Raw genomic sequence first — 72,089 nt, 5'->3', positions numbered from 1 at the left:
TGGAGACAAATGATAAAATCGATATGATTCAGGAACATTTGAAAAAGGCGCAAGATAGGCAAAAGTCACCAATAAGCGTAGACGTTTGATCGAATTCCAAGAAGGTGATATGGTGATGCTCAAGGTTTCGCCACGGAAGGGTATCATTCGGTTTCGAAAACGGGGAAAGTTAGCTCCTCGGTTTATTGGGCCGTTTAAGGTTTTAGCTCGTGTTGGTGAAGTCGCGTATCGTTTGGAATTACCTGAAGAACTTGCGGGGATCCATAACACATTTCATGTTTCCCACCTCCGTAAGTGTCTTGCGGATGATTCTTTATGGATACCTTTAGACGAAATTGAGCTAAACAACAAGTTAGAATACGTTGAAGAGCCGATTGCTATACTCGATGAGAAGGTAAAAATGTTGCGTAACAAAGAGGTGAGGACCTTTAAGGTCCAATGGCGTCATAGTAAAGGTTCCGAGTTTACTTAGGAGCCCAAAAAATTCGTGTTGGTTTACCTTCCCACGTGTCATGCGGCTTGGATCGCGAGGACGCTCTCCGATTTAAGTGGGGGAGAGTTGTAACACCCCGTTTTCCCGTGCGCGTCTAAAGGTACGTACTTAATCAATAGTACGCTTATAACTTATTCGTTATGTGATTAAATGAACTAAAGTGTTAGTTAGGTGTAAGTGCATATATGTATATGTGTGTATATATATATGGGTATATTCGAATGCGTGCGTGTACGCGTATATGAATGTGACGTGGTGGCGTTGAGTCGTGTGAGACTTAAGGTTGAAGTTTAGACGTGCATAGGAAGGGTGAATGAGGTGTGCTAGTTGTTGAACCCTTGATTCATGTTAAATTGTCGAAGTGACCAGACCTAGGCTAACGCCGCGCCGCGACAAACGGGTCCGCGCCGCGACCATTGAAGCAAACCAGGATCAGAAAGAGGGTTAAGAGTGATCATTTTTCCTTCGATTCGTCGCGCTGCGACTAATGGCGCCGCGCCGCGGCATCCCTGCAGATCAGACTCCGATTTCTGCTCAAATTAAATAGGGTTTAGGGGCAATTTGGTCTTTTTGCGTGTAGATCTGTTTGGAGCTTTTAATATCAGCCACTTGTTCTCCATTTCTTATTTCTTTTCCATTTTCTTTCACATTTTCCTCTCAAATCCTAAAACCCACTTAGATTAAACTCAAGATTTGAAGGTGAAGTTTTGTGAATCAATCCTAGAAGCAAGAATTAAAGTTGCTCTCCTTGTTATTAGCTACAAGAGGATAGTTTTGGTAAGTCTCAACTCTAAGTTTAGAGTTTCATTTAGTTTAAGCTAGGGTTTGGTTCATATGGAACTTGTGTGACCCATTTGAGGGTTAAATGGGTGGATTTTGGGTTGGATTGTTAAAAGGAAACCCTAAATAGCTATTATCTAGGGTTTGGTCTTGTGATTTGAGGTTGTAAGTGCTAAGTGATATTGTTAGTCACTAATGCACTTTTAAAAGGATGAAAGAATTTTTAATGTGTAAGTTGGACTTGGTTTGTCAGTCAAAGAGTCAAAAGAGCACTAGTTGACCTAATCGGGTGAAATGGTTATGAAATACACCAAGTTTATGTTAGTTGATGTTAATAGACCCTAATCACTAGCTTTTAGTGATTTATGACGAGGAATGGTCATTAATGGGCGGTTTTGGGTAGTTGAGTCATTTAATGCAATCGGGTCATTAAATGCTCAAGGGTTAGAAGTTGGCATTTAATTCAACTAGTTTGTATGTTAATAAAATGCATAATGTAATAGGTACGTTACATTGAAGGTTTGCAAGCTCGGTTAGCTTCCACAAGAGTCTTGAGGTGAGTGGAATGATTATGCATATGTGTATATAATGTATTTACTTGTATGAGATTCGATGTGGGTTTAAGTTTGGGCGGTTGTAACGACCCGTCAAAATCGCTATTGACGCAGCACGTTAATCATTGATTCCACAGTGAGGTTTTGACCTCTATATGATACGTTTTGATAAAATATTGCATTCATTAAAATAAGTGACTTTCTAAACATAGAAAGTTATAAACATGTGGGCGAGTGCTTAGGTATAAGCAAAACCCCAAAATACATAAGTCTTTAATTTACAGGTTGACTTCACAGTCCAATTATTTATTACACAACGCAGTTTTATTTTGAATGCAATAAACTTTGTACAAAGCATGAAAGACTCCATGCAGGTAACAAGCACATCACAGCGGAAGCATTCTAAGGACCTGAGAATAAAACATGCTAAAAAGTCAACACGAATGTTGGTGAGTTATAGGTTTAATTGCTCGAGTCATAAACATATATAAAGATAGACCACAAGATTTCATCAAAAGTTTATCAATAGATTCTACGTAACAGAGCACCCTGGTAACTAAACTTAACGCTATAGTGATAATTACCCCATTCGTTTTAATACACGCAAACCAACATGTCTTAAACTCAAATAACATACGTCCGTTAAAAGGCTAGCGCTCTAGCTCGGACGGGGATGTCAAGCCCTATGGATCCATATACAATTATTCGCGCCCACTAGTCCATATCCTATGTACTGGCAGCTACTAGTTACCAAAGATAAGGGATTTTCGGTTTAACTTAGTGTAGAATTTAGTATGTACTTGTGTCTTATCGCGTTTAAAATAAATTGCATGTATTCTCAGCCCAAAAATATTTAAAGTATTTAAAAAGGGAGACTATAACTCACAGTTCAATATTGCGATTCAATATTGTAGGCAAATTGCGTAGACGTAATGATGGTAGACGACTGTATGGTTGGCCTTGGATTCAAGAACAATACCCCGAACAATACACAATATTTCCTTAGCTTAAAGCGGTTTGAAACCCGAATTAAAACACCCTCGAATATACTTTATTATTATTAAACTTAAATTAAAATTATAATTATAATTATAAATATAAAAAATGATTAAAGAAAATTAAAGTGTGAAGAGTTCGTGCAGGAATCTGGCGTATTTATAATACTTTTTGATTTACTGTAGCTCATGCGATCGCATGAGTTTTCAGTGTTTTTGTCATGCGATCGCATGGCCGCCTTTTCCGTTTTTGTTTGCTAGTTCGTCGACATCAAATAGTGATACTGTAGCAAATAGTGTTTACTGCAGCAAATAGTGTTACTGTAGCAAATAGTGTTAATGTAGCAAATCACTGTAGCACTGTAGCAAAATACGATTTCACTGTAGCAAATAGTGTTTACTGTAGCAAATAGTGTTTTACTGTAGCAAATAGGGTTTTACTGTAGAAAAGTCGTTTTTACTTGTACATATATATATACATACATATAATTGTTCATGAATCGTCGAGAGTAGTCAAAGGTAATTGTATATATGAAACAGTTCTAAAATTTTGAGACTCAATCTAACAGACTTTGTTTAACGTGTTAAAATAATAAATCGTATAGAGAATTGGTTTAAATAAGTCAAAAAATTTCTGGTCATCACAGTACCTCCCCGTTAAAGAAAATTTCGTCCCGAAATTTTGAGTAGTACCTGTTTTATGAGCGATATTAGTGAACAAATGTGGATACTTTTGCTTCATTTGATCTTCACGTTCCCAAGTAAACTCGGGTCCTCATCTAGCGTTCCAACGAACTCTAACTATCGGTATTTTGCTTTGTTTTAATTGTTTGACCTCACGGTCCATGATTTCAACAGGTTCTTCGACAAAATGGAGTTTATCATTGATTCGTATTTCGTCAAGAGGAATTACGACATCCTCTTCAGCTAAACATTTCTTCAAATTTGACACGTGAAATGTGTCGTGAACACTACTAAGTTCTTGCGGTAGCTTTAATCGATAAGCAACTGCTCCAATTCTTTCGGTGATTTCAAAGGGTCCTACGTACCTAGGACTTAACTTTCCTCGTTTGCCGAATCGTACTACGCCTTTCCAGGGTGACACTTTCAACATGACTTTGTCGCCCACTTGAAATTCTAGCGGTTTTCTTCTTACATCAGCATAACTCTTTTGCCGACTCATGGCCGTTTTCAATCGCTGTTGTATTTGAATGATCTTTTCGGTGGTTTCATGAATAATTTCTGGTCCAGTAAGTTGTCTTTCTCCTACTTCACTCCAACAGATAGGAGATCTACACTTTCTACCGTAAAGTGCTTCAAATGGCGCTACGTTGATGCTCGTATGATAGCTGTTATTGTATGAAAATTCTGCCAACGGTAAGTGTCGATCCCAACTGGTTCCAAAGTCAATCACGCATGCCCGTAACATGTCTTCCAATGTTTGTATTGTTCTTTCACTTTGACCATCTGTCTGTGGGTGATAAGCGGTGCTCATATCTAATCGAGTTCCCAATGCTTTTTGTAATGACTGCCAGAAACGTGATGTGAATCGGGTGTCGCGATCAGATATGATAGAGATGGGTACACCATGCCTGGAAACTACTTCCTTCAAATATAGGCGTGCTAATTTCTCCATACTGTCTGTCTCCTTTATTGGTAGAAAGTGAGCTGATTTAGTTAGACGATCAACTATCACCCAAATAGTATCATGACTACTTGCAGTCCTTGGTAATTTCGTAATGAAATCCATAGTTATCCTTTCCCATTTCCAATGCAGAATTTCTGGTTGTTGCAGTAATCCTGACGGATTTTGGTGCTCAGCTTTGACCTTTGCACACGTTAAACATTTGCTTACATAAGTAGCAATTTCTGTTTTCATATTAGGCCACCAATAAAACTTCTTGAGATCGTGGTACATTTTTCCGTTTCCTGGGTGAATTGAGTACCTCGTTTTGTGTGCTTCATCCAGTACTAGTTGCCTTAGGTTACCATGTTTTGGTACCCATATCCTACCAGCAAAATACAGGGTTCCATCGGCTTTTTCTTCAAGTTGTTTTTCTAACCCTTTGCTTATTTCGCCTTTTTCATTTTCTTCTTTTAAAGCTTCTAACTGTGCTACTTGAATTTGCTTTGTGAGATCAGTACGAATTGTAATATTCAATGCTCGGACCCTAAGAGGTTTTACTCTTTCTTTTCGACTTAGGGCATCAGCTACAACATTAGCCTTTCCGGGGTGGTAACGGATTTCACAATCGTAATCGTTTAACAACTCTACCCAGCGAAGTTGCCTCATATTGAGTTGTTTTTGATCAAAAATATGCTGAAGACTCTTATGGTCGGTGTACACTGTACACTTGGTGCCATATAGATAGTGTCTCCATATTTTGAGTGCAAAAACTACTGCTCCAAGTTCTAAATCGTGCGTCGTATAGTTCTTTTCATGAATTTTTAGTTGTCGTAAACCTTGGCGCGAAGCATCACAATAGTTCACGAAATCATCATTTCCTTCCGGTAATGACAAAATGGGTGCAGACGTTAACTTCTTCTTTAATAACTGAAATGAGGATTCCTGTTCCGTGGACCAATCATACTTCTTTCCCTTTTGAGTCAATGCAGTTAAGGGTTTGGCGATTCTAGAGAAATCTTGAATGAATCTTCGGTAGTAACCAGCAAGACCTAAGAATTGGCGAATTTGTGTTGGAGTCTTCGGGGTTTCCCATTTACTAATGGCTTCGATCTTGGCGGGGTCAACTTTAATTCCATGTTTACTGACAACATGGCCCAAAAATTGTACTTCTTGTAACCAGAAATCACACTTCAAAAATTTTGCGTACAATTCTTCTTTCTTGAGTATCTCCAGTACCAGTCTTAAGTGTTGCTCATGTTCTTCCTTGTTCTTCGAGTAAATCAATATGTCGTCGATAAAAACAATGACAAATTTGTCTAAATACGGTCTACAGATGCAATTCATTAGATCCATGAATACTGCTGGAGCATTAGTTAATCCAAAAGGCATGACTAGAAACTCATAGTGACCGTAACGGGTTCTGAACGCGGTTTTAGGAACATCTTCTTCCTTCACTCTCAGCTGATGATATCCGGAGCGTAGATCAATCTTAGAATAAACACTTGATTCTTGCAATTGATCAAACAAATCATCAATCCTCGGTAATGGGTACCGATTCTTGATCGTTAATTTGTTTAATTCTCGGTAATCTATGCACATTCTCATAGATCCATCCTTCTTTTTGATGAACAGAATAGGAGCACCCCAAGGTGAAAAACTAGGACGAATAAATCCACGGTCCGATAATTCTTGCAACTGGTCTTGTAATTCTTGTATTTCTGAAGGTGCAAGTCTATATGGAGATCAGGCTACAGGTGCAGCTCCTGGTATGAGATCAATCTGGAATTCTACACATCTGTGTGGAGTAGCCCCGGTAATTCTTCTGGAAATACTCCGGGATATTCTCTTACAACCGGCATGTCATTAATGCTTCTTTCTTCAGTATCGATCTTCTTTACGTGTGCCAGAATAGCATAACAACCTTTTCTTATAAGTTTCTGGGCCTTCGTACAGCTGATAAACTTCAGCTTTGAGTTGCTCTTCTCCCCATAAATCATTAATGACGTTTCATCCTTACGAGGGATGCTGATTGCTTTCTCAGACAACTTCCGCTCTTGTTTTGGACATCCAGTCCATGCCAACGATTACGTCAAAACTTCCTAATTCTACGGGTATCAAATCGATTTTGAAGGTTTCACCAGCGAGATTCATTTCGCAACCATGGCAAATTTTATCGGCTTTTATCAGTTTACCATTAGCTAATTCTATAGTATATTTATCGTCTAGAGGTAATGATGCACATTTTAGTTTAGAACTAAAGTCTTTACACATATAACTTCTATCAGCACCCGTATCAAACATAATAGAAGCTAGTTGATTATTAACGGTAAACGTACCCGTGACAAGATTAGGATCCTCACGTGCTTCACTGGTACTAACATTAAATGCCCTCCCACGTGCGGGTTCTTTGTTCTTCTCCTTATCAGGGCATTGATTTATAAAGTAACCAGACTTCCCGCATCCAAAACATTTCTTGACATCGGTCAGTTTTGTCTTTACTTCAGAAACGGTGGCATAACAATCTTTCGCCACATGTCCTTTCTTGTTGCACTTATCACAGACCACTTGGCAATAACCTGCATGATGTGTGTAACATCTTTTTCAGAACGGATGGGGTCTCTTATAGTTTGGACTTGCAATTGCCCCATCTTGTTTACCTTTAAAAGTTTCTTGTTTCTTCAGGTGAGTACTTTTGCCCTTATAGTCTTCCCATTTCCTCTTTCCTTCAGTTGTCTTGACTTCGGTAATTGGTGCCTTAATCGAACTCTCTGTGATCTGGTCCATGAGTTGGTGTGCCATTGTCATGGCTTCCTGCATCGTATTCGGTTTGGACGATGTAACATTTCCTTTTATATTGATCGATAAACCGTCAATATACATTTCTATCTTTCGTTTCTCATTTGGCACCAATTCGGGACACAACAAGGCTAGTTCCATGAAACGCTTTTCATAGTTATTGAGATTCGCGCCGATAACCTTCAGATTACGTAACTCAGATTCCATTTTTCTGATCTCGTTTCGAGGACAGTACTCCTCGATTAGCATCTTTTTCAGTTCTTCCCAAGAGATATCATATGCCGTATCTATTCCTTCTGCTTTAGCATAATTGTTCCACCAAGTAAGTGCACCATCTTGCAACGTGCACGAAGCATACTTTGACTTGTCTCCATTTGCACAATTACTGATTTTGAAAACGGACTCCATCTTTTCAAACCATCGGGTTAGACCGACTGGTCCCTCAGTTCCACTAAACGTCTGTGGTTTGCATCCTTGAAAAGTTTTGTATGAGCATCCGTTTCGTGAATTTGTGTTTACGGCTGCTGCTTTGGCTGCTGCTTCGGCTGTTGCTTTTGCTGCCTCGATTGCAGCAATTCTTTCATTCACACATTTCTCGACTAGTTGCTCAAACTCAGCATCCGACATTTAAGACATGTTTCTTCAATAAACACAACAGATATAATTTAATCATATAGAATATTATAGGTAAAATGAGTTATCAATAGTTAATCGTAGCATATTAATAATATGAACCAATTATTATAAAAGCCTTTTCTTCTTATTAGCATTTTATAATTATTTCTAGGGTATTACCTACCCGTTAAGTTCATACATAATAGCTAGTACAAGGAATTAACTACTAAAATCCTAATAATATTCCACTATGAAAAATTATAGCGAGTTACTACATTATTATGTAATAATAATAATAAGAAGTAGTAATAATACAAATAATCATTCCATGCATTTATTATTAATAAACCAAAATAATACAATACCATACAATACTGATATTTTACATATGCTTATTTTACATAACAAGATAGAGTAGCACACATAAGCAATAAAATAGCGCATGGAAGATTTATGGTTGCGAGGTCGTTTATTCAGAACTATCAGAAACTTCTTCCCATTTGGTTCTCTCTGGCAATTGTTTGTGTGCACATGGTCCGACAGACATTCTGGCAGTGTATTTTATTTTTGGTTGGGGTTTTGAGGTACCCGTTGCCTCAGTGGGTTTAATACAATAAGGGTGGTTACGGATTGAATGGTCATGTTCCTTTTTAATAATTAAGGACTTTTTATTATTGTGTTTGTTTTTATTATCTATAGCAAGTTGGAATTTCTCCTTAGTGATCTCTTTTATTTCATTAGCGAAATCCTCCTCCTTACTGATCTCGTCTGATGACGAACTGTCTGAGTCATGTGTAGGAGAATATGATGACGAACTGCGAGAATATGTACCGGTGGTCATGAACCGAAATCTGCCAGGCGTAATCGGCACAACCCGCCCGTCGGCGGTATATCTGGACCAATGTCCATATTTGTTTAGAAATGGACGATCCTCGTTTACTCCAGGGATCATGGGTCTATACCAACGATACTGTGGCTCCGGAAAACTAAAGCTGGGTGGAGCTGGAACCTCCTCTGGGTTTACCGGGAGTTGAGATTCCCCGGCTAACACAATTTCTTCTTTAATAGGTATTGGAACGCCCTTTTCAGTTGTGGATAGAATAGATTCAGTGTCCGATTCCGAGTCGTACAAAATGATAGGATTAGAAGAAGTCATCTATCACATAATTGAAACAACAATTACGTTAGCATATAAATATATCACATATAATGTTTTTGACCAAATGATAAGCAAAAATCAGTAAAAACAGATATGGTCATAGTCCAGACTCACTAATGCATCCTAACAGTTACCAGTTAAACACACTAATGTAATTTCTGGTTCCCTATGACCTCAAGCTCGGATACCAACTGTAACGACCCGTCAAAATCGCTATTGACGCAGCACGTTAATCATTGATTCCACAGTGAGGTTTTGACCTCTATATGATACGTTTTGATAAAATATTGCATTCATTAAAATAAGTGACTTTCTAAACATAGAAAGTTATAAACATGTGCTGTAACGACCCGTCAAAATCGCTATTGACGCAGCACGTTAATCATTGATTCCACAGTGAGGTTTTGACCTCTATATGATACGTTTTGATAAAATATTGCATTCATTAAAATAAGTGACTTTCTAAACATAGAAAGTTATAAACATGTGGGTGAGTGCTTAGGTATAAGCAAAACCCCAAAATACATAAGTCTTTAATTTACAGGTTGACTTCACAGTCCAATTATTTATTACACAACGCAGTTTTATTTTGAATGCAATAAACTTTATACAAAGCATGAGAGACTCCATGCAGGCAACAAGCACATCACAGCGGAAGCATTCTAAGGACCTGAGAATAAAACATGCTAAAAAGTCAACACGAATGTTGGTGAGTTATAGGTTTAATTGCTCGAGTCATAAACATATATAAAGATAGACCACAAGATTTCATCAAAAGTTTATCAATAGATTCTACGTAACAGAGCACCCTGGTAACTAAACTTAATGCTATAGTGATAATTACCCTATTCGTTTTAATACACGCAAACCAATGTGTCTTAAACTCAAATAACATACGTCCGTTAAAAGGCTAGCGCTCTAGCTCGGACGGGGATGTCAAGCCCTATGGATCCATATACAATTATTCGCACCCACTAGTCCATATCCTATGTACTGGCAGCTACTAGTTACCAAAGCTAAGGGATTTTCGGTTTAACTCAGTGTAGAATTTAGTATGTACTTGTGTCTTATCGCGTTTAAAATAAATTGCATGTATTCTCAGCCCAAAAATATTTAAAGTATTTAAAAAGGGAGACTATAACTCACAGTTCAATATTGCGATTCAATATTGTAGGCAAATTGCGTAGACATAATAATGGTAGACGACTGTATGGTTGGCCTTGGATTCAAGAACAATACCCCGAACAATACCCAATATTTCCTTAGCTTAAAGCGGTTTGAAACCCGAATTAAAACACCCTCGAATATACTTTATTATTATTAAACTTAAATTAAAATTATAATTATAATTATAAATATAAAAATTGATTAAAGAAAATTAAAGTGTGAAGAGTTCGTGCAGGAATCTGGCGTATTTATAATACTTTTCGATTTACTGTAGCTCATGCGATCGCATGAGTTTTCAGTGTTTTTGCCATGCGATCGCATGGCCGCCTTTTCCGTTTTTGTTTGCTAGTTCGTCGACATCAAATAGTGTTTTACTGTAGCAAAATAGTGTTTTACTGTAGCAAAATACGGTTTCACTGTAGCAAATAGTGTTTTACTGTAGAAAATAGTGTTTTACTGTAGCAAAGTAATTTTTTTTACTGTAGAAAAGTCGTTTTTACTTGTACATATATATATATACATACATATAATTGTTCATGAATCGTCGAGAGTAGTCAAAGGTAATTGTATATATGAAACAGTTCTAAAATTTTGAGACTCAATCTAACAGACTTTGTTTAACGTGTTAAAATAATAAATCGTATAGAGAATTGGTTTAAATAAGTCAAAAATTTTCTGGTCATCACAGCGGTCGATACCACATCGGGTCAATATATGATATGGGTTTAAGTTCGGGCGTTCGATGCCATGTCATATATGTGTGTGGGCATGTAGTGTGGGTTTAAAGTTCGGGCGTTCGATACCACATTACACGTGACGGGTAGGTTTAAAGTTCGGGTGATCGATACCACTCCGGGGTTAGTGTTATAATTTGTTGCGCACTAACGGTTGTTAGGAACACCAATGGGAGATTCGAAGTACCATTCCTTGTACTATTGGTTAACCATGGCTATGTGTTTGTTGTGTGGTGTTTTCACATTATTCCAGTTATATATGTTATCGTTGTGCTATCTTGTGGTCTTGGAGATTTAGTGTTATGCCTTGCGTTGGTATGTCTTTTAAATTGCTAGCGTGTATGAGGTAATTGGGTATGTGATTGCATGTAAGTAGGTTATATATGTATGTGTATAATTATTGCATTCACTAAGCGTTAGCTTACCCTCTCGTTGTTTATCTTTTTAGATGCAGGCGCAGTTAAGGGCAAGAGGGTTATCGGACATTAGGTGTCCCGTGATGATGCTTTGTTGGAGTTTTGATGTTGGCCTAACGTTTTGGGTAGTTTAGTCCCAAACCATGCTCAAAGTGTCGTTTGGATTGTAAACTATCATTTGTAATGGGTCAAACTTGTACTAAACTTTATTCGTGGCCCTTGTAACATCCCGCCTTTTTCCGTTTACTTTTCCGTTTAACTATTTTAAACTCCGTTATATGTTTTTAACATCTCCCGTTAATACGCGTTTTAAATTATCATGTCTAGGTAATTTAACGCACCCGCAACCGAACTCGAGGGACTAGTTCCGCCACAAAGCCAAAGAGGTGACTAGCTTTTGACTAGTCAACCCCCTTATCCTCCCCATTTTCATTTTCTTTCTTCTTTTCTTTTCATACTTCTCCATTTTTCTCAAATTCTCCAAAAAGCAAATCATCATCTAAAATCATTCAAGAAGGATTCATTCCAAACCGTTTACATATTTGAACTCCTCGTGATCTCCTCTTCGATTCCATACCAACCTCATCAAATTTGGGTAACTTTCTAAAATCACTAATCTTTGTGTTCTTGAGATTTTTAAGTTATAAGTTTGTTAATTAGTGTCTATGGCTCAAGTTTAGTTTGTTTATGTGATTTGTATGCTTGATTTCGATATTTTGAAGTAACTAGTTCATATGGAAAGTTAACATGTTTAATCTTGAATTTTAAGTGTTCATATGTTGTTAGATGCTAAGACTTCATGTTTTAATCTTGTTCCTAGTGTTACTAGCTTCATTATGATGTAAAGATTGACCAAGGAAACCCCTTAAACTTGATTATGAAATTTGGTGATTTTTGGTTGGGGTTTCATGAACTAAGAATGAATCTTTGATGCATTAAATGACATGAATGTTAATTGTAAGTGTTAGGTTGTGTTGTATGCTTAATTACCTACGAAACGGCATATCGTTCATGTAATTTGGTTACCGAATCATTAAATTTCAATATTGACTTAAATGCATTGATTATGGAACATTAAATGCGATTTTTGGTTGTTATAAGTGCAAGTTTGATTGATGATATGTGTTTAGTTGCTTTCCTCGTCAAATTACCTTTCCAACGATGTATGATAGGCGTTATAAGTGTTTGCGGGTCAAGAATTGTGTTAGAATTGGTTTTGGTTCGTGCATAATTAAAAAGCAGAAAAATAGCTGAAGCAGCAGGGTGGCGCGGCGCGCCATACCCCCCGCGCGGCGCGCCGATTGGGTCTGTCCAATTTGGTCAATTTTCGAATAATGTTTGGCATGCTACGCACCTCCGATTAACATGTAACTTGGCCAACATGCTCATATATGATTTCTAAGATTAGAAAAATAGTTCGGAACCCGACCCGAACGTGTTGACTTTCGTTGACTTTGACCGACCAAAGTTTGACTTTTTGTCAAACTTAACCAAATGATTATGCAACCTTCCTAACTTATTTATATACTTGTATCTTGCATGAAACTTGGCAATTTGATTTCACATGCTAAATAATCGAGTCGTAACGAGCCATAGGACTAATTGAACATCTTTGACCTATCGTGTTTACCGTTATTGATACAACCTATTGTTTAGGTCAAGACTAGCATTGTTCTTTGCACACGTTTACTTGTTGAAGTACTTTACTACTCTTGCACTCAAGGTGAGATCATAGTCCCACTTTTACTCTTTTTGAACTTATATTTGGGATGAGAAAACATAAACGATTCTTTTGAACTAAGTGAACACAAGTACAGGAAAACAAACATTCTACATACGAGTTTAGAACAAAATCCTCAATTCGATTATCATTAATTACACTTGCCGGGTGTAAGCGAGAACTTATGTTGTATGGATCCATATGGGTTTGACAAACCCTCATTCAAACGGTTCGCTACCGTTTACGAATGAAATATATTTTCGAGAAACAGTGTATGTTCTAGCACTAAGTGATGGGGTTCAATGGAAGGAAACGTTAAGCATTGATAATTGGGTGCTCGTGAAACAAACTTTTGGAATGTATTACTATTATTTCATTGATGCAAATCTTGTGGTTCACTTGTACTTATTTACTTAAACCTATGATTTCACCAACGTTTTCGTTGACAGATTTCTATGTTTTTCTCAGGTCCTTGAACGATACATGATACATGCTTCCGCTCATTATTTTGATACTTGCATTGGATGTCGAGTATACATGCATACATGGAGCGTCTTTTGGATACTTTTAAATTGTGTCGCATAAGTTTCAATTGTACTTAAACTTGGTATCGTAACTTGTGGTGGAACTATTCTTGTAAAACTTGAACAACCTTTACATTTGAAATGAATGCGACATATCTTTTGGTCAACGTTGTTTTAAAGACTTATGACCACGTAACGGGACCTAAGTAGACGGCGCCGTCAATGACGATTTGGTCGGGTCGCTACAGATGGTATCAGAGCGTTGGTTGTAGGGATTTAGAGTTCATTAGTGTCAACCCCGAGTCATAGGGTACATTGGTGAGTCTAGACTACAACCGGCATATAGACTTGAAGTAGGAATTACTTGACTACTTGTGCATTTATACTCGAACGTTTCTACTCATATCTACTCTTAGTTCATCTTAATCTCACGTTGTTTAATTTGATTGACACGCCACCTTGACTATATGAAATGATGTCGAATGCACATATGAATTAGGGTAATATAATTTCCGGGATTATATTACGGTGACTCGTATGAACGTTCCGACATTATGACATAAAGAATTTAAGGCGAGTCGAAAAAAAAAAAAAAAAAAAAAAAAAAAAAAAAAAAAAAAAAAAAACTTCTCTTTATCTTTATTCTATATCGCGGTTAGTATTATTGAGAATACTAATCAATGATATTCTTGTGTCTTGAAGGAACAATGGCTCCTCGTCGTGTACGCCGCAATGAAACTCCCGAACAAGCTCTCGAACGGATGATAGCTACCGCCGTAGATGCGGCCATGGCCGGTCACTCATCCAACAACAATAATAATAACAACCACAACAACAACAACAACAACAACAACAATGGAGCCGGAAACTCAAACGAGGGATGCTCCTATAAAGCTTTCATGGGGTGCAAACCTCACACTTTTGATGGAACCGGGGGACCGGTCGTGCTCACCCGATGGTTTGAGCAAACGGAAGCCGTCTTTAGCATAAGCGGTTGTCGGGACCAAGACAAGGTCAAATACTCCACTCACACTTTCTCCGGAATTGCTCTAACATGGTGGAACACCTATGTTCAATCGGTGGGTACCGATGAAGCTCATGCCCTCTCTTGGGCCGATCTAAAGGAAAAGATGATTGTTGAATATTTTCCGCGCGAAGAAACCCGAAAGCTTGAGGAAGAACTAAGAGCTTTGAAAGCGGTCGGAAACGACCTTAAAGCTTATAATCAACGCTTCGCCGAACTATCCTTGATGTGTCCTAATCTTGTTAACCCCGAATCTCAAAGGATTGAGCTCTACATGCTCGGTCTTCCAAAAAGCATCAAACAAGGGGTGATGTCATCCAAACCCACTACTCATCAAGCCGCTATGAACATGGCTCGCCAACTAATCGAAACGGTTGACGAAATCGTAGTTCTAGCACCTAAAGCCGAGGATAAATCGAGCGGCAACAAAAGAAAGTGGGAACCCTCCCAATCAAGCAACAACAACTTTGCTAAGAAGCCTTACACCTCCGACGGCAAGAAAGGTTATGCCGGGAACCTACCTCTTTGCAACAAATGCAACAAACATCACTTTGGCGAATGTAGTAAGATAATTTGCCACCGGTGCCAAGGAGTTGGTCATAAGGCCAACGATTGTAAAAGTGCCACTCCCGCCGCTCGAAAGTGGCCCAATGCACCAAAGACGGGCACTTGTTACGAATGTGGCCAAACGGGTCATTATAGAAATGCATGCCCGAAAAGGAAAGATAACACCAATACGCGCGGCCGAGCTTTCAACATCAACACCGAGGAAGCCCGGGATGACACTGAACTAGTCACGGGTACGTTTCTTCTCAACAATTCTTATGTCTCTTGCTTATTCGATTCGGGTGCCGATAAATGCTTTGTATCCAAGACTTTGACTCATTCTTTTAGCACTCCACCTCTTCCATTAGATACCACTTATACCATTGAAGTAGCTAACGGAAAACTATTAAGTGCCGACACATATTACCGGGGGTGTACGTTAAACATTTTGGGTAAGGAATTTGAAATTGACTTGATACCCATGGAACTAGGAAGCTTTGATGTAATAATCGGTATGAATTGGTTAGTCAAAACGAAATCTCACATTCTTTGTGATCTTAACGCAATCCGAATTCCTATCGAGAATGGTGAACCTTTGATTGTTTATGGCGATAAGAGTTGCACCAGACTCAACCTCGTTTCGTGCCTTAAAGTTAGAAAACTACTCCGTAAGGGTTGTTTTGCGATCCTTGCCCACGTTAAGAAAGTCGAGTCCGATGAGAAGCACATCGATGATGTGCCAATTGTTAGTGACTATTCCGATGTATTTCCCGATGAATTGCCGGGTCTTCCGCCTCATCGACCGGTTGAATTCCAAATCGATCTTATTCCGGGAGCCGCACCCGTAGCGCGTGCACCATATAGACTCGCTCCATCTGAAATGCAAGAATTGCAAAGTCAAATCCAAGAACTACTTGATCGTGGTTTTATCCAACCTAGCCATTCACCTTGGGGCGCTCCGATTTTGTTTGTTAAAAAGAAAGACGGATCCCTACGAATGTGCATTGATTATCGCGAACTAAATAAATTGACGGTTAAGAACCGATATCCTCTTCCTCGCATCGATGACCTCTTTGATCAACTACAAGGGTCTTGTGTATATTCGAAAATCGATCTCCGCTCGGGTTATCACCAATTGAGGGTTAAGGGGGAAGATGTCTCCAAAACCGCTTTCCGAACTCGTTATGGTAGTTATGAATTCCTTGTCATGCCATTTGGTCTCACTAACGCACCGGCGGTATTCATGGATCTTATGAACCGCGTGTGCAAACCGTATCTCGATAAATTCGTTATTGTGTTCATCGATGACATATTGATCTATTCTAAAAATGAAGAAGAGCACGAACAACATCTCCGACTTGTGCTTGAACTTTTAAGACAAGAACAACTCTATGCCAAATTCTCCAAGTGTGAATTTTGGTTAAAGGAGGTTCAATTTCTTGGTCATGTTGTAAGTGACCAAGGTATTAAAGTCGATCCATCGAAAATCGAAGCCATTAGCAAATGGGAGACTCCTACTACTCCTACTCACATTCGTCAATTTTTGGGTCTCGCCGGGTACTATCGTAGATTCATCGAAAATTTCTCTTTGGTTGCACGTCCTCTAACCGCCTTGACTCACAAGGGAAAGAAATTCATTTGGGCGACCGAACATGAATCCGCATTCCAAATCTTGAAAACGAAGCTAACCACCGCTCCTATCTTGTCACTTCCCGAAGGCAATGATGACTTTGTTGTATATTGCGATGCCTCAAAACATGGTTTTGGGTGTGTATTGATGCAACGAACGAAAGTCATTGCTTATGCTTCTCGACAACTTAAAATTCATGAACGAAACTATACGACACATGATCTCGAACTCGGAGCCGTTGTCTTTGCACTTAAAATGTGGAGACACTATCTTTATGGAACCAAGAGTACTATCTTTACCGACCACAAAAGTCTCCAACACATTTTCGATCAAAAGCAACTAAACATGAGACAACGACGGTGGATTGAAACTTTGAACGATTACGATTGCGAGCTTCGTTACCATCCCGGGAAGGCAAATGTAGTAGCCGATGCCTTAAGTCGAAAAGAAAGAGTGGTGCCTCTCCGTGTCCGAGCTTTAAACATCACCATTCACACCAACCTTAATAGCCAAATTCGGGTAGCCCAAGATGAGGCTCTTAAGGATGAAAACATTTCTCTCGAACACTTGAACGTCCTCACCTCTCGATTCGAAGTTAAAGAAACCGGACTCCGATATTTCGCCGGAAGAATTTGGGTGCCTAGTTATGGGGACCTACGAAGCCTTATTTTAGATGAAGCCCATAAGTCACGATACTCGATTCACCCCGGTACCAATAAGATGTACCACGACCTTAAACAACTATATTGGTGGCCGAACATCAAAAGGGACGTAGCTACTTATGTTTCCAAGTGTTTGACATGTTCCAAGGTCAAAGCCGAACACCAAAGACCGTCCGGACTACTTCAACAACCCGAAATCCCGCAATGGAAGTGGGAAAGTATAACGATGGATTTTATCACAAAACTACCAAAAACGACGGGCGGTTATGATACCATTTGGGTTATTGTTGACCGTCTCACCAAATCCGCACACTTCCTTGCCATGAAAGAAACGGACAAAATGGAGAAACTTGCACAACTTTACATTAAGGAGATCGTAGCCCGACACGGTGTACCTTTATCGATTATCTCCGACCGAGATGGCCGTTTCGTTTCTAGATTTTGGCGTACATTGCAAGAAGCGTTGGGAACGCGTTTAGACATGAGCACCGCATATCATCCTCAAACCGATGGACAAAGCGAACGTACAATTCAAACCTTAGAGGACATGTTACGAGCTTGCGTGGTTGACTTCGGAAAAGCTTGGGACAAGCACTTACCTCTCGCCGAGTTCTCTTACAACAATAGTTATCACGCGAGTATTAAAGCCGCACCTTTTGAAGCGCTATATGGCCGCAAATGTCGTTCACCTCTTTGTTGGGCCGAGGTAGGCGACGTGCAAATCACCGGACCCGAACTCATTCACGAAACCACCGAGAAAATCGTTCAAATCCGAGATAGGCTTAGGACGGCCCGAAGTCGTCAAAAGAGCTATACCGATAAACGACGCAACGATCTTGAATTTCAAGTCGGTGACCGAGTAATGTTAAAAGTCGCACCTTGGAAGGGTGTAATCCGTTTTGGGAAACGCGGGAAGCTAAATCCGCGGTATATTGGTCCTTTCGAAATCTTGGAGCGTATTGGAACCGTTGCTTATCGTTTGGATCTTCCGCCTCAATTGAGCTCCGTTCATCCTACTTTCCATGTATCTAACTTGAAGAAGTGTCTTGCCGAGCCCGATATCGTCGTCCCACTCGAGGAACTCACTATTAATGACAAACTCCATTTTGTGGAGGAACCGGTTGAAATTGTGGACACCTCCGTCAAGACATTGAAACAAAGCCGAATCCCGATTGTCAAGGTTCGTTGGAATGCCAAAAGAGGACCCGAGTTTACTTGGGAAAGAGAAGATCAAATGCGAAAGAAATACCCTCATCTATTTCCGGTTCCGGAATCGTCTGACTCCGAGGAAGAAACAACGATTACTACGCCTTCTTAAATTTCGGGACGAAATTTCTTTTAAGGAGTAGGTAATGTAACATCCCGCCTTTTTCCGTTTACTTTTCCGTTTAACTATTTTAAACTCCGTTATATGTTTTTAACATCTCCCGTTAATACGCGTTTTAAATTATCATGTCTAGGTAATTTAACGCACCCGCAACCGAACTCGAGGGACTAGTTCCGCCACAAAGCCAAAGAGGTGACTAGCTTTTGACTAGTCAACCCCCTTATCCTCCCCATTTTCATTTTCTTTCTTCTTTTCTTTTCATACTTCTCCATTTTTCTCAAATTCTCCAAAAAGCAAATCATCATCTAAAATCATTCAAGAAGGATTCATTCCAAACCGTTTACATATTTGAACTCCTCGTGATCTCCTCTTCGATTCCATACCAACCTCATCAAATTTGGGTAACTTTCTAAAATCACTAATCTTTGTGTTCTTGAGATTTTTAAGTTATAAGTTTGTTAATTAGTGTCTATGGCTCAAGTTTAGTTTGTTTATGTGATTTGTATGCTTGATTTCGATATTTTGAAGTAACTAGTTCATATGGAAAGTTAACATGTTTAATCTTGAATTTTAAGTGTTCATATGTTGTTAGATGCTAAGACTTCATGTTTTAATCTTGTTCCTAGTGTTACTAGCTTCATTATGATGTAAAGATTGACCAAGGAAACCCCTTAAACTTGATTATGAAATTTGGTGATTTTTGGTTGGGGTTTCATGAACTAAGAATGAATCTTTGATGCATTAAATGACATGAATGTTAATTGTAAGTGTTAGGTTGTGTTGTATGCTTAATTACCTACGAAACGGCATATCGTTCATGTAATTTGGTTACCGAATCATTAAATTTCAATATTGACTTAAATGCATTGATTATGGAACATTAAATGCGATTTTTGGTTGTTATAAGTGCAAGTTTGATTGATGATATGTGTTTAGTTGCTTTCCTCGTCAAATTACCTTTCCAACGATGTATGATAGGCGTTATAAGTGTTTGCGGGTCAAGAATTGTGTTAGAATTGGTTTTGGTTCGTGCATAATTAAAAAGCAGAAAAATAGCTGAAGCAGCAGGGTGGCGCGGCGCGCCATACCCCCCGCGCGGCGCGCCGATTGGGTCTGTCCAATTTGGTCAATTTTCGAATAATGTTTGGCATGCTACGCACCTCCGATTAACATGTAACTTGGCCAACATGCTCATATATGATTTCTAAGATTAGAAAAATAGTTCGGAACCCGACCCGAACGTGTTGACTTTCGTTGACTTTGACCGACCAAAGTTTGACTTTTTGTCAAACTTAACCAAATGATTATGCAACCTTCCTAACTTATTTATATACTTGTATCTTGCATGAAACTTGGCAATTTGATTTCACATGCTAAATAATCGAGTCGTAACGAGCCATAGGACTAATTGAACATCTTTGACCTATCGTGTTTACCGTTATTGATACAACCTATTGTTTAGGTCAAGACTAGCATTGTTCTTTGCACACGTTTACTTGTTGAAGTACTTTACTACTCTTGCACTCAAGGTGAGATCATAGTCCCACTTTTACTCTTTTTGAACTTATATTTGGGATGAGAAAACATAAACGATTCTTTTGAACTAAGTGAACACAAGTACAGGAAAACAAACATTCTACATACGAGTTTAGAACAAAATCCTCAATTCGATTATCATTAATTACACTTGCCGGGTGTAAGCGAGAACTTATGTTGTATGGATCCATATGGGTTTGACAAACCCTCATTCAAACGGTTCGCTACCGTTTACGAATGAAATATATTTTCGAGAAACAGTGTATGTTCTAGCACTAAGTGATGGGGTTCAATGGAAGGAAACGTTAAGCATTGATAATTGGGTGCTCGTGAAACAAACTTTTGGAATGTATTACTATTATTTCATTGATGCAAATCTTGTGGTTCACTTGTACTTATTTACTTAAACCTATGATTTCACCAACGTTTTCGTTGACAGATTTCTATGTTTTTCTCAGGTCCTTGAACGATACATGATACATGCTTCCGCTCATTATTTTGATACTTGCATTGGATGTCGAGTATACATGCATACATGGAGCGTCTTTTGGATACTTTTAAATTGTGTCGCATAAGTTTCAATTGTACTTAAACTTGGTATCGTAACTTGTGGTGGAACTATTCTTGTAAAACTTGAACAACCTTTACATTTGAAATGAATGCGACATATCTTTTGGTCAACGTTGTTTTAAAGACTTATGACCACGTAACGGGACCTAAGTAGACGGCGCCGTCAATGACGATTTGGTCGGGTCGCTACAGCCCTCGTGCCTTTTATAAACAATTAATTGTTGTGCGTTTTAAATGGAACTCGTGAAATGGGTTACATATTTATTTGGCGTGTAATTGTGTTGTATAAAAAAAAATTTATCGTATGGATTACGGGTTGGGTTGTTACACCGTGTCTGCATGTCAAAAGTTTTGCTTATCATTTCTAGTCGGAAATCATCTGCTTATCATTCTTAGTCTAGACACATCTTACTACATTGATTGCATGAATAGTGTATAGACAAAATTCATATCTTAGCATATCTACTAATCCATATCTTAGCGTATCTGTCACTGTAGACTTTATCTGACACGTTTCCTTAATTTTCTCCGTAATTCACGAGATCTTTGGACGTATGTATAGATATTCTATATATAATTAGAATATCATTCGATATTCGAAAATCATTTCATATCAAAACCCTTTAACTGATCGTGAGAGATGGATCCTACACCTAGCTTGGATTCCATTAGTTCCGGAAGCGATTTCGAGATGTATATTGAAGCAGACTCCGAAGTCAATGAACCAGAAGTGCCTCAACCATTTAGTTATTTTTCTTTCTGGAGGAGATGGGGATGGGTCCGAGACTTACTCACTCGATGGAGAAATGAAGAAGGCGAGCCCTACTGCGAACCAAACTTACCTCCTAACATCGGAGAAAACGATGTACTCACCGGTGAACCTATGCGCAACACTGTATTCACCCTTCTTGCTAAAGTTTTCCACCTCAAAGGTCGCATTACTGCAATCTCAGAAAATATTCAACCTCTACCTCCGAATACCAATAGAAGGGAAATATTAGAAGAAGTTAGGGAACTTAGAATTGATAATCAAGTTCTATCGAATCAGATGAGTGGATGGATAGAAATGATAGAGGGTAGAATAGAAAACCTGACAAGAATGGTGCGTGATCTACAAGCTATACTTACTACACCAACATCATCACCAACCTCAGCACCAACAACACTTGTAGCACCGACAACAACAGTACCACCATCAGCAGCACCAGTTGCATAACCAGTACCAACAACAACAACATCATCACACATCTCAACCTCGCAATCTATACCTCAAGCATAATCATCGTTCTACGATCCGTTCTACATAAACTATCTTCGTTCTACATGGCGATTATGTAATCTCTAATGTTTTAGAGATTATGTACTCTAGTTCTAGCCGCAAATCTGTTGAGTTTAATATCACATTGACTCATTAAATCCATGATTACGTCTGAAGAAAATATATATGTATATATATATTGTTTCATAAAGATTGTAATTAAAAACTCTTGCGTACAAACTGTTAATGGTGAAAATATTTTAACGGGTAGGTGATACCCGAGGAAATATTTATATTCCACATTAATAAGTTACACTGTACATTCTTTGAATCTGATTCAACGATAATTTACTATTCTACTTACATCCACAGTTATACGAATCCGTTCACCACAGAATAACCATTTTCATTCAATTTCATATTTGGATTTTGACTTATCAGAATCCAACAAGTGGCATAATGAAGAAAACATTTGACAAAATAAAATTTGTTAGAAACAAACAAATTAACTATGAGAAATTTTGTTAAGAATCCACGTTAACTATTCCTAGCTAATTGTTCCTAGGTAACTGATTACATTTTATTTATCGCAATTTAACTATCGTAATTTACATTCTCGCAATTTTATTTATCGTCATTTAATTTCTGTTATTTATTTTACGCACTTTAAATATCGGGACACGTATACAAGGTTTTGACATATCATATCGACGCATCTATATATATTATTATAAATCACCATAGACACTCTATATGCAGTAATGATCTAGTTCTCTATACAGGGTTGAGGTTGATTCTATAAAAATATATATATTTTGAGTTGTGATCGAGTCTGAGACATGTACACGGGTTACGATACCTATTAATTAATTCAAATATTTTATATTAAACTATATACGAATTATTGGACTGTTAACCGCGGACTATCGACTGTGGACTAATAATATTGGACAATTAAAATGAATTAAAATATTGATTATAACATATGAAACTAAACAATTCTTCAAGTTTGACACTTGATTTCATCCTAAACCTCATTGTATCTTGACGATTACATTCTGCGTTCAAACCTTTCATGATTCTTGAAAACACCTCAATCGAGAGGATGAACCAACCGCACTTCATCTACAGAAGAAAAGATTGATGCATATAGTTATGCACCTGAAAACACTCGGAACCTGAGTAAACGTTTAACATGTATCTGTGCTAGCTCCATTGACGTTTTTATTACCGAAAATAACTTGCAATCCCTTTCCAAATTAGCTAATTTTGTCACAGCTCCAACAAGACAACTTCGACTTTTCATTCAAAACAACCTTATTATAACCTTGAGATATATGCGTGCTCTTTTATTATTATCGGGGAACCTTTTATTATATTCCACCATATTACCAGCAGATGTACCAGCAACCTCGTCGCTCTTTGGTTTAAATCTCTTCGATAAATCACTAAATTTATCTATTGAAGCCTCTTCATGTACTCATCCGCATCTTGTAACAAGAATTGCTATACCAACTACCGGGAATTAGCAAATCAGTATTTTGAAATCTCGCAGCATGTCTACATCAATAGTTATATGTATACATATAACAATTATCTCCTAAAGTCACGATCTTCAATTCTGAAATTTTGAAAAGCATCCAGCCCACGTATCAATACATTGAACTTTGAAAAAGCTGAATGAAGCAGCAGAAACTGTAAGCAACCATAAATGACCTTAATCGTCGGAAGTTTGATGATAAAGAATAGTATGTTGGAAAAGCTCAGAAAAGTTGGAACTGGAAAACGGATTGAGCTAATCACGAAGGAGACCAAGGACAAATACAAGGACCATACCCTATATTCAAAGAATCCAGGTAATTCTGGATCCGATGAAACCTTCAACGAATATCTTGCTCCGTACTCATGTTAAAATCTTGCGGAAAATTTTTCATCAATCTTAGAAATTCCAAGATATCATCGTATCTATCATTATAAATATCCTCCATATTTCTGAAGATATTTTTATAATTATTCTTATCTGAAATCATTAATCTCTTCGTGCTATCAGTGTTACATCATATAGAAACTGTTAGTTTCTATATTCTGTAAACTTTCGAGATTAAAATATGAATGTTATTGAAGTAATGTTGGGAACTGATGCATGAGTTAGTATAATATAATGACACTTGATCAACGTGATTATATTACAGTAAGTCATGCTGAGTTTCTAAATGGAACATGATGATTCACAGATTATAACATCAATATGTATCATGTTACATAACTCTTTCATTCTGATTAACTTCTGAACATATCAAGAAGGTATATTCTTGATAGTTCTATTCTCAGTGATTCTAGTAATTTGACAAATCAAATCGTGCTATTACGTTCTTTCTTGTTTAGAACATTAAGTTTATTCGAAAATCCATACTTACGAATTCTGGACCATTACCCGCTTTACTAGAGATCGAGAGGATAATAAAAAGGCAAAGAGCTCTAAAATATAAGAGAAAAATATAAAGCCCAATGATGACACGGAGGTTACAAATTGTGGATATTAATACGAATAGAAATATAAATACACGGTATAATTAAGAATAGTATAACCCCAAGGGCGAATTAGAAGAAAGCAGATTCCTCTGGTGGAAGTTGGAAAAGGAGAATGAATGTCGCGATAGTAAGGATGAGGACAAGGATCAGAACTGAATTAAGCATTTTTACAATCGTTGGAAAGCATGGATCGAGAGAGAAAGAATTGGAGTGGTGGAAATTAATGGAACGGAAGAAGTTCATTTATAGTAAAAATACCAGAAAAAGAAAATCGAGGCAGATCATCGTATTTAATTATAGAGATATTAACTTCTTTATTCGCCGAAGAATCAAATCTTTAGATTTCGAAGATTTTCTTTAAATCCCTTGAACTCCGAAATTCAACCCTGACTTTGTCAAAAGCAAAGACAAATCTTTATCCTTTCATTTCCCTATTTTGTGATAGCTTCACTCGTACGCTCTGCATAATCGAATCGTTCTATCTATATTAACCAATAATGATAAAACTCTATTTATCAGCTCATATTTGTCATGAAAACATTTTTATTGTTAGCCATGACCACCTCACTCAAATTTCGGGACGAAATTTCTTTAACGGGTAGGTACTGTGACGACCCGGAGATTTTCGACCAAATTTAAACTTGATCTTTATATGTTTCCGACACGATAAGCAAAGTCTGTAAAGTTGAGTCTCAAAAATTTTGAACTGTTTTCATATACGCAATTACCCTTCGACTATTCCCGACGATTCACGAACAACTATCTGTAAATAGATATGTATATATATATGTATATATATATATATATATAAATAAATATATTTATATAATAACTTGAAACGTTATTAATCATTTGTATGAAATTTTTGATATAAATAAATATTAAAAAAATAATAATATACTAAGTAATAAAATTATTATTTTTATTATTTGTAAATATATAATAATATTAAATTTACTTGTTTGGAAATATATAATATATTTATTTACTTAATGAACTTGCTATCTAAAACTGTTTATATATAGAAAGAGAAGATAAAAAAAATGAATGATTTTGAGCTTAATTAGTAAACGTCAGTAATACTCGGTTGACATATCGTTAGTGTTCATATAGATCTAATACATATATATGAAGGATTAAGATAAAGGTTGGACTGTAAATTGATTACGAAGATTTTAGATTTGTTAAAAATATTTTTTACATTTTTAAGTTTAAATATTAGTACTCCGTACATATAAATTGGAACAAAAAATAAATAATTATCGAACCTTTTTGACCAGGTTTCAAACAGTTAATGAGTGAAATAATTAAATATATTTAATCTAAAAGTTTGGGATTTTTAGGAACACTTTTATATTTTAACTGTTTAGCAATGGACACGAAATAATTAAACGTCGACACAGAAAGGACAAGAGGCCGGCTGCTTTCCTGTTTAATGCTTTCATTTCACCAGGCCACTTGATTGACTAACTAATGTACTATATTATTATTATTATTATTTTTATTAGTACAATTATTATATTATATTACCTACTAAATATAATATATGTATATATGAATATGTCTATCGAGAGATTGAGAGGAGTACACAAAAAGCTCGATCACCAAACTCACTTGCCACCCTTTTCACCCTCAATCGCCGCTACCCTAACCCACCATCCAAACCATCGGACCATCGATCACCACCATAACAACCATCCTCAACACTTTGATCACCATCGTTATCATTTGAACTATCACCATCGCCACACTTATCACCTTTCAACCCTTCCACCTTGTTACCGTTTTCTGTTTCTGTTGAACGGACACCACCACTTATCAACACCATCAACCGCTAACTTCCACCATGAACAATCCCCGGCTACCATCACACCACAACCTTCGAAAATTTGTTCTTTCCTATCGTAAACAATCAACTCCAACACCTCTATGAGAAACAATCACTCATCACCTTAAAAACCTATAACCACCATCGGACCACTATCACTTCATCACCTTCGTTGGAAACCCATTTTCACGTTTATTATATTTTTTTTGTTTTTTTTCCGCGATTACCCAAGACCGAACAATTAAAAACTGCTGCTGCCTACTTTGAGCGAATACCTCTGCAGCCGTTAGGGTTATGTTTCTGTTACTATAAATACAACGATAATGGTGACGATGGTATGATTCTATGAAGAGGTACGATGGGTACGTGACTATGTAGAATGAGGAATATAAACAACTGATGATGGGAACGTACGAGATTGAGAATCATTACGGATGATGAAGAATGATGTTGTGATAGTTACGAATGATCATGGTGATATAACGATTCGAAAATAATACAAGATGAAGAGGATGATGAATAGTATTGGGTTAGATGATGATGTCGAGTTAAATGATTATATTGTTATGATGATGATCAATGATACGATATATATACGATCATGAAAATAGAGAAGGTAATTCTGGGTTACGAATGATCATTGATGATGATGAATTAAATTCTGGGTTTTGTTTCAATATTGAAGAAATAAAACAGCAAGATGTACGAGTAAAATATATATTGAATTCGTATATATACAGAAAAATAGAAATGGAGGAAGGGTTTAGAGTGTTAGCAGATGAACGAGAGGTCCTAAGTTCAAATCTAGGCCACGACACTAATTTTTTTCTTTAGAAATAAAAATCGTTGTTGGACCAGATATGAGGAGTTGGGCCGTGCATTTAAACTGTTGGGCCGACACCCAACTAAGTTTACGGATGGGCTGATAAGGGTTAAATACATTCAAGGTGTAGAAGGAATTAGATAAGCAGCAGGCAGATCTGTGGTTTAGGCAAGGGTTTGGGGAAAAAGAGGTCGCGGGTTCGAGTCTTGGCGATGACTGTTTTTTTTATTAAGCCTTTCCTTTTGGAGGTAGTTACTATTATCAAATTTTATTATTATTATTATTATTATTATTACTATTATTATTATTATTATTATTATTATTATTATCATTATAGATATTAAAATAAATATTAGTATTATTATTATTTGTAAAATCATTATTTTTATAGTTATTATTATTAGTAGTATTGTTATTATAATCAAACACAACTTTTATTACTATTATTGATATTATGTTACCAAATAAACATTTCGCATATAAAATATACTTTTAGTAATATTAATCACATATAGATATTAATATAACTATATAAAAATTAATCATTTAAATATATACACAAATTAAATATATTAAAATATATAAAATATATAAATTAAGATAGAATATATCAATTTGTTCCATTACGATTATATGTGTTAATAAATATATACATGATATAGGTTTGTGAATCTGAGGCCAACCCTGCATTGTTCCGTTTGGTCATATGTATTTTTACTACAAAATACAGTATTGTGAGTTTCATTAATCTCTTTTTAAATGCTTTTGCAATATATATTTTTGGGCTGAGAATACATGCGCAATTTTAATAAATGATTTACAAAATAGACACAAGTACGTGAAACTACATTCTATGGTTGAATTATCAAAATCGAATATGCCCCTTTTATTAAGTCTGGTAATCTAAGAATTAGGGAACAGACACCCTAATTGACGCGAATCCTAAAGATAGATCTATTGGGTCCAACAAGCCCCATCCAAAGTAACGGATGCTTTAGTACTTCGAAATTTATATCATGTCCTAAGGAGGATCCCGGAATGATGGGGATATTCTTATATGCATATTGTGAATGTCGGTTACCAAGTGTTCAATCCATATGAATGATTTTTGTCTCTATGCATGGGACGTATGTTTAGGAGAAATATGAAATCTTGTGGTCTATTGAAATTATGAAATGATTATTTATGTTAAACTAATGAACTCACCAACCTTTTGGTTGACACTTTAAAGCATGTTTATTCTCAGGTACGAAAGAAATCTTCCGCTGTGCATTTGCTCATATTAGAGATATTACTTGGAGTCATTCATGACATATTTCAAAAGACGTTGCATTCGAGTCGTCGAGTTCATCAAGATTATTATTGAATCAATTATAGTTAGATATATTATGAAATGGTATGCATGTCGTCAACTTTCGATGTAATGAAATATTGTCTTTTCAAAAACGAATGCAATGTTTGTAAAATGTACCATATAGAGGTCAAGTACCTCGCGATGAAATCAACTATTGTGAATCGTTTATAATCGATATGAACTTCGTCCAGATGGATTAGGACGGGTCGTTAGAATTTATTTCAATGACCATCATCATTTGCACGTAACATACACGTTCGGGCGAAAACCCGAACCCAACGACGATACCCGGGAACACATCCATTCGGGCAGTGTTCCGGGTAGAGGTCCGTGAACGAATCCGGTAAAACCTCCCAATAAGGTCAATATATACCACCATTATTGGTGTTAAATTGTTTTAAGGAATATAATGTCATCCCAAAGGATCGAACCCATGACATTTTCCTATCTCATGACTCAAAAGAAATGGGGGGAACCGTTGGGCTATGCCCGCAAGTTCGAAGTGACGATTTGTTCAACCTAAATATGACGTTAGAGTTGAGTCTACTTTTCATTCAGAATCACGATCATATAATTCTCAATGACAAATTAAAATAGGAGTTTGAACTAATCTTATAGAGAGTAAGGGTCTGTTATTCCGCTTAATGATCTGTCTTCGTATAGCTCTTAATTTAATACGTAAAATTGTTGTTTCTTTGTCACTTAATCTGATAATTGGTGTGTTGTAAGAGACATAAAATCAGACACGTCTTCCAATTAAGAGTCAAACGAAAACAGAGACAATAAAAAAAAAAAAAAAAGCCTTTAATGTTTACCCTAACAAATCAATTCGGATATCTACTATGTCCCTAATCTGTTAAGAAAGCAAAATTGTATTCATATTATTAACCAACGACTTCATTCACATTGGTTCCAATAGGAAATATCATATCTTCATATCTAACCAACAAAGAAACATTTATATACCAAATTATTACTGTATATATGTCAATACAAATTAATATTAACTAGTTTATAACTCGCAATTTCGCGGAGTTTTAAATAAAAGGACGAAACCTATATTGAGATTTGGAGAGGTATCAAAATGTATTGAAATGAATAATCATTGACAAATGGAAAAAAACACTTCTACAATAAATCAAACAATTAACATGAAATGGAATAAAATGTGTACATATCTGCTCCATGTATATCGATTACAACTATACTGAGAATGTTAACTGCCAACAACTACTCTTGTGACCATTGATTGAGTTTTAGAAATCTGTAAAATTAATAAGCATTAACATGAAATATAGATATGTTCCCAGAGGTCATATTCCACCATGTAGTTCAATTTATTTTACACCAATGTGAATCAAAATCTCAACAATACTTTTTCAAAGCAATAAAAGTTGACATGACTATGTTAATAAATGAGTATCAAGTATTGAGCTAAGTCAATGCACCATAAATTAAAAAACTTGTTTTAAAATTAAATCTAAGTTTTTCTAATAGTTAGTGTTAGATATTAATCAAAAACTTTCCAATTAGGCTCCATGTATCTTAGATTTGGAAAAATAGTCAAATTAACATTAACATAATAATTCTAATGATCTACATTCTACAACATGTTGACATAACATGACAAAACGTACAAACTCTACACCTAGTTACAAAAAATAAAATAAAAATTTGAACATGTGAAACAAAGAAACCATGGCTATATTAATCTATGGTTTTACTCCCAATCAGGGGCGGTTTTTAATGGGGACAGGCGGGGGCAGCCGTCCCCAGTGGATTTACAATTTTCAGTGTAAATTTTTTGGATTTTTCGACTTTGCCCCAGTGGATTTTTTTGTGCCCCAAAACCTTTAAATCTTGCCCAAAAATCTTCAAATTTTACCCCAAAACCTTTAAATTTTGTCCACAAATGTTAAAATTTTGCCCCAAAACCTTCATACTTTGCTTAAAAACCTCCATTTTTAGCCCCAAAATCTCCATATTTTGCCCAAAAAATTGCCACGGTTTTAAATTTTTTTTTTGTCCCCGGTGACTTGGAATCCTGGTACCGCCACTGCTCCCAATGTATACAACATATATATAATAGCTATATAAAATGAGGTGGTTGAAAAAAACTTTCTTTTGTACTAAATATCTGCAAAGTTAGTTCAAAGAATATGAATAACCCGCCCATATGAACGTGAAACCGGCCATAAGATAGTGGACTCGCACAAATACATCCCATTTTTTATTTATATAAAATTAAGAACAAACTTTTACTCACATTAAATAATCTCATCGAGCATCTCGATCATTATTTGTACTGATATGTGCAGCAAAAACAATAGTTCCATTCCAACCTACGATATGTCCAAAACAAAACTAATTTAAGCAGAAATCAACCAAGTATTATTTCATTTCATCTAATACACAAAATCTAAGAATTATATTGGTATGAGTACCAATATATTAGTTTGACATTAACATTATTAAATCAGTACGGAGTAATATTTATAACAGTTTCAACTACCTTTATCGTTTCGTTTCAGCAATGAATTTAAAGTGTCAAAAGAGATCATTAAGTTCCTTTCCATCACACTCATAACCAGAATATCACTACTATGAGACCAAGCATCGACGGAACCTACACCATTGAGAACATGACCAGCCAATTAGACGTGTCAATTTGGACCCGTTTGAGAAAGTGTCGAGTTGGGTTCGTTATGTTCCATTTCAAACGGGTCACATATGTGATTTAGATTAAAAAAAAAAAGAAAAGGAAACATGTAAAATACGATTTTATCAAAGTGTATTTATAATGCATATAAACAACTAAACCAGAAATTATCAATCTCTAGAGTATTGTTGTAGTTTTACATTCTTGGTAATCATATTAGAAGATTCAATTGTTATCATAAGAAGTCTAAATATTAGACTAAAGAACTGTTGCTAGTCGGTAAAAAGGTTTATAAAGTTAATACCTCGATTGTTGTCATTGGTGTGGAAAAGTACACTATAGGCTTGAAAGACTGTTGGAATAAGATCTGATGAGTCAAAATGTTTTGCAGGAAGTTAGAGTCTGGAAGTTAGAGTCTGGAGATGCAAGTTGTAGAATCTGTTTGTGTGAACGGTTTAATTACTTGGTAAAGAAGCTATGGGAATTCTGGAGATCTGGATAAATATTTAGAAGATCACGTTTTGATTTGATATTATCTCTAGAAGATAAACACTGATTTGTTTAGAATATTAATAAGTTTTAGTTTATCTTTTCCTATCTTTTAGTCAAGTAGTTTTGGAAACCAAATCTTGGAGATTTGGTTTAACCTTGTATAAATAGGGGTACGATGTTCATTGTATTTTGTATCTCTCAAGCACGATTACTTTGTCTTTCATATTATATATCATTCGTGTTCTCTCAATTTTGTTCATATAATTTGTATCTATTGTTTATTGAGAGTTTAGTGTTCATAATCAAGTTATTGTGAACTAATAACTGGTATCAGAGCGGGTTTGGTGTAAATCCAATTCGGTAATCTTAAAACGATCCATATATTGTTCAAAGATGTCCTCCAGTACCATCCCAACTCCAGTTATGGCTGGTAAAGGAGTGCCAATTTTCGATGGCACAGACTTTGCAACCTGGAAACTAAAAGTTCTATGGTTTCTTGGTTCGATTCATGAAGATGCTGAACAAGTCCTTACAGTAGGACCTATTATACCTGGTACAATGGTTGAAGCTGTTCCTGCTACAAGTACTGCTTCTGCTCAACCTGCTTATCTTCGTGAAAAACCAAGAGATAAGTGGACAGAAGCAGAAGCCATAAAGTTCAAGCTTGATAGCAAGATAAGAAGTATTATAGGTAATGGTGTTACTGTTCCAATTCTCAGGAAGATCAGTCATGCTAAAACTGCAAAAGCTATGTGGGATCTCTTGCTTAATGACTATGAAGGTGTCACAGTTGTTAAGACTCAGAAGAAAAAGAATCTGATAAGGTGTTATGAAAATTTTGCTGCTCAGCCTAAAGAATCATTGAGTGATCTTCATTCAAGATTCCAGGTTCTGATTAATGATCTTGAAAGTGTTGGTGTAGAGAAAACACAACAAGTGTTGTGTCAAAAGTTCATTGAACTGTTACCTTCAAACTTTGAATCTGTGATTACATCAATGGTAATCAGTGAAAAGATAGACACTTATGAACTAAGTGAGTTGTTTGGCATATTGTCAAACTTTGAAGAATCACAGTTGAAGAACAAGATCAATGCTAAGAGAGTTGTTAAAGATCCAGAAGCTGCATTGATAGCTACTACTAAGAAGAACAAGCAATTGTTCTCTAGTTACTCTAGTAGGGTTGATTCTGAAAGTGATGAGACCTCTGATGATAGTGATTCTGATGTAGATGAGGAGATTCAGGATCTGGAAAGTCAAGTGGCTCTTTTGACTCAAAGGATTGAGCAGAAGAAGTTTGGTTTTAAGAAGGGTAAAGGCAAGAGTTCTTTTGATCCAAAGAAAGCTAAATGTTTCAAGTGTGGCAAGGTAGGTCATATAGCTGCTGATTGCTGGTCCAAGAGTGAAGGAGGTTCAAGTTTCAACAAACCTGTTGACAAAGCAAGAAAGTATAAACTCAAGTACAAGAAGATGAAAGGTGAAGCAGAAAAGTTGAAGAATAAAGAACAGGAGAAAGCATTGTACACAGAAGCATGGGAAGATGAAGATTCATCATCTGATGATGAAGAGGATAAGTGTCTGATGGCTATAATTGAAAAGGATAGTGAGTCTAGCAAGTTTGAGGAAGATTTGAAAGCTATTGAGAAGATGGATAAAGACTCTACTTGTAACAAAGGTTCTGCCTATAAGGTACAAAACTTTGTAAACTATCTTAATAATGAAAAAGTGAGAATGTTTCAGTATTTGTTGCTTGATTTCAATTGGTGCTTAGAAGATAGTGACAGGTTAAGAACACAGATCATTGAGCTTAAGAACACCATCAAAGATAAAGATGCTAAAATTAAAGTATTAAAAGAATGTGAGGTAGAACTTGACACATACAAAATGGCATATTCAGAAGAAACTAAACGGTTAAATACTGAATTAGGAAGATCAATTAAAAAGGCAAACCATTATGAAAATATTTGCAAATCTTGGTGTGTTTCTTCCAAAAAGAATTCTGATGCTATTGCTAAGCAAGTACCAAATGATGTCAAAGCTATACTTGGTGAAAACTACACATTAGATAATAATGTGGAAGTTGATCCTATTATATTTAAGCCTGACATTTTACCAAATACTTTTATAAAATTTGATGGTGAGAGAAAAATTTTAACTAATGCTTTTGTAAGATCAACTGAGTTTGTAAAATCATTAGAACCTGTTAAACCTTCAGAGACTATAATTTTAGACTGTAGAAATCCATCAGAGTCTGAACTATTGAAACCTTCAGACTCTAACAGTTTAGTCTCTAAAAGTGAAAGTGTATGTTCTGACCTAGAATCTGACACCCAAGAATCAAGTAGCATAAGTGATACTGAATCATCTTCTGATAGTGTCACTTGTCCAGATCCTAAATGGTCAACTAAAAGAAAGTCAAAGTCAAAACAGGCTAAGACTATTAAAAAACTGAAAAGGAGAATTTCAAAGCTTAGTGAAAGATTAAAGGGTCAAGAAAAATTCTCAAAATCATCTTGTTTTCCTGAAAATTTCAAAAAGGTATGGAAACCTAAAGTTTGTGAAAATAAAGGTGTTTTGAAAACAGTGATGGATAAGTTGATCTGGATTGGTAACAAAGCTTTTGTATGGAGAGTTAAATACACTCCATCTGAACCCACTGCAAAGTGGGTTCCCCCTAAGATTTAATCATTTTTCTTTTGCTTGTGTCTTGTGTAGCAGGGTAATAAGTGGTATTTAGACAGTGGTTGCTCAAGACACATGACTGGATGCAAAGAGCATCTTGTAGGGTTTGTAGAAGAAAAGGGTCCTTCTGTGAGATATGGTGATAATTCTGTTGCAAAAACTATTGGTTATGGTACTGTTATTGCTGGAAGTGTGTCATTCAAGAAAGTTGCTTTAGTTGAAGGGTTAAAGCATAATCTGCTAAGTGTGAGTCAAATTGCTGATGAAGATTGTGAGATCAGAATAAGAAAGAAAGCTGGAATTATTTATGATCCTAAAGGAAGACCAACTCTTGTTGCCTGGAGATTTCAAAATGTGTATATGCTGGATTTGGATTCTGTTGATTCTGAAATTGAAACATGCTTGTATTCTCAGTCTGTTCCAGAACTTAATTGGCTTTGGCATAAAAGGCTATCTCATCTGAATTTTAAAAATATTAATGAGCTTTCCAAAAAGAAGCTTGTTAGAGGTTTGCCTCAGCAACCTTTCAAGAAAGATAAACCTTGTTCTGCTTGCATTATGGGTAAACAAACCAAAACAAAGTTTCCCTCAAAATCCCTAGCTACTATTAGTGATCCACTTCATATGCTTCATATGGATCTTTTTGGTCCAATGAACACTAGTAGTCTAGGTGGGAAAAGATACACTTTGGTTGTTGTTGATGAGTATTCAAGGTTTACCTGGGTTATCTTTTTAGCTGCAAAGAGTGATGCTCCTGAAGAAATCATTAATTTAATCAAGAAAGAGCAGGTTCAAAAAGGTGTTCATGTTAAACAATTGAGAAGTGACCATGGCACTGAGTTCAAGAATGTTACTTTAATTGAATTTTGTGAAGAATCTGGAATTGGTCAAAATTTCTCAGCTGTTAGAACTCCACAACAGAATGGAGTTGCTGAGAGAAGAAATAGAACACTTATTGAGGCAGCCAGAACCATGTTATGTCAATCAAATGTTGCACTCAGATTCTGGGCAGAAGCTGTCAATACAGCTTGTTATACTCAAAACAGGTCATTAATTGTGAAGAGACATGGCAAAACTCCCTATGAATTGTATCATAAAAAGGTGCCTACTATTCATTACTTTCATGTATTTGGATGTAAGTGCTATATTTTGAATCAAAGGGATCAGCTTGAAAAGATGAGGCCAAAATCTGATGAAGGTGTGTTTATTGGTTATTCTTCTGTGTCTAAAGCATATAGAGTGTATAATAAGAGGAGGATGAAGATTGAAGAATCCATTAATGTTTCCTTTGATGAAAGTCCCATTGAAATGGATCAATCCTCTAGTTCTGAGCATTCTGCACTTGGTGAATTGTCAAATTTAATTTCTGGTAACAGTACTCAGACTCTAGATTCAGAGTCTGAGACAGATGAATTTAATTTGTCTGGACTGAAACATTCTGCAGATAATGCTCTCACTGAAGAAGTTCAACAAGAAGATGAGCCAATTGTTATTCATGAAGATGATCAACCCTCCAATACTACTGTGAATCCTGTTGTTCCTATTAGAAAATCTTCTAGAAATATTGTTATTCCAAAGCATCTTGAAGATTATGTTGTAGATCCTACTGGTTTACCTAAAACTGGTTCTTCATCTCAGACACCTGTGTCTGATTTTGCAATTGCTAATTATTGTTTCTTCTCAAATTTTCTTTCACTCATTGAACCCAAAGAAGTAGATGAAGCATTGTCAGATAATGATTGGGTTGAAGCTATGACTGAAGAATTGACAGAGTTTGAAAGAAATGATGTGTGGGAATTGGTTCCAAAACCTGAAGGTAAAACTGCAATTGGCACTAAGTGGGTTTATAGAAACAAGGTTGATAAAGATGGTATTGTGGTTAGAAACAAAGCAAGGTTGGTGGCTCAAGGGTATAGACAAGAAGAAGGTATAGATTATGATGAGACATTTGCTCCTGTTGCTAGAATTGAAGCAATCAGATTGTTTCTAGCTTATGCCTCAGATAAAGACTTTGTGGTGTTTCAAATGGATGTGAAGAGTGCTTTTCTGAATGGTATTTTGCAAGAAGAGGTGTATGTGAAACAACCTCCTGGTTTCAAAAATAAGAAGTTTCCAAAGCATGTTTACAGGTTGAAGAAAGCTTTGTATGGTCTGAAACAAGCTCCCAGAGCCTGGTATGATACTCTGTCAACATTTCTTCTAGAAAAGAAATTTTCTAGAGGAGCTATTGACAAGACTCTATTCATCAAAAAGGAGAAAGGTGATGTGTTACTGGTTCAAATTTATGTTGATGACATTATTTTTGGGTCTACTAATCCAACTTTGAGAAAATGGTTTTCAGATATAATGTCAAAAGAATATAGGATGAGTAATTTGTGTACTCTAAACTATTTTCTTGGGCTTCAAATTAAGCAAAGTCAAGAGGGTATTTTTATTAACCAAAGTAATTATGTTTCTGATATGCTTACTAAGTTTGGTTTTAAAAATTGTTCCACTTTAAGAACCCCAATGAGTATTTCTGAAAAGCTTGATAAAGATGAATCTGGAAAACCAACTTGTCAATCAACCTATAGAGGTATGATTGGATCTTTGTTATACTTAATTGCTAGTAGACCTGATATAATGTTTGCTACATGTATGTGTGCACGTTATCAGTCAGATCCTAAAGAGTCTCATTATAAGGCTGTGAAAAGAATTTTTAGATACCTGAAAGGTACTCCTAACCTGGGTCTTTGGTATGCTAAAGACTCAGGGTTTGATCTAATTGGTTATACAGATGCAGACTATGCAGGTTGTAAGTTAGACAGAAAAAGCACATCTGGTGGTTGTCAATTGTTAGGTGGCAAATTGGTGAGCTGGTCAAGTAAAAAGCAGAATTCAGTTGCTACTTCAACAGCAGAAGCTGAATATGTAGCTGCAGGGAGTTGTTGTGCTCAATTGCTTTGGATGCAACATCAGTTATTGGATTTTGGATTATCATTAACCAAAACTCCAATCATGTGTGATAATGAAAGTGCTATTGCTATTACTGAAAATCCAGTGTTTCATTCCAGGACCAAGCACATAGAGATCAGACATCATTTTATAAGAGATTGTGTTGAGAAAGGCAAAGTGGTGTTAAAACATATTGGCACAAAAGATCAATTGGCAGATATTTTCACTAAAGCACTTCCTGAAGAAAGGCATTTTTATCTTCTTGGACAACTTGGAATGTTAAATCCATCAGCTGAAATGTTGTCCAGTAATGAAATTTCTTGAGTCTGAATTATTTTCTTAGAGTCTGGGTGACGTAATATTGTTCAGAGTCTGGGAAAGTTTACTCAAGTGTATTTTTGTGTATAAATTTGTTTCCTTCTTTCGTCAAATAAAGTTTTTTTTAAATTTCGTTTTTAGGCTAAAATTTTTTTTTCTTTATTCTATTTCCTAAAATAAAAGGGTCAAATTTGGTATTAATAAAGGGAGTTAATGGTAACTTTTTTAAAATTTTTGTCAGGAGTATTAATTTGATAATGATTGTGTCAATCTTTTTGATAACTTTCTGTTATGATGCATTGGGTCAATCTTGGCCGTGCAGACCAACCTGCAGATTCTGAGCAATCAGAGTCAAAGTTGTTACCCAAGAATTGAATTGAATTGAATTGTACAAATTGCCATTCTCGAGTATCTTTTCCGCCCTACACCGACACCGGGTTTAGTTGGCTCGGTAATTTTACTCGACGTGTGGTTGTTTCGAAACAGGGAACAACTTTGAATACACAAGCTTGTAACCCGCGGATGAACCGCACACTAGAGCCTTATTGGGGCTAAAACCAATAACGAGAGCCTTTTTGGTATCATTGGAATTAACGGTATACTCCACCCCATGATGTTACACAAACAGAGCAGGCAGAAGGGATGGATGAGGAAATCCCACTCAATTCAAACCCACCTTCTCCCACTGCTCAAGAACAAAATTCTTCATTAAACAACCTTGTGAGCTCACCAGCTCATATTGAGAATATTCACATGTCTGAAAACCTAGTTGTTTCAGCACCCATAGATGCACATCAAACATCTATTAGGCAAGGTGCTGCAAGTGCAACTCCATCACCTCTGCTAGAGGTTGGTGAGGGGAGTACGTTAACCCAGCCTAAACCATCTAGGATAGTGAGCTTGGATAACCTCATTACAGTTACTGAATTAACCCCCTCAGATAACTTAAATCAAGTCCCAATCCTGGACTTATCAAACCAAACTCAAGACCAATCTATGGCTAAACCTACCTCAGACATCAGTCTGCCACTCCACTCTCCAAATGTCCAATCCTTACACATCCTTGCACAGGCTGCCAATGCTTCATTCAGATCACAGGATGAAGTACAAGTCTCAATAACTTCTTTGTCCAAGGATCACTCTACTTCACAACAGGTAAGTGTTGAGGACATACAACCTTTATTAATCCCAACTGGTTCTACATTGCAGGCTGAGGCACCAGTCACAGAGGTTGGCTTTTCTCAAGCTTTGACTTCTATGGCTCAGGAGTTTGATGACAAGCTTCAGGGTGTGCAGTCACAAATTAATAAACTTCATTCTAACTTTAATAATAATTTGGTTTCAAATAATGAGGTGTTGGAGGTTAGGAGGTTGGTTGGGATTGTACAGGGTTCTGGTGATATTGCAGGTTTTGGTGATCGATTGAGCAGTTTGGAGGCTAAGATGCAGGGTGTTGAAGAAATTAAAGAGTGTTTTGCTGGTTTTGCCTCAGATATCAAGTCTATTAAGGATGATCAAGCTGAAATTTGGAGATTCTTATCTGCTCTCTCTCAAGATGATGTCAAAAAGGGGGAGAAACGAAAGAGGTTAGCTGCAGGTGGTGATGGTGAGTCTTCCAAAAGGGCTCATATTGAGGGGGAGTTACAGGTTGAGGGGGAGAATAATGATAATGAAAGAACTGAAATTGAAGCTGAGGTTATTGAAACTGAAGTTGTTGATGCTGAAGTTGTTCCAATGGTTGAAGATGAGATTGTTGTTAGAGATGATGGTGATCAAGTTAGAGATGATGGTGATCAAGCAGTTTCTCAAGAAAATGTTGAAAATGTTCAAGTTGTGGTTGCAAATGTAAGTCAAATGGGTACAGGTGATGGTGTTGACACAGGTGAGGATGTACAAATGAATGTTGAAGAGGGTGGTGCTAGTGTTGATCAATCTGGTGTTCAAACCGATGTTGGTGAAAGTGGTACTCAAATCATAGTTGGTGGTCAAGAAAGTGTTCTTGATATTGCTGCTGCTCAAGAGAGGCTGAGGTCTTTGATGAATAAAAGGTTTAGGTTTAAAAGGTATGAAGGAGATGTTGTCAGTGTTGAGATTGTGAAGATTGAAACTGAGGTGAATTTGTTATTAACCATGACCCATTTGTCTGATAGAAGAATAAAGGTGAAAGTGAGTCATATTTTGAGACTTGGTTTTTGTGAATGGAGAGGGTTGGCTGTTTGTATTCAAAGATGTGAGGGAGATAAGGAAATTGTTGATGAAGTGTTTAAGAAAGTTTGTAATTTAGTTCATCTTGTGTTTGAAGAAGGTTTTATTAGCTCGAAGGACTATGAAGTTTTCTGTAGTATGTTCAATTTGGAGATGAAAGAGAGAAGATTTAGAGGACATGTTGGTAGATACTCTGTTCCAGAACATTTGCAGTTCATTGATGAATGTTATGTTGAATATCTAGATGCTCTGATGATTAAAACGACTAGAAACCAAAGGATGCTGATTAGAGTAGAGCAGTTTGAAGGTGCTGACATTAACTTGTTGCTTGGACTGTTGACTAGGTGTACGAATGAACAGAATCATCCTTTTCGGGTTAAATTGTTGAAACATTTGGAAGGTAAGTTGTTTATGTTGAAGAGCATTAAGTCAATGAAGAGCAAATGTAGGTTGATCGAAAAAGAGCTTGCAAAACTGAAGAAGTAGAAAGGGTAGTTTTTGACATCATCAGATAGGGGGAGATTGTTGGAATAAGATCTGATGAGTCAAAATGTTTTGCAGGAAGTTAGAGTCTGGAAGTTAGAGTCTGGAGATGCAAGTTGTAGAATCTGTTTGTGTGAACGGTTTAATTACTTGGTAAAGAAGCTATGGGAATTCTGGAGATCTGGATAAATATTTAGAAGATCACGTTTTGTTTTGATATTATCTCTAGAAGATAAACACTGATTTGTTTAGAATATTAATAAGTTTTAGTTTATCTTTTCCTATCTTTTAGTCAAGTAGTTTTGGAAACCAAATCTTGGAGATTTGGTTTAACCTTGTATAAATAGGGGTACGATGTTCATTGTATTTTGTATCTCTCAAGCACGATTACTTTGTCTTTCATATTATATATCATTCGTGTTCTCTCAATTTTGTTCATATAATTTGTATCTATTGTTTATTGAGAGTTTAGTGTTCATAATCAAGTTATTGTGAACTAATAAAGACTGACCTACATCATATTACACTCCAAATGAACTTTCAAAATCTGAATCTGTAAATAATTCAGAACAATCTATAACAACCCTCACATTTCCATACTTGAATTGACTAATTTGCCCTAGGGTTGTTATCCATACGTAATATATAATTAAATTCGTCGTTGATTAAATATTTATTTTTAGTCGACACGTTTTGTTAACTAAAGTTTATACTAATTATATAAAATAACTTTAGTTAATATTAATATTAATGTGTATTATATATAAAACTATATGTAACATAATTATTAATTAAATGATAAGTTATTTTAATCATTATTTATATTTTTATCTTATAAAAAAAATAAGAAATAAGATTTTTTTTTATATAAATTAAATAATGAGCCCATGAATTTTGACTAAATATTTTCAAAGACAAAACATATTAAAAATATTTTTAACATGTTTTCTTTTTTTGTCAAAATTGGCACCTTTATTTTATTTATATTTTTTTCTTTTCACCAACCATTTTTTTCCTATAAATACCCACTTCCATTTCATAAAAACTTGTATCAAATCTTTGGAAAAACTCTCTCACAAACTTGAAAAACTACTTGAGGTATTTTCTATATTTTTTTATCGAATTGCTTTTATTTTATTTTTGTATATTCTTTATAAATTCGAAATTAATATATATAAATTATGTTTATATGTTATAATTAGTATTATAAGTATTATGATGTATAAAAATAATTTTGATAATTTATGGAATATTATTTATAATTAAATACGAATTATGTAGTATTTAAACGTAAAAACAATGTAAACTTCGTAATAAATATTTTTAAGCAAAAATAAAATATATATAATTTTTTTTTTTTGAGTTTATAAAACTTATATAGATCTGTGAAAAGTATAAAAATAATTATTTGGGTCGAATTAGTATTTATTCCATAATTAACTCTTATTATGTAATAACCGAAAATATAATCAAAGATAAATACAAAATAAATATAAAAATAAGGTATAATATTTTTATAAAAATTTTCTACAGATTTATAAACTTAAATAAACTTATAAAATATATAACTTAATTATTTGATTTGATATTTAATTAAATTAAAAACGAATTTAGGGAAGTATATATCTATTTTTAGAATATATAATGTATATGAAATATAAAGTAATTAATTACATTAATTCTGAATATAAAAATCTGCAAATAAACATTTAAATAATAATTAAAATATTTATTTAACATATATAATAAATATTTAATATTATACATATACCTTGTAAAATATAATATATATTATACATACATATACTTTATTAATTCATAAAATACAATAATATATATAATAATAAACCTAAACTTATATACACTTAAATAAATAATAAAGATAATCGATTTATTAATACGATAACAATAAACTTATTAATATCATATTATTAATACATAAACATGTCGTATTTCTATACGCACATAATGGGTGAAGGTTATGATCAAAAGATAACGTATGACTTATACGAACTCACCGCTATTTACGGTAAAGTGGATGATGTTTAGGTTGCCATAATGGGAATAAGGTTTTGGATTAAACGAAAGGTTGTAGACTTATAGTCCAACTGAAAGTTCCTGACCCCCGGTTACATCTGGTCATCCCGACTTACTTAATAGCAATGAAGTTTGGACAAAGTTGTACAACGTCTTAATGTGGAGGATTATAACCCAAACTTTCTAAAACTATAAACCTGCTTTAAATGGAAACTTTTCAAAAGTAGAAACTCCTACTATAAATTGTCACTATTAATATAATCCTTATATTAATAAACATACTTTTTGTCTGTTAGAACATAAATGACTAAACGTTATATCTCTAGGTTGAGATCTCCGTTACTTACTTCCATCATTTCTTTTCTTTGTGGATTATCTTCAACTGCTATTTAAGGTGATTTTCATAGCCCCACTTTTACTGTTTACTTAACCGTTTATAACTTTTGGGGTGAGACACATGCTTGCTTTATAACTATTTTACGTTTAGACACAAGTACTCAAATGTTATTATGCTGTCTTGCTTTGTCATGCAAATCCTCGCCGTAATATCGTTAATTGCTTGGTATAACGCAAACTTAATTATTATGAGTAGGCCTATTGAGAGTAACGTCTCTAACCATTTGACCTTTGGTCTTTGGTTACATAATAATGATTCAACGACACTGACAGTACAAGGTGTCAAGGGGTAACTTTTGTTTAGTCGCTATATTACAAACTGCAGCAACTCTTTTTAGATTAATATTATTGGTATCAATCAACTTTAAACTAAATCTTGTGGCTAATGCATATTATATAAACCTATGAACTTCACTCAACCTTTTTGGTTGACACTTTAAGCATGTTTTGTCTCAGGTGATGATTGAGCTAGCTGTTTGCAACTTTGTGATGATATATTTGATGCTTGCATGGAGTTCACATCGCATATTATATTTTAGTTCATAAACATTTATTTTACATTTTAATAATAATGTAAACATTTATTACTGCTTCCGCTGTTTTATTAACAAAGGTTTTATTTAAAAAAGTCTCATATAGAGTCGTTCTCGTTTATACAACTGTGTTATGATATGATTGGTCACAATTACCCCTGGTCCATTTTGGGGGTGTGACACAATCGAAATAAAGCATATCAACTTGACATAAAGTAACATTTATCAGGTTCCTAAAACAATTAGGAAAAAAGTAGTCAACCCATATTTATAAAAGCATATGTTAGTACCAGTACTCGTTAAAGATCCAAATGTGCTTCTAAAGCTGCTTTTATGTGTAAGTAACTTGAGTTCTTCATGAGCATGTTGCTCCTCTACTTGTAACTCCATTTAAATGGAATAAGTGGAGACTCTTTCATCTAAATACAGAGTACGTAGCCTAATCACCATTATTTAATCATAGTATGAATTACGACATTGTAAAATGTTATATTTCCTTATCTGTTTCAACTTCATTTGGAGCTTCAACCAGAACTGATGTAACATTCTAAAATCAGTAAAGAATATCAAGCATTATTTTATACCTCAATTTGAAAAGAAAAAAAAAATAGTACATCAAGACATACTAATTGGTCTGAATTAGAATAAGAATGAACAAATGATGATAAGTTATAGTTGTTTCTTTCTACAAGAAACATGAATACTTTATTCATATAAATAATGAGGGGGTTATAAAATTTTGCAAACCTAAACATTTGATATCAAATACAAAACAGAAACTTATTAGTTACAGAGTCATTGAATTCGAGAACCAACAATGCAAGGTTATTGAAACATAACAATTAGTTTTGACAAATCAAATGAAACACGGATAACAAACATTGTGCAAACATAATTGAGAAATATGTATTAAAGAATAACACGACAATAAAACTCATCAATAAAGCATAGATAACTGAATTGTAGGATGTTGATGAATTTTCATCTTCCTGATAACATTTCAAAATGGCATTGCAACATAAACATACAAGCAAGCAATCTGAAATAATAAAATTACGATATGTCAAAATCGATTAGGATAAATATAAATTAGGGTTGTTCATAAAAAAAATGTTAATGAATTGTACAGAATAAAAAATTAGGGTTCTGAAATATTACATACCTTGAAACATTAAGTGATGTATGGAAACCTCATTAACGACCGGCGATTAATTGATGAACATTACAATTATTGAACAAAAGTTTTGATAAAATTAAACAACTGAACAAATCTTGAAGAAGGATACCGATTCAACTAACCGTTTGATTTAGAGATCCCTAATTGCATCTGCTTGAAAGGTTTGATCCGTAATGTTTTTTGTGAACCCTAATTGCATATGATGAATGTTTAACTTTCGTAGTTCTTGTTACTGAATGGAAGCTGATTTGATTTGGGAGCGGAAATACTGAAATTGGAACATTCAAAGTTATGTCTTAATCGATCGTCTTTTTTGGTTCAGGGTAGAAAGAAGTTGTATGTGATAAATGGGAACGAATGGTCAGTACCTAATTTTTCACTGACTCACCGATAATTTGGAGGGTAATGTTGACAACAAACAAATAAAATGTAGGTGACAAACAAATGTTGAGTGATCAAATAATTTAATGATTGTTATTGAAAGATGGTATTTAATTCAATGATTATTTTTACTTCATTTGAAATTTTTGAAAAATGATTAGGTGAAGTTGACTTTGTTATTATATATAATATAGAATATAAATAGATAGATATAGATATAGATATAGATATAGATTGATGTTAGTGTCTAATAGTTATAGTCATAACATATAAAAAAAAAAAAAAAAAAAAAAAAAAAAAAAAAAAAAAAAAAACTTCCAGTTAACAATAAAATCAACAGCCTCTCCCAACACCCACTCCAACCACCGTCATTCACCATAAAAGCACCACCTCTCCGCCCCATACTACCACCAACCGCCGAGTGGCTTGTTTCTGATCACCGGACAGCCGCCACGCGCCTCCGGGAACTGTCGTCGGAATATTCCGTTTGACCGGATTTTTGGTTTTGCGGGAATCTACTTCAAAACGCTCACAGTGAAGCTTCGAAAACTGAAAGATCGAAACTGAAATTTGCATATCAAGTCAAAGAGAAAGGTGGGTTTTGAAAGAGAAAGACTTTGGAAGCTTCATATCAAAAGACAAATAGTTGGTGGGTCTTAAATTTCCAAATTCTTACATATATCTTTTACGTAAATTTGCTGGGTCTTATAAATAGAGTTAATTGTACTGTATAATTTATAGCATTGGATCAAGTCAAAATAGTTAGATTTTAAAAAATAACTCCGGTGACACTCAAGCTCCAACCTCCGGCGACATTCAAACTCATTGTCGTCTTCTTATTCGGTCAGGCTCCGGGCCGACGATGAGCTGATCTTCATGTCGAAGCCAAGCGGCTACTCGTGTTCCAAGTCGTGTGTTAATCGAGTTATTTCGTTCTTGATCTTCAACTTTCCGGACACATGGTCTCGAGATGACTGCCGGAGTGTCTTCGAGAAATACGGTGATCTCAAAGATGTGTATTTTGCACGAAAAAGATTGTCGAGCGGCCAACGTTTCGGGTATGTTCGTTTTGATGGTATCACAGATATTGACTCTTTCTCAAAAGCCTTGAACACCATCCAAGTCAATGGGAGATGGATTCGAGCGTACAAGGCTATAGAGAGGAAGTTAGTTAATCGGCCTTTGAGTAAGGATTGCGAGTTCAATCTGAAAGTTGAAGACTTTCCACCGGCTCCTTGGAACCGTGGTCCGTCTAACCCACTTAAATGGGAAGGTAAAAGTTTCGTTGACTCGCTTGTTGGCACTAAACACGTATCCAAGGAGTTTCAGCTGCCCACGGATAATCGTATCGAGATAATGGTCGGAGGTAGATGTATCGAAATAAATCTACCTGAATCGGTGAGAAATCACAACCTTGTATTCAGTTTTAACAAGGATCGACTTTCATGGTCTTTGGTCGAAGTTAACAATTCCCGAGTTGAAAATGTAAGAGAAGATATCTTGAAGAATTCTCATGACATCTCCAACAATTCTGCCAACAATTCTGTAAATGAACCTGCTAATGAATCTAGCATGGGGGAAAAGGATCCTTCATCTGGGGATGTGAGTTATGGTACCTGTGAGGGTGGGTTAATTGATAAAGATGTTGATGATTCGTCTCAATGTGGGTCTGCAGTTGTTGCAAATGATGGTGAAGATTGTGAGATTAATTCGGCTTCGCCTGATGATTCCTCAACTGATATCATACCGGATTTTAATTCCGATGGTGCTCCGGTGTCGAGGTTTTCTGATTCCGTTGATACAGAGGATAGAGTTTATGTCCCTGATGTCCCTGATATTACAGATGAGGCTGAAGAGGGTGAGATAAGGTCGGATTCGCCTGAAGATTCTCCGGCTGGAAACATACCAGAATTTAATTCCGAGGAGGTGCCGGAGTCGGGTGAAGGTGGGATACCGTGTTCTTCGATTTTCGATGCAGAATGCTCTGACAGTGGCTCTGGTATCGAACGGGGTGTTTGCACGCGTGACAGTAATGACCTTTTGGTAAACCCAATGAATTTTCAAATTAATGGTGGGCTTGAATCTGTTTCATTAAGTGGGCCTGAAAAACCTATTGAACCCGACATGGGCTTTGGCTCCTCATATGGGTTGGGTTCTATTGCTTCTCCTTCTACCGCGGTTGCTCGGTTTCGTGTTCAAGTGAGGAAAATTCATCCGTTGATCAAAAGTCATTTCATTAAACATGTATGGGGACGGAGATATATGAAACGTAACCGACGTCGGGATAACTTTCGTTGGCACGAAAGATACTTTATTGAAAATGTGATGAAAAATTCGGAAGAGGACGACGTTGAATCTGCCTGTTGCTCATGCTGCTCTTCCTGCGCGTCCTCGGATTCGGAAACATAGTTCCTGCATCTGTCGCGACTTTCGAGCAATGTGGTTCCTTCTGTGTTGAGTTTTTGTTGGTTTTGCGTCTCTTTTTGTGCGTGAGTTGTGATCTCGTGTTTTCTCGTTTGTTGGATGTTTTTTCGTGTGTTGTGTGTAGTCCGTATGTTATCTAGCGCCTTGCTAGTTTTTGTTCGTGTAATTTTTTATTAATATTATAAAACTTACTTGCCTTTCAAAAAAAAAAAATAAAAAAACTTCAACGTTCTTAACAACCCTCCTCCACATAAACCTAATCATATTTAAAAACAATATTCCATAATAGGTACAAATATTAAAAGAAAAAACGTTACGTATATTCTTTTGAAACAAAAATTAAATATTAGACATCAAATAAGAATATGTTTCCATACCACGTACTATCCTTACCTAAAACTATACCCCCGTGAATATAAAAGTGGCGTCGTCCCAAAGTTTTGGCAACATCCCATTTATTAATTTGTCTTGATCTAATGATTAATTATCATATATATGAACATATATATGTATATGTGTACATATATACTATGAACATCCAAAATACTAAACCACACTACAAATCTAGCTTCATATAAGTTTCCGCATTTTGAGCAAATTATACCTCTAGATTTTTATTATACTACAAAAAAGCAACCTTTTGTTGTTTATATCGAATTTTGTTAAATTTCTTCAAGATGCATTCTTTAGGGTGTATATTCTTTACTGTTCTTAGAGTATTGTTGCTCATCAATGATCCAATAATGGTGGAATCTTTCAAACGAAAATGGTCGTGCTCGGATAACATTTTGGAAAGGAGGAAGCTTGCCGGGATTGAAACCACATTTAAACTTCCTTCCCCGTTGCCCCATTGGCCTCCAGGTTTTTATTTTAATAAATTTTCAGTTGTTATAAAAAAAATAAACAAAGTTGATGATCTTGATTTGAATTTACAAGATTATTGTATACATTGATGGATTTTATGAGTTGTTGTACTATATTTGAACAGCACATACTAATAAGTTAGAGAAATAAATATATTGCATTTATTGTTTTATTATGTTTAATCTTAGATGACAAACGTGTATAACAATTATACTTATTTTGTTATTTTTATTTTGCTTTTTTTTTTTTTTCTAGGTGGAGGTTTTGGTGGTGGAACCATAGATTTAGGAGGATTACAAGTGAGTCAAGTAACAATATTTAACAAGATTTGGGCAGCTAATGAGGGAGGACCGGGCAATGCAGGGGCAACGTTTTATACTCCGGCTTCGATCCCTCAGGGGTTTTCGATTTTAGGGAGTTATAGCCAACCCAACAACATGCCTTTATTTGGGCATGTTCTTGTAGGAAAAGATGTCACAAATGAGTCTTCGAATCCTACTTTAAAACCACCCATTGATTATACTCTTGTTTGGAGTAGTGTCTCTCTTAATATCAAGAAAGATGGTGATGGTTATATCTGGTACCCGAATCCACCTAACGGCTACAAGGCCGTTGGATATATTGTTACTAGTTCATCACAGAAACCGGATCTTGATAATGTCCGTTGTGTTAGGTCCGATCTAACGGACTCTTTGCAGAGCGATTTATGGATATGGGGACCGAGAATTAATTTAAATGTTAATGGGTTCAATGTATATAGTTCTAGGCCAACAATAAGAGGTGTTGGAGCCATGGGTGCACCTATAGGAGGCTTTTTGGTTCAAAATGGGAATGGGGGCAATGCACTGACATTGTCTTGTTTGAAGAATTTGAAGGGTGATTTGGAAAATTCGATGCCAAATTTAAATCAAATTGAGAGCTTAATTCAAACATACTCTCCTGTGGTTAATTTTCATCCTAGTGAACAATACTTGCCGTCTTCGGTTGATTGGTTCTTTCAAAATGGTGCATTGCTTTATCACAAAGGAGATGAGTCTAATCCTAGCCTAATTAGCCAAAATGGTTCAAATCTTCCACAAGGTGGTTCAAATGATGACACATATTGGCTAGACCTTCCAAGAGATGGTGCAAGTCAAGAAAGGGTTAAGAAAGGTGACCTTCAAGATGCAAATGCTTATTTTCATGTTAAGCCCATGTATGGAGGCTTGTTTTCAGATATTGTCATTTGGTTATTTTATCCTTTTAATGGCCCATCAAGAGCCAAAGTTGAGTTTGTCAACACTATTTCATTGGGAAAGATAGGAGAACATGTTGGTGATTGGGAACATGTTACATTAAGAATAAGTAATTTCGACGGTGAGTTGACAAGTGTGTTTTTCGCTCAACATAGTGCGGGGACATGGGTGAGTGCTTCGGTTCTTGAGTATGCAAGCGGAAATAAACCGGTTGTGTACTCATCACTAAATGGGCATGCATCTTACCCTACATCCGGGTTAGTCTTGATTGGTCCTTCGGGGGCTAATATCGGGCTCAGAGATGATACGGCCAAGGGTGGTAAAGTAATGGATACCGGAGTCGGAGCTAGATTGGTTTCGGCCGAGTATTTAGGGTCCGTTGTGGTTGAACCACCATGGTTAAACTATGTAAGGAAATGGGGTCCAAAAATTGATTATAACCTTGATCAAGAAATTAATAAATTGGAGAAGTTTATGATAGGGAACTTGAAGAAGTCTTTTGACAAATTTGTAAAGAGTATCCCAAGAGAGGTGTTGGGTGAAGAAGGGCCCACTGGACCTAAAGTGAAAAATAGTTGGAATGGAGATGAAATGTCATGAATGGTTGACTTATTGTACTCCAATTTAAATGGTCACAAAATATGATTTATATGAGACTTTGAAAAAAGTTATATTATATTGCATTGAATATATGAACACTATTGGGTTTAATTATTTTTGGGTAGAGTTTTAGTAGTTAAATAAAGATAAAGATTCAACTTATAATGTTTGGTGAAATGTGGCATCTAGTAATATAATATATTAATTAATTAATTAATATATACTATATATACTATATATTACGTTACATAATTACATATTACATATAGAAATAATATGTACTACTAACTATCGTGTTAAGCCAATGTGGTAATTTCAGTAAACCCACTTAATGATAATGATGATGATGATGATGAAGATGAAGATATAAAGGCATGTGTATACATGGTGCGTGCATTTTATCTTGTTGTCGTTACGTTACATATTGTGCACGCACACATTTTATCTTATTGATGACGTTATATATAGTTTTTGATAATTAACTTGAAAAGCTAGTTTATCAGTATTTAAATTATGAAATATAAATTTGTTTCTTTTGAATTCTATCCTATCTTGTTAAATCACCAATGCTGTATTTGGGTGACTAATTTATTAGAGTTCGAAGTTTAATTATAGGAGTTTAACCTTATTTATTTAAGTTCAACGTTATGAGAAAATAAGCTACGATGAAGGAAGTTTTTAAAAATAATATTCATATACAACTTATGGAAAGATAAATTACATAGGAGGTTGGAGAATATGTGGTTGTTATACATGTAATTTGAGTGTAGAACCAACATATCATTGGTTAAAAAACAAGTTGGGTGTACATTTTTTAAAGTTTTTAAATTTTTTTGATCATATAAACCAATTATATTTTGATTCTACACTCAACTATATGTATAACAGTCTCATATACACTTTTCTCATTACATAAATATTCTTTTTATTATTCTTTATAGTTAACACACAACTATAAGCTTTCTATTAAATAAAAGCAAACGGTAAATCTATTAATGAATATAACAAACATATTACATAGAGAAAGCTTCAAGCTATATACAAAGCTAACAGGACTATGAGTGTTGTATGTTAGCATAAATAAAGGAGATAATTTGAAAAATATTAACCAACACAAGAGAGATTTCATAAGCTTTAAACAGAGGTTCACTCAGGAGAAATCTTTAAAAACAGAGCAGTGAGTTCAAGTGATTTTAACCAATTCCTTCTTTATTAGCGGAATTTGCATCAGAGAATTTCGGGTTAGGAATCCACTTTAGCCATTCGAGATTGCCTTTTTTTAAGCGACAAGATATCCATTTGAAGCTTTTGGATTGGATTTCGGAGACTAAGGTATGCTTGCTCAATCTTTGCCATAAAAAAACATAGTTATTGCGGTTCTTCCAAGTGATGTATCCCGTAACCCATATAACCGCTTGCCAAATAGAAGAGCCCATATATGTTTTTATACCTGGATTTGCTCCAATGAAGGTGCTTGATAAATTGTAGGTGCTGAGTTGGTCTAATTACCACCATTGCCTTATTCTTTCCCATACCTCAGAAGTAATTTTACTAGTAGCACATGTTCCAACGTCTCAATTCCGTCATCACAAAGAGACATCTAATCGAATGGAGGTCGATGCCTCGATGGATGAATTCCGTTTTTACGGGGAGTTTATTTTGGACTGCTCACCATATAGATATGCCAATCTTTGAGGTAGTTTTCTATTGATTATAGAGGGATCCCGATGTGGAGTATTGACGATTGCATTTGCTTCTAAGATATCGATGAGTGATTTGTTGGTGAATAATCCATTGTTGTTGAACTTTCTTGTCCATAGATCCCTGTTTTTTCCAGAATGTATGTAGGTTTTGATTTTTTCGTGAGATTGACAAGTTTCGATTCTGCTCTCCACTTAGGCTGCACGTTCCAGTTCCAATTTAGAGTCTTGTCTGATGCATTTCATTGAACTCGATCAACAACATGTGTTTCCTTGTCAGCTTCAAAGTGGTAAGTCTCGAGTAAACATCTGGCAGCTCGTCTCCGCACCAATTGTCACTCCAAAATTTAGTTTCGTTGTCATTTTCTATTACTTTAACAAAAGAGTTAGATAAATCACACCAACTTATTTAGAGTGTGTTCGGCCTTTAAGATATCAAACCAAGTTCTACCATGTAAATTTTGAAAATTGTTTTCGTTATTTGGTGACAAACAACCCAAACCGCCATTTTGACCGTAGATACTTTTAGTTTCGGGCCCAAAGCAAGTTTTTGTATGTAAAGAATCTCCACCACCATTTAGTTACCTGAGCCAAGTTTTTAAATTTTAGAGAGACAATATTTAGCCATCTAGTAGAATTGTTTTTTTTTTTTTTTTTTTTTTTTTTTTTTTTTTTTTTTTTGGCGTTTTAACCGGTGACACCGGTGACCATCAATCTCAGATCCGCCACTAGCCCCATTTTATGGTTGTAAGAATAAGTCTCATTTAATTCATGCCCGTTTTTTTTTTTTTTTTTTTTTTATCAAAAGAACCGCCTAAAAAAATCACGACGCATACCTTCGAGTTTTTTGATGACGCCCTCGAGAGACTTGAATAGTGAGAAGTAATATAGTGGAAGGCTACTTAGGAACGAATTTATTAAAGTTACTTTTCCACAATACAAAATGAATTTAAGCTCTAGATTCTGTCAAATACTTCAAAAATACTTTAATATACTTCCTTCTAGCTTAAGCTACCAGCTAGTTTCGTTAAACACACCCTAATCTCTAACGATATTTCAAAGTAACAACTTAAGTGCTCCAATTAAGATTTCACGACTATAACATCCAACTATTGTAATGACAAGTACCAAGTATTAGGCATGTAAATGAACCATAAGTTCAACCAAGAATTCTTAAACCGTTCAGCATACATCATACAGTTCATTTATGTTTTTGTTAAATTAAATGAAAGAATGTGAACAAAGGTTTAAGTTTGTTTAATTATACATGTAAGGGTGCAAACCAAAGTCCCACATCGGTCATGACTCATGAGACAAAACAAATGTATGCATATAAGTCTAAGAGAACTCTATGTATGCCTTATGATCGTGAATGTTTGATAACGTGTTTATTTAACATTCGTTTGTGTTTGTTTGCATATGTTGTTATACAAAGGTTGTTTAAATTTATGCGAATTTGCATCTCATTTTAATCTAATCTAAATATCTAAATTATATAGTTAATAATACTAAACATTATAATGTATAAAACTTGTTCATCTATCATAATAATTTCGTTGATATATAACATTTGTTACTAAAGAATATCACCGTTAGTAGACATATGCAATATATGTACAAAAAACTTCGCTTATCCAATAAGTATCGATTGTGACGAAGAAAAAATATAAAGACAATGTTGGCGGAATGTGTCCGAAAGACTTTTCTTTAACGGCAATGATTTTCTCAAGTTAGCAAGGAGAAACAAGATACAAAAATAAAAAGGAGTGTGGCAACCATAGACTTCAATTGATCATATGAATTTACGGTATCTACTAAAAAACCACTCAAAAGATGATGTTGCGCGCTCGCCAAATACTCCATAAAGTAGTGCTACAAATTACAGCGGCGATGAGTCTTTGATTCCCACCATTTGAAGTGTCCGAAAGGCCTAATGAGTAATGACGTAATACAATTGTATACGAGTTATGTGTGATAATCATCCTATGTACAGATCAACTACAGTCGAACCATAAACAAACTAAAACAATCTAAACCCGAAAACCATAATAAGATACAAAATATAAGCTCCTTATATAAGCTCCTTAGGACAACTTCTTAAAACAAATGCTTAACTTACGTGTCTTACGTATCTTGGATTAAAAGTAGATAAATGTAACAACCCATTCACTTCTGAATCATTCCCCTTACTAATACATAAACCCTATCACATCAACAATGAATATAGTAGATGCCCAAAATGAATTAAGGTCAAAAGAAACAGTAGTGTGATACAATAACCATTTTACAAGCCAATTGAACCTTCCCTTGCCATTTACCTGACGAAATATAGCTGTTATCGTTGTATCAAAAGCCCACTCTAGGCATTGTACTTTAACTGAAACCAACCAATTATTAGAGAATGAAGCTCAGAGGAAATAATCAGGGGTACGTCTGGTTACATCAGGTTCTCCTCTCCTCGGAGCAGGATCGAACTGCAGGCGTTTAAATGTTTTGTATTAAATCATATTGCAAAAAAGACAAATCTTGTAGTCAACGTTTCTTTTGTACTTTCAAATTTCAGGATCTATTGTTAAGTTTATAACCGTATGAAGAACCAACCAACTTCTGGTAATCATTGCAAAGGAAATTTGTTAACTTTTGCAGCTGAGTTATAAGTTAAATGGGTCACTTTCTATTTGTTTGACCCATTTTACCAGTTCAATTTCTAAGTAAGGTCCAGTTTGTTTTTCTTTTCCGTATAAAATTCTGTTGTCTGAATATATATAAGACGTCTGTGAGGAATAAGTGACGAATAAATAATTAGTGTTTGTTTTATGTGCTGAATAACCGTGTGAATAACTGAATTGACCAAAATAACCATGTATACGGGCAGTTAATAGAGCAGTTATCAAAGGATCATGACTTGAATGGAAATTCACACTTATTACAATTTTTTATTATTCAGATGCGTCTTATTCAACAAGTCAAAAACAAACACTTGTCAATGACTTTCCATAATAAGTTTCTTACTATTAAGTCCATTAAGCCCTAATCAAACATGACATAAATTTAGTAATTTAATTTAAGTTGCTCTACTGTAATAATATGAGATTACTGTTTCACCCACCCACATTTTTTTAACCTGTAATAGATATGTGCAAATTAGAAAGTGGTGAGATACCTGGATAAACGTGTGACCCTTGCAATCATCAACTTCCAAGATAGATGCCATGTTCCCACATCTATAGCAATAGTTTGGTGCGCTAAAGATAGTCACAACCTTTTGCTCCTGTCATAAACAAAGACAGCATATAATAAAAGATGTAAACACTCGCATGACTAAATAATAAAAAAGCCACAAGAGATCACAAGTTATAGTATATACGTGTCCCCAGTTATATCCCTCCATGACCAGCTGATGAGCTCTAGCAATAAGCTTTAAGCCGTTGGTGTGGTTGAATTGCTCAGAAATATCCTACAATGTCATATAAAACATCACATAATTAGATATATAAAATATATAACAAAAAGTGTTGGATGAAGACATATTACTTGACCAAAGGTGTATCCAGCTCCACGTGGAGAAATGCCCCAACCACAACGGTCATCTGGGTCAGACCATAAAAGATCACACATTGGACCTTCATGTGGGACCTCTTGTACACGATCAAAGTTTCTTATACTATCGAGATTTTCAATCGAAGGTGACAACCCACCATGAAGACAAAATATTTCTGATTCAACCTAAAATGGCACCAAAAGGGGGATAGTTAGATTGCTGGGATACAAATAGTCGGTTACCATTGAGAAATAATTTGCAATTATTACGATTAAAGGGTAGAAAGAACGAGCATACTGACCAATGCAGTCAACGGGAAATAATCAAAGAGATCAGTAAAGGTCTTCCAAACATTAGCGTTGCCGTACCTATTAAACAAAAACTAAACTTATACACCAACATAATATAGGCAAATAATTTCTAAAAATGAACCCCAAACTAGTGCAGAGCATTTTCTTGATGCATCCACATAAACTACTACAAGCAGACTTTGGTCCATGCCATTCAATTATTTCCAGGATACAAGAAACTCACTTCCGAAGGCATTCATCGTAAAACCCATAGACTTGAGTGATCTGTATACCAAAAGAATGGTTAATTTTAATTTCATGCATGTGATAGAGTTAAAATACATACTACATTACGAGTGACTTGCTTCACTAAGGTTGAAATACTCGATCAGTACTTTAGAGGAAGTAATCGGCAACTCTAGGAGTAATCGGATTGGAATTTTTATACATTTAAAAATTAGATTTCAAAATTATATGTGTATATATACAAGAAATCATAAACATAAATGTTAACATAATTGTCTAGAAACATATACATAATCTCCATACGTTCAAGAACTCTAAAATTCTAATTTAAATTCATATTAAAAAGTTGACTAATCTCCATACATGGACCGAGCATATTAAAAGACGTGAATATTGTACCTGCCGACTTTCATGATTTCCCCTAAGAATTGTGATTCGCTGAGGATATCGCACTTTCAGAGCCACCAAGAGCTGAAGAAAAGAAAACGAGATGTTGTAAACTAGATTCTGTCATTTTTATGTAACTTAATTGTAGATAGAACTACTTGTACTGAAAAGTTGGTGACTGATTGTATTCACCTACAGTACTTGCTGACTCAATATTCGTAAATTACATTTTCGGCTAAATATTTTTTGTAATATAACAATATTGCAGGTTTTCTACAGCATCAGCTTTAGCTTACCGTAACAGTTTCAACAGAATAATATCCTCGGTCCACGTAATCTCCCATAAACAAGTAATTTGTATCCGGGCACTGCAATTGAAAATCAAGCATAAGACAACGAATGTGTATAGCCGCAGTGAAAGAAGCACGAAGAAATAATATGAGACAATAACATAAATGCGATGAAATAAAAAAAAGTACCTTTCCGCCTATACGAAAAAGTTCAGCAAGGTCATGAAACTGCCCGTGAATGTCACCACAGATGGTCACGGGGCTTTTTACCGGCTGCAAGAGAACATCAAAGCAATGAAAGATAAGAGTTAATGTTCACATTTTTATTTCGATATCCGTGTAGCATATGTGTGAACTAATCATTTTGTAGAACAATAAATACATCAAAACGACGTAATATCGGAAAAAAAGAACTCATACCTGCACATTGCTTTCACCCATTAGTATCTCTTTTGCCTTCTCACATAATGTCTTAACCTACATTCACAAATAGCATGTACCATTAAAGACGTTGAACATGGTCATCATTTCTTTATTTTTGGATCATCGTTTGATTCTCCATCTTCGATTAAGAAAACCTTCATGAAAAATTGTGTAGTCCTGTAGTAACTAATAACTTGCTGAATATAGTCATATGTGAGCAAGTAAATTCACTAAACACCATAACAGCAACATTAGATAATTTGAGAGGGACCTTTATAATCCGTTAAATCATCAAAAAATGCATTAATGATCACAGATATATGAAGAAATAACAGAAACAATCATTTTCTCCATATATCGAAGTTGAAACAACATGTTACATCATTATCATTTATTTACGTTTGAAAACTGTTTTGTCTCATTCACAAAATTTTCATAAAGCCAACAGCTTCCGTAAAAAGCCGATAACAAAAATGGTACCAGTAATTAAAGAACAGAATATGCAAAATAGCAGAAAAAAATAGATTTTAACCAAGGCCATATGACTAAATGAGGATAAGTGAAGTCCTGAACCATTCACAACACTAGTAAAAAGACTTATTACTGAATATTTTATGCTCCAATAGACTAAAACTTTTAGTCTCTAACAGTCTATCTTGCAAGATAATCATGAACTGTTGCCAAATTATACAAATATTCTAACCGTATACCACGGATTATACTGGGAGACTAGGCCCCTAAAAAATCCGACAAAATGAACATCAGAGTAGTAATTTCTTCCAAAGAAAAGCATCGGAAAAGTGGTAATACAATGTACAATGAATGAATGGTGACAAAAAAAACAAAATGTAAATGGATGCAACAACATGACGCATACACAATATAAATCTTGCCAAATATTCCGAACACAAGCTTACGACAACCCTAGAATCGTGCTAAGGTAATCATCTTGTAACTTATTATAGTTGGTAATATAAACATATAGGGTGTGTAAGGTTAAAGATCTCACTCCAAATCTGACTAAAACTGGATGTACCTTCCAAAACCTAACATTTAGGTATTGATTGACAACATAAGCTTGAAAAACTACAAGAATAGAACTTGAAACCACAAAACTAAGATAAAACCGTGCTAATATACAAGTCTCGGCTGACTCTATAACGCTGAGTACATGGAACACTTCACTAAAAAGTTTAACTCTTTTAGTGATTAATTCAGAGATACGCATACAAATGTATTACGAGAGAAATAATTTCTCCAATACAAGACTAGCATCATGATCGTATCATTGTTCTGTAACAAGATGAAACTAGCATATCCTCTACCACTTGTTTCTGCAAGAAATACTTATTTGTTTTATGTAGCATTTATCTAATCCAAAATCGACTTGCTTGTTTGATTGTTTCTCATTTATCACCAATACCATTTTGTTCCATCCCAAAATATATTATTTATCACCATTTTATCTTAATTTATCCTAAAGTTAATGTATACATTCATACTAATCATTCAAAATTCCAATTCGACCCTGAGTAACACGTCTATGACAAAGCATTTACACGAGTGTAAACGAAGTACTTTTTAAGGTAGAATAGACATTTGCCATATTAAAAATTCAAGAATGTGCTTGTTCTTTTATGAACTAGTAGAAATTAACACAAATAAAGAGCAATTAATCCTCACCAAACATCAAAAAGCTACATTGTAGCTCTTTATTATAATTTAAGCTAGTATACACTAATCACATCATAAAATTACCTACAACAACAAACTAAAAAACTAAATTAACAATTTACATGACAGTTACCAACATCCAATTTTCAGAAGATTAGAACAAATATCAGATCCACATATATTAACCAAATCTGTGAATGTAACTATTTAAGATTTAAATTCAGGTAAAAATGTAACAATAACACAGATTGCAGCTCTAACATTGAAAAGATTGAAAGAATGTTAATTTGAGAGAAATATAGATAACCTCGGGCTCAATCAAGGGTTTGCACTGCATGAGTTGTGAAATCTGTTCATCTAGGTTTCCATGGGTGTTTGCAGCTAGATCCACACTCATTTTTTTTATAATTGTTTATGCATAAATATATATATATATAAATAGGGTTTCGATTTCAATGAAATCGTTGTATCGAATTGAAATGTTTTCCCCAAATTGAATATGGAATTGGGAATGAAAGGTAAAACAACAAAGGAAATGAAACCCTTGGCGTATATCGTTGATTTTGTTTTTTTGTTTAGATGTAAATTCAGTTTCAGTACTCATTCTTTAACTTCAATGGTATATCAATATCAGTCCCTCTATCTTTTATTGGCTAGGATTTTTTTAAAAATATTTCACACATGTAGGGTACTAGTGAGTTATAAAGTTTAAACTCATCTATCTATCTATATTTTCTAATAAATCTCTATCATAATTTAATGATGTTATAAATGAGTAATTTATAAGCTTAAAAAAATTTCAAATCTATACTTTTTAATAAATCTCTATCATGATAATGTGTAATTTATAAGCTTAAAAAAATTTCATAAATAAAAGTTTTAAGCTATCAATTATGATGTAATTAAAATAATTAATTATTTATTAATGTTAATTGTACACTATGGAAAGTATTATGTACAAACTTATGGTAAAACACCAAATGACCATATGTACAATCTTTAAAGCATTATATACAATCTAATGGTAAAACACTTCATAATAATATGTACAATCTTTGAAGCATTATGTACAACCTAATGATAAAACACCTACATGACTATATGTACAATATTTAAAGTATTATGTACAACTTTATAATTCCAATGATCATATATATACAATCTTTAAAACAATTTGTACAATATTTTAGAAAATACCTCATGAACACATGTACAAACTTTGAAGCATATTATACAACATTCACATAATAATTATATTTTAATTTTTTTTTAAAATATTCTAGAGTCAATTGTTATTACTAATAATAATTATTAAATATATAAACATTTAATTTTGAAAAAACTTTTTATTATTGTTTATTATTATAATAATTATTATTATTATTACTTTTATTTATTGTTATTCAACATTAGTTTTATTTACAGAATTAATATGTTTCATATGTATGCGAAATACATGTCTCAATAAAATGTTGTAATGTTGGCTTCTATGACAAAGAAAATAGTATGTCATGAAAATTAGAAGAGAGTGGTGGGAGAACCAAGATAGTTCATTTATTCTGTTAATATGTTTGTAGTTTATTTTTGATTATTTCAGATTCATATGTTACGGGCAAAATATCGGTGGCACATTTTGATTGTAATTATTTGTTATATGCATTTTGTAAACTTCAATGATATGCTTATGTTTCTTATTGATTTGGTAAGTATTCTCAATAATAGTATGTTTAAACATGAATTATTTAATAAACCCGTGATTTCACGGGTCTTTAAACTAGTTATTATATAATCTTCAAGTTCTAGCTTTATTTGATACATACTTTATTCATTTCAAAATAATTATCTCATATAAATTAAGAGCATTTCTTTTACAATTTTAACTTTAAATATTTGTAATTGTTTTATTTAAATTCGGTAAAATTTAAATGAACGGATTGAATTTTAAACGTATTCTTATTGATATAAGTTTTGATTTAAATTTAAATATTAAGCATTAATATTATATAACACTAACAAAAATATTTAAAGTCGAATATAAAAAAATATATTACAAACGTTAAACTGTGACAGTTATTTTGGAACAGAGAAAGTAATATTTTAAGAATTTATAAATAAAAAAAAGATATTATACAAATAAGTTATAGAGTTTCAAAATAAGTTCCAACTATAAACTCCGACTTAAGCTATCAGCTAGTTTCACTCAAATACACTACACAAGTGATATTTATATTTACTCTACCTTACTCATATAAAAAATAATTTGTTTTTCTTATTAAGTATTAATTTCTAAATCTATAATGTGTTTGTAAAGATATATAATGTCTCTCTTGGATATGAATAATTATATTTTCACTCAAAAAATTGATAAATCCACCACACATATACATTGCATACATGTAATGTACAAGTAAACAATGAAAAGTTGTACTTGATTTATCAAATTTGTAGGTGAAAATATCAATGACTCTTAGATAAGTTGTAGATAAATAATAATATTTATTTTATGTGTTGAATAAGCAGACCAAATACCTAAAATTACAAATGTAACCTTCTACATTACGTTGTTTTGTTAGAGTCAATAACGGAGGTCCACACTATGTGAAAGACCCACCACCATTTCATCCTATAACACCTGTCTAGGGGAACCTGTTCAACTCAAATCTGGACCACGTATTTTGAGGGAAGTAAAACTCCTGGTTGAGAATCGAATCCGGATTCACTCCTTAATTATCACTCAACCAAAGGCTCGGTAGTCTACATTACATTGTTTAAACAGTTATGCCGGTAATTTTGATAAAGTCTCAACTTCAACATAATATAAAGCAGTTAGCCCATTAATTTTATACTAACTTATTGTTATGATGGAAACATTAATCGAATTTCAAGACTCGCCTATACAATATTAAAAAAAAATAGTTAAAGCTAAAAAAAATAAATTTATAAGTATTTTACCTTTGATTTTTAGTTGTGCCGCCGCACTTAATTTGTGCTTAATGTTGGGGTAGATTATTTATTTAAAATAATAATACATAATTTAAATATATCATATGGGATAGATGATGACCTCGACTATTTGAATTAACAAAAGCTTAAATTAGTAATTATTTTCAATAATTATGTAGCATTTATGCAACAAAATATGGTCAATAATCAAAGCCAATTGTTGATTGAATGTGGCCCACCAAGTGGAGTTGGGTCATTATATGGCGACAAACTTTATAACAACTTTAACTTTCGAGTAGTTCGCCCACTTTGACATTTGGGCTTGATGATAAGTTAGGAATTCTCAATTTTCTATTTTATATGATATGGCTCGTGACTTATAATCAATCCAAGATTCAACGGTAGCTTTCGAATCGGTCTTTTCTATTAGCAAACAAATTAGATCGGAAATAAGGTCAACAATAACTCCAGAATTTGAGAAAGTACGTTTATGTCTAAAAGACTATTCTAACAGAGTAGATAGGATTCAAAATGTAACAATGTTGGAATATCCAATATTATATGACGTTGAATAAACAATATAAAGATAAGAAAATGAATTATGAATATTACCTCTGGATACTGAATTATATGAAAATGAATTTGAAGAATTTGATGTTGAAGTCGTAGATTAGATGAAGTTTATGACTTGTTACCTTACTATAACGGGCGAAGGTCGTGCTGAATCTCGATATACTTCAGTACACAAATATGTTTTGGGTGATGGCGATGTCGACGCTGAAAATGTTCATATTTTTAGTTGTATAATTGTATTGTCGGAGTAATACTCACGATTATATTAAGTTGTGATGAGCATTTATATTTTTAATTTTATAGTTGTAATTTTTAAATAAAAGTTAAGTTTTTAATAGCATTTTAAATTTTATAGTTATCGAATAATTTATATGTTTTCTACCAACGTCAAATTTAAAAAAAAAATTTGAATCGGTTAAAACCGGTTCAAAACTGATAAAGCCCGATTCCGAACATTTAAAGCTGAAGAAACTGATCCCGTAAAATCGAATCGGAATTGATTTTTATAAAATCTAATTTCTATTGAGCTAGTTTTTTAAAACATTTTTATACAAAAGTGTTTGATAATAATCAACAGAAGTGTTTAACAGAACCTACAACTAAATAAAATATATACAAGTAAACATTGATAAGAGACAAGTTCAATCCTCACTGAATTTACTTTGGGGAAGTTCAATGAAACTACAGTGCGGGGCTTTGCATTGTAGGAAAAAAAGGACCCCTTTGTAAATAACTAGAGGGGGGTGAATAGCTACTTAATACGATTTTTAAAAATTTTTCGATGATCAACAAGATTCGAACAATCCTTGATCACTTTAATCAACTCAAACCAATGTGTGATGTGTTTATGTTTGTTATAATGTGTAATGTAAAGTAAAGAACATAAACATAAGGATTATAGTGGTTCGGGTGGATGTTAACTAATCCACCTTGATCCACTTCCCGATTCACTAATCAGGAGTTTTGCTTCACTAAGCACCTTTCTCCAAATTCGGTGGAGATCCGATGTACTTCTCCTTAGACAACAAATCTAATCCTTCTATCCTTTTGAAATATTACTCCAACTTAGATCAACTTGTCTTCACCTTGGACAAGTATTAATACCGAATGAGATTAATCAACTCCCTAGTTCCCTTTAAGGAAGATGATAGCTAAGCTAACATATGCTTCTAATTACAAAGTACAAAGACTCACCCTTTTCTAGTGATGACAATCCTAAGACAATTCTAAGGATTATTACAATACTATGTAAACTCACAAAGATAGTAATTTGAAAGTAAGTTTACAACCTCTTCTATAATCTATGAGATTATAGAACTTCTCTTGCTAATCACAAATATATGTATAAGTGTTATGTTCTTGTGATTATCTGATGATATTAGTTGTATCATGCAAGAGGTCCAGGTCCTCAAAGTTCTCCAAGCCTTGCTATTTATATGGAGAGATAAAAAAAGTAGCTGTTGTTGCGGCTTGGACCACGGTCGATCGTGGGTCGACCACACGCGGTCCAGTCCAAAACTCCTATCCGTTGTATAGCCGTTTGAATCAATTTTGAACATTAATCTATGGACTCCAATTACCATAACACCAGAGCTCCCACTCCTCCTATTGTAAGCCAGGGGAACTCGGCTGACTAGGGCGCTTCTTCCCACAAGAAGAAGAAGCGCAAGCATTCTAACAAGTGTGGGGAAAAGTCCCACAAGAAGAAGAAGAAGAAGATTGGTAAGCGCACTTCTTTTCATGACCTTAAATTATTCTTTTAGTTTTCTGTACTGCCTTTTCTAAAACGTAGTTGCTTATCCTTTGTTGCGCAGACGACGGCGAGGGCCCTCCTCCGGACGTGCTTTTGGAATTCGGCAAATTGACTGAGTTTCTGGAGGTGCCATCTAGGACCGCCATGTCACAACTCGAATTTTTGATGGACTACACCCTAGCAAGCGTGTTGAGGTTCTTCAAGAAAGATAACCCCGAGGCAGACCTGTACATGGACGTGCTAACCACACTCACCAATTTTCTGCGTGACGTGTGCAGGATTAAAGATAAATATGACCTGCTGAAGGGGAGTCCAACTCAGGACAGGAGGCCCTGAGCGTGCTGGAGGCACGCGAATGCCTCAATGCACTTCACGATGAGGTGAAGGCGGTGCAAGATACGTGATCTAGCGTTGAGGCTACTGTTGTGCGGGCGTCCTCTGAAAAGGAGGCGCTTGCCAATGAGCTTGAGTTGGTCAAGGCAGAGAGGGACTAACTGAAAATCAATGAAAACGACTTCTTGACCACCAATGCTGACCTCCGTAAAGCTGCAGAGCAACACTCCGCATAGCTCAATAATATGGAGGAGTTGCGCAAGTATGCCTGAGACTAGTTCACAGCTCTAAAACTTGGGCTCCCAGGGCTTGTTACGCGTGCTTTCCATTCTCCTGCCATGAATGACGCATACAACAGAGCTACGTGGGCCATGAATGCGGCCGAGAGGTGCAGGTTTTGGGAGTTTCAAAAGAAACACCTTCAGCTCCCCACTGACCTGCTGAAAGGATCCGAAACTAATCATCCGGACGTTGTCCATATTGATTACAAACGAATTACAATAGTTGATAACATTGCGAGGTACTTGCCCTCAATATGATACATCTTACAAACGTTGCATTTATTCTTAAAAGGCAATCTATAGTTACATCCATAATTGACATATTCGCCTGACATTTCATAATATTCAAATGACCTAAACCGCCATTTACTTAATAATAGTCTCTATGAACTTCAATGACTCGAATGCAACGCCTTATGATATAAGTCCTTAATGGCCTCAAGTAGTATCCTTAGTACGAGATAATGCACAGCGGAAGACTTAATTCATACCTGAGAATAACATGCTTTAAAATGTCAACATAAAGTTGGTGAGATATAGGTTTAATGTCGACAGCGATATAAATATAGACCACAAGATTTCATATATAAACATTTTAATAAAAATATTCTAAGTGGTTGAGCACTTGGTAACCATACTTAACAATTAATCACGTCGCATATTCCCTTTAATATGAAATCTTACTACACTGTACCAAGTGTAGTCACGAAACGAATTACTGTGCAACCGTTGAATACTGGTCGTCCAGTCCGGTTGGGGTTGTCAGGCCCGATAGATCTATCAACAGGATTCGCGTTTACAATACCGCTGTAAATATTAGTTACCAAGCTACAGGGAAGTATGCCAGTGGTACAACTCAACGTAGAATATATTTTTCAGTTACTTGTGTCCATAACGTAAAACATAAAATACATGTATTCTCATCCCGAAATATTTAGAGTTTAAAAGTGGGACTATATACTCACTTTCATCTTGAAGATATATATAATTTGACTTGGTCTCCGGTTGATATCACGAACCTATCCATATATAATATATCAATACCTTTTCTTTTTAAACAAACGTCACATATATATACTTGTTATACTTTTAATACTTTGAATAATTCCTTAGTCCGTAGTTAGCAGCTCGTTGTTAGTAATTCAATTTTAATGGTTCATTTTTAGATGTTTAATATACCCGCAATGAAATAAATAAAACCCCCAACGAAATAAATAAAACCCCATCGTATATGTATTGGTCGAGATTAATCTTGACCCACGGTACCGGTGTTGTCAAATGACGTGTTGCGTACATAAAGTACCGGTGTTGTCAAATGACGTGTTGCGTACAAATATGGGATCTTATGATTAATCTTCTCGTGTTGTTTACGGGTGATCCTGAACCATATAAAATTGAATTATAAGTACATATATATAAAATATCATGTTATCTTAGAAATATGTGATTTATTTAATTTTTCCCAATTAATCCCGAAGTTAAACAAGTCTAGGATAACCAATTTTGTTTCGGTCATAGTTTCTTCGTTACAAATCCGTTTTCGTTGATTCAACTTGCCATCTCCTTGGATCGAGTCCCTCTTTAAGACTATGAACTGAAAATACCTTGGTTTGTATTCAAAATCACACGGCATAGGTGAAACTTTAGTGAAACTTATGAAGTTAAACATTTTTGTTACAAAAAAAATAACACTTAATGACCATTTTTCTAAAAATACTTATACTTTGAATTAAATCATGAAATTTTTATGTGTTAACATATTTATAGTAAAAATCATTTTTCCAGAACATAAACCTCCAATTCAAAGTTTAAGATAGTTTTTAATTATCCAACCCAAAACAGTCCCCGGTTACACTCCGACGTCGTAAAAACAGTTTTTAAGATATTCTTTGAAAAACCAAGTTATACCTTGTTAAGTTAGCATATATTTAAGTTATATTACAGGTCTTGAAGTATTTTAAAAGTTAAGTTAGAAGGATCTATTTAGTTTGCAAACAAGTTTGAAAACTTTCAGACTATGTTCTTGTTGTTAAAATTGTATACCACAAAATATGATAGCTATATATATATGAATCGAATAAGGTTATGAACATAGATACTACCTCAAGTTCCTTGGACAAGGTTTCTGTAAAAGAGGAGTAAAAAGCTAGAACCAAAAGGGTGATGGAATTGGATGAAAGATTGGAAGTAAGTTTGTGTTCTTGGAAGGATTTCTTGAAGTGTTTTTGTATGGTTTTCTTATGGTGTTTAAGTAAGGTTTTTGAAGCTAAATGATGGGGAAAATGCTTGAAGATGATCAAGTATGAAGTTAAGAGTATTTTGAGAGAGAAATGGAAGTGTAAGTATAAGAAAATGGGGTGAAGAAATGGTGTGCATGCATAAAAATGTTTTTAGGTTATAAAGGAAAAAAAAGATACCTAACTTTGTTTTCTTGCTAAATAATTCATGCTACTTGACAAATGGTTGGTTCCACATGTTTCTTAATCATTTAAGGCTGCTAAGGAGCAGATTTTTATTGGTATATACCAATAGTAAATACATCTAGAAGCTGCGTATGATACGGGTACATATACCCTAGGTATACGTATAGAAATCTTTGAGAAAACGGAACGAGGATTCAAATATAGCTATCTTTTGTAAATATACTTATATTGTTTTATGTATTTAAGTCTTTAAAAGTGATTAAATACATTACTTATACGATATATGTATAAACATTATAGGTCATAAGTATTTAAGTCAAATAACGTTACGTATGGTTATCGTTTTGAAAACTTAAGTTAGTAGTTTCAAAATATACTTATAACTTATTGTTATTAATACAAAATGAGATATTAAAACATTCTTAGATCATGTTAAATATGTATATATACATATATATACACAAACGTATAATTATCATATATTGTATAGTTCGTGATATCATCGGTCAAACTAGGCGGTCAAACGTTGTGTAAAACTCTTTTCGAAAACATAAGTCTCAACAATTTGGATTGCTTATCATGTTGGTAAGGTTTAATTTATGTAAATATTAATCTTATAAGTATAGAACGATCAAAAAAGTGCGGGTCAACTTTAGGGTTTTTGCTTATCGTGTCGGAACCATATAGAGATTAGAGTTTAAATTTGGTCGGAAATTTCCGGGTCGTTACAGTACCCACCCGTTAAAGAAATTTCGTCCTCGAAATTTGGTAGAGGTTGTCATAAATAACAATAGGAATGTTTTCATGACGAATATGAGGTAATAATGAAATTTTATCATTATTGAAAGATTTAGATAAAACGATTCGGTTATGTGAGATGCACGAGCGAAGCTATCACAAAAGAGTGAAATGAGTAAATATAGAATTGTTGTAACCGATGACGTGATTATGATCGATTTCCGGGATTTAAGGGTTTTAAAGAAAATCTTATGTAATAAGATTTAGTTTTGCGGCGATCAGGATCTTCTTTGATTTAACGCGGCAATCTGTTTTGATTTCTTTGTCGAATATTTCACTATAAATTTACCTCCTTCCCTTTCTTTCTTCCCACATCTTCTATTCTTTCTCTTTAGTTCCTACTTTAAGACATTCGCTAATATGCTCCATCCCATTCTAATCCTTGTTATATTTCTAACTTTCATATCTTTCATTCTTCTTTTTCATCTATCACCAGAAGAATCTATTCTCTTTTATCCTTTCCTTGGAATTATAATGTTTTTAATTCTCCCGTGCCTTTACGTTGCAATACGTATTGATATGCACGGTTTGTAGTTTCGGGGTTGTTGTTAGGTTTTATACCTTCCCTTATATTTCGATGTTCCTACTCCCGTCCCTTAAAATCATTGTCATCCACAGTTAATGCTCTCTCTTATTTGCTGTGGTTTATGTTCCTATTTCTATTCTGAGGTTTTGTCCCTTCGTTTCTTCTTCCTGTCCTCGAGCCAAGCGAACAATGGTCCGAAATTCGTAGGTAGGAAATTTGGAATGAACCTAGCTATTGGTTTTAGAATGAAATTGTAATGGCACGATCTTGATTCGTTAAATTACTCGAATATTTCGGAAAAATTGAACTATCAAGGTGATACGTTCTAATATGTTTGGAGACTTGATAGAATGTAAGAGCCGTGTAACATGGCACATGATGACGGTACTGTGAATCATCACATTCCATTAGAAACTTAACATGACTTACTGTAATATAATGAAGTTGATCAAGTTTCATTATATTATACTAATTCATGCATCAGTTCCCAACACTACTTCAAATCATTTATATTTTAATCTCGGAGGTTTCAGAATTTAGAAATTAACACAGTTTCTTTTATATTGTAACGCAGATGTTACGGAGAGATAAATGATCGCAGATAGGAATAGTTGTAAAAATATCTCCAGAAATATGAAAAATATGTATAACGAATGATATGAAGATATCTTATAATATCTAAGATAAGATGATGATGAAAAATATCATCCGGGCAAGGTTTTGAATAAAGAGTAGGGTTCTTACTGACGGTTTCAGCAGGTACAGAATCGTTTGTATTCTTTGAGAGCAGGTTCAGTCCCTGTGATTTATCCACAGCCTCTTTCATACTTTGCTTCATCCGTTTTCTAGTTCCAAACTTTTTTTTTTTCAGCTTTACCACCTTACTATTCTTTGTCATCAAACTTTTGACCGTTAAAGTCGTTTACAGTTTTTGCTGCTTCGTTAGCATTTCAAGAACTATTTCATAGTCCCGGGTGTTTTTCAGAAACTTCACGTTCAGATTATGAAATTCTTAGGGATAGACATTATAGATATGATGGAAGAAGTTCCGCGAGATTTTCAAAATACTGATTGTTGATTTCGCCAAAAGGATAACGATCTGCTGGTGCACCTGTTGATGTTGTCGAGGGATATAAAAGGTTTTCCGGTAATGACGGCGAAAGGACAAGGTATAAATATCATGATTATAATAGAAATAATCTCACTGAAAAGTCGAAGTGGAGCTGTGACAAAATTAGCTTCTTGAAAAGGAATTGTAGGGTTGTTCTTGCTAATAAATGGCAAAGGATTCAATACGTTATGTGTTAAATTATGAATTTGGGTTCGAGAGTTCTTCAGGTGTATAACTGTATGTATAAATCTTCATTCCGTAGGCGAGGTGCGGCGGGTTCAACTTCTCGGTCGAGGTGTTTTCAGGAATCATGAAAGGATTTGAATGCGAATTGTAATCGTCAAGTTACGAATGAGGTTTAAGATAAAATCAAGTGGCAAGCTTGAAGAATTGTTTAGCTTCATATGTTACAATCAACATTTTAATTCATTTTAATTGTCCAGAGTTAGCCGGAACAGTTAGCGTGGAATCCTTAATAGATTTTTAATTAGTTAAATCGTGTGTTTCTAACAATTTTTTTTTTATTTTGTCCAATGTTTTCTTCTTTATGCCACTTGTTGGATTCTGGTAGGTCAAAATCCGAATATGAAATTTGATTGAAAATGGTTATTCTGGGGTGAGCGGATACGAATATCGGTGGTTGTAAGTAAGATAATAGATAACCGTTGAATCAGATTCAAGAATGTACAATATAACTTATTAATGTGAATTCTAAATATTCCTCGGGTACTACCCACCTTTTAAAATATTTTCATCATTAATAGTTTGTACGAAGGAATTTTTAATTACTATCTTTATGAAAATATACTTGCATATATATTTTCTTCAGAGATAATCATAGATTTAATGAGTCAATAAGATATTAAACTCATTTGATTTATCGTTAATTCTAGATTACATAATCTCTAAGACTTTAGAAATTACATAATCGTCATACGATACGTAAAGCGAAGATAATCGATGTAGAACGATATATAGAACGAAGATCATACTCGAAGTATAGATATTGAGTCGTGTGATGTTGATATTCGAGATACAGATTGTGATGTTGAGATTTAAGGCGCGGTTGTGATTGGGGTGATAAAGGTACTGTCGACGTTGACGATGGTAGTACGGATTATGCTGCTGGTGCTGCTGTTGGTGTTTGTAACCTTCGCACCATATTCTCCAAAACCACTACCCAAGCACGGAGTTCGTTGACTTCTTCTATTATACCGGGATGATTGACGGTTGGAACGAGCGAATGAACAAGATTTGAAATATGGGATAGTATGTAATCATGACGAGATACTCTAGAAATGAGCGAGAAAATGGTGTTTCAAATAGGTTCGCCGGTAAGTGCTTCAGGTTCATCGTTAAGAGGACAATCTGGTGGATGGAATGGATCACCTTCTTCTTGCCTCCAGAAATTTAGTATATTACGAACCCATCCCCAATTCATCCAGAATAGATGATGGGAAATTGGTTGATCCATTCCGGTAACGCTGTTCTCGGAGCTCGAATGGAAATCCATATCGGCGAAGCTATCGAAGTCGGAGGAATTTGAGCTGGATGAAGAATCCATCTTGTATGGTCGAAGAAATGAATTTTTGGTTTGGAATAGATTATAGGAGTTGGGTTTGGTACTCTTCAATACATAATTTACATATGTATATATAATATCAAAATCCCATGAATTACGGAGAATCTTTGAAATACGTCAGGCAATGTCTATAGTAACAGATACGCTAGGATGTGAATTTTGTCTATACACTATCGATGCACTAAATGCAGTAAGACGTGTCTAGACTTAAGAATGATAAGCAGGCAGTTCCCTAAGAATGATAAGCAGATGATTTCCGACTAGGATTGATAAGCAAAACTTTTGACAGGCAGACACGGTCAAAGTCCAGACTCACTTAATGTATCCTAACAACTACTAGTTAGACACACTAATGCAAGGCCTGGTTCGCTAAGACCAACGCTCTGATACCAACTGAAAGGATCCGAAACTAATCATCCGGACGTTGTCCATATTGATTACAAACGAATTACAATAGTTGATAACATTGCGAGGTACTTGCCCTCAATATGATACATCTTACAAACGTTGCATTTATTCTTAAAAGGCAATCTATAGTTACATCCATAATTGACATATTCGCCTGACATTTCATAATATTCAAATGACCTAAACCGCCATTTACTTAATAATAGTCTCTATGAACTTCAATGACTCGAATGCAACGCCTTATGATATAAGTCCTTAATGGCCTCAAGTAGTATCCTTAGTACGAGATAATGCACAGCGGAAGACTTAATTCATACCTGAGAATAACATGCTTTAAAATGTCAACATAAAGTTGGTGAGATATAGGTTTAATGTCGACAGCGATATAAATATAGACCACAAGATTTCATATATAAACATTTTAATAAAAATATTCTAAGTGGTTGAGCACTTGGTAACCATACTTAACAATTAATCACGTCGCATATTCCCTTTAATATGAAATCTTACTACACTGTACCAAGTGTAGTCACGAAACGAATTACTGTGCAACCGTTGAATACTGGTCGTCCAGTCCGGTTGGGGTTGTCAGGCCCGATAGATCTATCAACAGGATTCGCGTTTACAATACCGCTGTAAATATTAGTTACCAAGCTACAGGGAAGTATGCCAGTGGTACAACTCAACGTAGAATATATTTTTCAGTTACTTGTGTCCATA

The 72,089-nt window shown here is 34.8% G+C and overlaps 2 protein-coding genes across 2 annotated transcripts; one reads left to right on the top strand and one right to left on the bottom strand.

Annotated features, from left to right (window-relative positions):
* The first annotated feature begins 48,006 nt into the window (after positions 1-48,006).
* On the top strand, positions 48,007-50,265 carry LOC139862444 (hypothetical protein At1g04090-like). The gene is made up of 2 exons (XM_071851050.1): positions 48,007-48,249; positions 48,508-50,265. The coding sequence occupies exons 1-2, from the start codon at positions 48,066-48,068 to the stop codon at positions 50,085-50,087; spliced, it is 1,764 nt and encodes a 587-aa protein (XP_071707151.1). The 5' UTR covers positions 48,007-48,065; the 3' UTR covers positions 50,088-50,265.
* Positions 50,266-53,841: 3,576 nt separating this feature from the next.
* LOC139861348 (serine/threonine-protein phosphatase PP2A-2 catalytic subunit-like) lies at positions 53,842-59,185 on the bottom strand. The gene is made up of 11 exons (XM_071849722.1): positions 58,946-59,185; positions 56,962-57,018; positions 56,731-56,814; positions 56,548-56,619; positions 56,264-56,335; positions 55,863-55,903; positions 55,630-55,696; positions 55,322-55,513; positions 55,155-55,244; positions 54,951-55,058; positions 53,842-54,261 (listed from the first exon to the last, which is right to left on the bottom strand). The coding sequence occupies exons 1-11, from the start codon at positions 59,033-59,035 to the stop codon at positions 54,196-54,198; spliced, it is 939 nt and encodes a 312-aa protein (XP_071705823.1). The 5' UTR covers positions 59,036-59,185; the 3' UTR covers positions 53,842-54,195.
* Between the last annotated feature and the right edge of the window lie 12,904 nt (positions 59,186-72,089).

Source organism: Rutidosis leptorrhynchoides, chromosome 8 (genome assembly GCF_046630445.1).
Source record: "Rutidosis leptorrhynchoides isolate AG116_Rl617_1_P2 chromosome 8, CSIRO_AGI_Rlap_v1, whole genome shotgun sequence".
Classification (NCBI taxonomy): domain Eukaryota; kingdom Viridiplantae; phylum Streptophyta; class Magnoliopsida; order Asterales; family Asteraceae; genus Rutidosis; species Rutidosis leptorrhynchoides.
The sequence above is the reverse complement of the archived record's forward strand: the minus strand, read 5'-3'. Positions and strand labels throughout refer to the sequence as shown.

What these genes read in the sequence shown, in the direction of transcription:
- LOC139862444 (XM_071851050.1), top strand. Translation starts at nt 48,066, where the DNA reads ATGCATTCTTTAGGGTGTATATTCTTTACTGTTCTTAGAGTATTGTTG. An exon ending in GTTGCCCCATTGGCCTCCAG is followed by an intron (nt 48,250 to 48,507) that starts GTTTTTATTTTA and finishes TTTTTTTTCTAG; the next exon opens with GTGGAGGTTTTGGTGGTGGA.
- LOC139861348 (XM_071849722.1), bottom strand. Translation starts at nt 59,035, where the DNA reads ATGAGTGTGGATCTAGCTGCAAACACCCATGGAAACCTAGATGAACAG. An exon ending in TTTTTCGTATAGGCGGAAAG is followed by an intron (nt 56,620 to 56,730) that starts GTACTTTTTTTT and finishes TTTCAATTGCAG; the next exon opens with TGCCCGGATACAAATTACTT. An exon ending in AGGGTCACACGTTTATCCAG is followed by an intron (nt 54,262 to 54,950) that starts GTATCTCACCAC and finishes AAACGCCTGCAG; the next exon opens with TTCGATCCTGCTCCGAGGAG.